Source organism: Rhinolophus hipposideros (genome assembly GCF_964194185.1).
Source record: "Rhinolophus hipposideros genome assembly, chromosome: X".
Taxonomy (NCBI): Eukaryota; Metazoa; Chordata; class Mammalia; order Chiroptera; family Rhinolophidae; genus Rhinolophus; species Rhinolophus hipposideros.
This window is the reverse complement of record NC_138046.1, coordinates 74,991,474-75,063,562: the sequence shown is the minus strand read 5'-3', so window position 1 is coordinate 75,063,562 and position 72,089 is coordinate 74,991,474. Positions and strand designations below refer to the sequence as shown.

Here is a 72,089-nt window from a genome sequence, read left to right as displayed (position 1 = left end):
CTTTCACGAGTCACTTAGCTGTTCTGCGTGATGAGCAGAGTCCTTTGATGGGTTACAAGTCCCGTTTGTGATAACATCCGGAGGAAAACTCAAAAAGTGGGCCCCGCTGCCTCCATTCCTATTGAGTCACTCAGCCCTATATTCTTTTAATGTTCACTGATGATTTCTAGTATGAGAAAACTTGATTCCCAAGAACTATAACTCTTAGCAGATGTTTTCATTCTAACATCAAGCAACGTGAAAACGGGTGAGGCATACAATTTTCCCATAAACACATAGCACCTAAAGAACTCAAATGTACTTGGGGGTTGGACTTGTCTTTCCTTTGGAAGAAAACTAATTTTCTTCAAAATACAAATTAAGAATGATACATTAATTTGATTTCATATGAGATCTTAATTCATTATTTCTCTTGGTTTACTGGTAAAAGACAGAAAATTCTGGCATGTAATTGAAGTATTATAAAAAATATTACCTTTTTGTCTCACAAGTATTACCTATTAAACTATATAAATAAAAGGTTTATAGTGCCAATATTATGTGGGCGGGTGTATTTCTTTAAAACTGCATTCCCTTCATTAAAAATAACTATTAGAGTCACCAATTTGCAGACTGACTTCCCTAAAAGAAAACATCTAAAACAAATGGTAATTAGATCACAATCGGGAATATGATGACCACCTTACCATTTTCGCTATAGCAGTAAAATTGTCCACAATGCTGGCCTATTTAATGATAAAACAATTATTATTAGCAGACTACTATCTGTGTGAAGGATATGCTATTAAATGTTTATAATTGTTTTTTATTAAATGTATTGGAGTTAATAAAATTACACAGCTGTCACGTGTACAATTCTTTAATACATTATCTGTATATTACATTGTGTGTTCACCATCAAAGTCAAATCTCCTTCCATCACCATATGCAGAGTGTACCAAAAAAATGTATACACATTTTAAGAAAGGCAAACTGTATTAAAATTGTAATACTCCATATATACCTATAACAAAAGATGGATACAAGTCACGTTTGACTGCTGCAATTACAAGAGGTGCTCAAAGTGGTTACCATCAGCGTCCGGATACTTCTGACTATGGTGAACTACTACTTGAGAAACATTGACCAAAGTGTCCACTTGTATACATTTTTTTTGGCACCCCCGGTATTTGACCCCCTTTACCCTTTTCTATTTTCCCCCACTTCCTTTTTCCTCTGGTAATCACCATACAGTTTTCTGTGTCTATGAGTATTTGTTTGTCCCATTTGTTCATTTGTTGCTTTCAGTTTTATATTCCATACATGAATGAAATCATATGATTCTCCACTTTTCAGTCTGACTTATTTCACTTGACCTTCTCATGATTCATCCACGTTATTGCAAATGGCAGCATTTCATCTTTCCTTATGGCTGAGTAGTAATATTGCATTGTATATATGTACCACATTTTCTTTATCTAATCATCTATCGAAGGACACTTTGATTGTTAAAAAATAGAACAGATATATGCCTTATTTTAGTGCATGTAGGTAAGTGGCATACATATTGCTATTCACCTCAATTTGTTATTCTTTATTTCTTGATTTCAAGTATGCACTTGAGTGAATGTGCATGCACACACACACACACACACACACACAAACACATGCTCATGCTGTACTAAGATATATCCATTAACGAACCAGTAAATCTATACACCTAGAATGCAGGACAAAGAATGATAGTACTTGGAACTCAGTAGTTTATGGCTTTTGAAAACTTGAATCTGAAAAAAAGTAGATCAGCAAAATATCCTGTTAGAAATCACAAATGAATAGACATTTTACGGTGAATAGGATGTTTTGTTCAATTCCTGTTAATGTTGAAAAAGGATTCACTAGAACAATAAAAGATTTTATCATAAATATAATGTAGATTTGTGTTTCTTGACAGAAACCTGGTGAAATATTTCAACATGTTCTTAGAAAACAACTTTAGAAATATAAATGATTATTATATTTTTTCTCAAAGTGACCAAATATGTATGTGTTTTAGAAGAGATAGAGCTGAATGCATAATCTATTTTTCTTATATAGTGAAACTAGAGATCTTTTGTGGAGGTAATGATGTTATACTTTTTGTTTTGTTTTGTTTTGTTTTGCCTTGAGCCTGAACTTCAGTCTAGGTAGTATTCTTTCTGTATAGTCTAAGAGCCAGAGTAAAGCAGCAATGATGAAGAAGAAGAAATTGGATTAGGAGGCAGTTGTGAGATTTACATAATAAGCAATCTTGGCAAGTCTCTTTCATTCTGAGTTTCCTCTCATTTATACATTGATAATAATATCTGTCCTGCAGGGCTATTGTAAGGATGTGAAATAAAGATGCAAAGACAAGTTTATACACATGAAAGACCTCAATTTTTCTGACAATCTATCTAGTTAAAATAAAGCAAGTGTAAATTAAGTAAAACAATTATTTTGGTTATTCTGGCTAAATAATAAAGTTAGTATTCATATAACAAGATTTCTGAACCTCCTGTGCAATTACTTCTCAATTAAGTAAGAATTTTACCAGAGCAATTTATTTTGGACTTGAAAGTCTATCTTGTCCACAATATTGACTTGTGGATCCCAATATAATCACATCTCCTCTTAGCTATTGCTACCTTCTTCCTCTTTTACCAAGCTTTGAGAATATAAATATTTATCTACAGCATGCAGTCACTTGCAAGTTCCTAGAGAAAAACATACATCAGTGGAAAACAAATTTGAAAATGAAAGACAAAATGCATGAAATTTCTCCTTTCTGTCACCTTCTTAATTTATCTTGCCCTTGATATAAAATAAATAGGAACTGAATATGAAGTCCAGATCTCATTAAACCTGCTACCTAAGGTCCTGGCCAATCCATGTGAGAAGTACTTTTCTTCATCCCTACAAGTTTATAGTCCTACAAGTTATTTTAATTGTGTGTGCGTGTGTGTGTGTGTGTGTGTGTGTGTGTGCTGACACACATTTCTCTTCTCTCTCTCTCGTTATATCAAGTTCTGAAAGCAGCTTAAAAGACTTAGATTAAGTTCCGACATCATAAGGAATATTTAAGTCAGCCGAAAGGAAAAGTTGTAATTGGGCACCACTCATTATCTTAAAAATAAGCACATGTCACTGCCTTTCAGCCATGGGAAAGCTCACATCAGATGGAAGGGGAGATGGAACTTTAAATTTTAGAATGAGAGAAGTCATGTTTTTTTTAGTAATTACTGAAAACTCTCCTAAAGTCCAGAGATCAAATCTTACATTGTCCTATCATTGGAGGCAACTTGCAGTGTTTGACTTTTTTGCTTCAATAATAACTAGCCTCATTTCCTGTTAAAGATTCTGTAGAACATACTGTGAAAGATCCTGTGAAAGAGTCTGTAGAAAATAGAAAATTTTAATAACTGTTCCATTAAATCGAAGAGCCGTAAGCAAACTGAACCAAATAACAAGTCAGAGCCATGAAATGTGTCTTATCTTTCACACTTTTCTCCTGTGATCCTGTTTCACTAGTACAGTACTTAGGTATAAACCAATTGATGATCAGGGAACTGTTACCTTAATTATGAAATAAAACAACCTTGCTAATGTAGTCTGAAAATCTTGGTAGTTCCCACTCCAGGCGTGTAGTTCTGAATGGGCTCCAAATTCAAATACATAGGCTGTTGTTGCCTGTGATGTGAAGGTTTGAAATAGTCCTACTGATTTGAGTCACCCTGGTTTTATTTCTGTGTTTTATTTATTTATTTGGAACCTCATCCTTTGTCCTTGGGGTAGAGATAAAATGCTAACACTCTTTGGGTCCCAAGCAGCATGCACTTTTGAATAGTCCATTCACTGGGAACCATTTGTTTGAGGAGGCTTTTTGTCTGATTATTGGCCCTGGCCATTAGGGTTCTGGCAAAGATGTGATGAGCCTTGCAGGAAAAATTAAAGAAGATGTAAACAGTAAATGCAGACATTCTGCAACATAGCTAAAAATAAATTGCACTACAGGCAATTATGCAAGTTTTACTGGATACATTAAAAAGACATTAAATGCACAGCTGTTTTAAGTGTCTTTTAAGCTGATAAATTAACTGTCTAATAAATTGTAAGATTTGTCAGCTAATAATGCTATTTTATCTGCTTTAACATATGCCTTCCTAGTTCATGAAGCATTATTGTAAGTGCCAAAAGGAGATAATGTGCATTTTACAGTGTTATGTCTTAAGTGGAATGGATCATTGGCCATGAAGAAGTGTGTTAATAAATCTCCTAGGCTTTGTTAATTGCACTCAATGAAGTGTCACTGTTAAAACACAAAAGCTGTGATAGAGAAAGCTGAACATAATGTCTTTCAGTTTTACAATTAACAGTTCACTAGGCAAATCAACCAAAAAGACCATAATTTGTTGAAGCCTTATTAGCTTACATTTTCCTAGTCAAGGTCATAATTGTGGATGGCTTTAAAGCAATCTTTTAATTCTCATCGAAAAGAGTAACCTTGCTGGAGAGAAGGAACATTTTTCCTTCGAGTGGTATGATATGCCTACCAGGTTGACGAGAAATAAAGTAACACTGAATCAAACAATAGTCTTTTAGAATCATTCACCGTCAAGCCTGAGGGTTTGTCCTTGACTTAAGAAAAATGCTACTTTGTATAGTTTGTCTTAAAATGGTAAATAGGGTAGCCACATTATGAAATTAAGGGACACTACTTCAGAGGCCATTAAGTATAAGCCCTAGCCTTAAAAACTAATAACAATAAAATTAAAAAGTTTGGTTGATGTGAAATTAATGTATTTTTTTCCTTTTAAATTCAGACAAGAGATACTAGTATACTCAATTTGAAAACTCAATATAAAAATCTCTTTCCTGTCAGTTTTGAGAAACTGACAATGAGAGTCATGTTTACAAGTTAGAGCAAAAACTGTTTTCTTTTCCCTTTGCTTTTAAGAATTCACCCTTTATCAGTTTTGATCATCTTGTCAGTTTTCAATTCTGGCCCTGAAAAAGCAGGAATTGCATCTTTAGTAATGCTATGGCTTTAACAATGATTTTCACAAATCATGTGTGGGTAAGGCAAAGGGGAAACAATGAAACTACATACTACTTTTAAAACTAGATGGAATTTTATCTTTCAGGTCAAGAATTACGTATTTCCTGTGTTTGAGCATAAGACTAACCAAAATTGCAGAAATCCTGCATTATCTTCTCTGTTCAATTTCTGACTAGTTAAGTGATACACTGAGTCCTGATGTATTTATCTATAAACTAAGAACATCCATTTTATTGGATCATTGTCAGATCAACAAATTAATATTAGTTATTCTTAATTGTGTGTTAAAATGTCAATTATATAATTCTTACTATTGAAAGCACTTTTATATCTAGTATCTCAATTTATCTTTACGACAATCTTTTGAGGAAGGCAGGACAAGAATTTCTAAATACAAATATTTTCTTTTGGCCTGCTGAGTATAAGGTGTTATGCTAAAGGTTATAATGCTATAACCAAGTATCATGCAGAGTTATCCTAAAAGTTACCTCTTAAAGGTTATCATCTAGTTGTGTAATTGTGCTGGTATTCCGGTAGAAGCAACTGAAGCTCAGGGAAGTGAAGTTATCTTCCTAAACCTACATAGGGAAAAAGAAAACAAACAACAAAAAACTAAGCCTTCAAATATATTTCAGATCTAAAAACCCTTTGAGGTGGTGAAACAAATCCCTTAATTGTCAGTCTAATGCTCTTTCACTTGCTCACAGTGCTTTACTTAGACCACACAGAAAATGAAAATGAAATAGGTCAAATGTTAGCAACCATTGTGGGGGTTCTAAAATCCATGTTGATATTTGGACTAGGTGGGGTGGAGGGAGTAGGTGAAAAGAACTTCAACTCTTTTGTGATACATTCAGTAAACTATTGGAGTAGAACTGCCTCAGATAGCTTCATTTCTGGCCAGACCACCCCAAAGGAGCAGGGAGTCCTAATTATCCTAACCACCAATCCCTTTTTGATTGAGCATGAATGGGATGATTTGATCTTAAGTGGAGATTATACACTGTGCTATGCCGACCAGTCTTCAAATGAACTTAAAAGAAGCTTTTAAAGAATATAGATTATAATTAGTGGGGACTAAATTGTTTGGGAGTATTTTCCTTAACTGCAAAACATTTTTATCACTTTTCTCTTTGAACTGCTGCTTCTACTTGAAGTTAGAAACTGCAAGGAAAGAAATACCATCAGCTCTTTCATTGATGTCTTGATATGCATGTGTAGAAAAAAAATCAAAAGTTATCCAATTTGCATGAGATTTCTAAGTTCATGACTGGTGCACACACAGTTGAGAAAGTTAGAAGTATCTAATCTTCTGAATAGAATCACATCAAAACATGTGCCCATATTGATCTTATGGTTAGAATTATCTATTCTAAACAAAATGAATTAGAAAAAAAATCAAGAAACTGGGAAAGATAGAGAAGGATAGAGAGGAAGGAGGAGAGGGATGAAGGAAGGAAGGAAGGAAAAGAAGGAAGAGAAAAATATAGCATCTTATATTAAGAAATGAGAAGTGCACGTATTTGGAGTTCTTATCTATGGCCAGGATGCATATTAAAATAAAACATGTAAAATAAGTTAGATTCTAGCAAATTGAAATGTTTGATCTTCCATTATACACCAGTTCAGGTTCCCGTGGAATAATAATAATAATAATAATAATAATAATAATAATAAACAATTTGTTGAGGGCTTACTATATTATAGGCACTAGTCTAAGAACTTCACTTATATTAGCTCATTTAATCTTGACAGTAATCTTATGAGGCAGGTTATGTAAATATCTTCCATTTAAAAAATGAAAACTGCAGGCACAGAGAGATGTTAGATAACTTAATCAGGATCGCTGGCTCAGTTCCTTGTTACAAGAAAAGGTGAACTAAGGTCTGGAGAGCTATCAGGGCTACATTAGAATGTAGTTCAAATACTCTTGCCTCCCCAAAAAAGATAATATATCTGTTTGGTTATAATAATTTTTTTCATTATTTTTTATTATTGCAAGCAAGATATATATATATATATATATATATATATATATATATTTATATATACGCATCTTATAATTCTTTTCATAATTTTATCTATTTTTCAAATTGTTTACATATATATTTATAAACAATTTAAAAAATAGATAAAATTATGAAAAGAATTATAAGATGCATAATCCACATCTAGCCAAAAATAACACATACACACCCACCCCACATAAAAATTCACCTGAATAAAAGACATGAAGCATAGCTTAGCCATAATAGATGAAAGCCAAGGGTGTTCTTCAACAGTAAGTACAATGTGAGAAATCATAAGAGAATAGCTAGGCTTCTAAGATGCTAAAGCAATCTTTAATAAAAGGTTCTAGAAGAAAGAAGCTGATGTTACTCCACCTACACCTGGAAAACTATATTTCGTTATGGATACCACACAGGACATTGAGAAATGAGAGTACATCCATAAGAAAATGTCTGGAATAGTGTAAGGATGTGAAAGCATGTCAGAGTAGGAAAAATTGATGGAACTAAGAACAGTGAGAAATCCAAGTTCCTTTAATTTCTGTATGTAGATAGCTGAAGAACTCTTATATGAAATAGTAACAAAACCTATATTACTACGAATAAGAAAAAAATATCCAATTTCATGAGGAGAAAAAAAGTAGAATTTAATGCCTAGGAAATTAATGAGTTCTCTGTCAATGAAGGTGACCAAGCAAAGGTACTGTACTTCATATGTTTAAAATGTTATAGAAGGGATATAAACTTTGGAGGAAGGCAATGAAGGGTCTTGTCTTAGTCCAGTTTGGGCTGCTATAACAAACATGCCATAGACCATATGGTTTAAACAATAGAAATTTATTTCTCACTGTTCTGGAGGCTATAAGTCTAATATTAAGGCTCCAGCATATTCACGGTCTAGTAAAGGTCCACATTTTTGTTCGTAGATAGTACATTCCCACTGTGCCCTCAAATGACAGAAGGGGTAATGGAGCTCTCTGGGTCTTTTTATAAGGACACTAATCCCATTCATGAGGGCTCTGCCCTCATAACCTAAACACCTCCCAAAGGCCCCACCTCCAAACGCCATCATATCAGGGATTAAATTTCAACATATGAATTTAGGGAGGAAACAAACATCCAGTTCTCAAATGTTCCTATTCTGAATCTATACAGAAATTCCTTGGCCTCAGGCATTGAAAAACCTGAAACTTTGGGTGTGTCCCTGGGCAAAATTGTAAAAGTAATCCACCTTATTTTCCAATACTCCTTTCCTTTGCTGGGATCTTTCACAGCTACCTTTTGCTGCCCAATAAACCCCACCCTCACCTCATCCTCTACTAGGCGCTCAGGTCTCTCCTGGTAGGCCTCCTGCTCTGTTCCATTCCTAGACTTCTTTTCTATTCCTTTAGGTGCTAGCAATTCAGACAGTAATCCAAGCAAAGAGGGTTATAATGGGTTAATGGTTTTATACAAACAGATAAAACATGTGCTTTCTGTCAGTGACTTCCCCCATACATTCAAATCATCAAGGGATACGATGCAGTTCAGAATGGAGTCAAACACCTCTGTTGATATCTGGTCAGAGGGGTGAGGAATGACAGGAAGTACACTACAGGATGAGGATTGTGAAGGGGGCTATTTCTATATATTTCCTCTAACATATTCCATCTTCCAGTGAACCATAACCAGAACGGAAGTCCAGAGACAGCCTCAGGATATCTAGGGGAAGTTTGTGGAATCCTCTTCTTCAACAGATCTATAAAAATAACATAAATTAACCTTTTTGGGATGGTAATAATGCCCTGGGGTATGATAACACTCAAAGACCTTCTAAACATATAATCTCATACCAGTCTTTCAAAACTCTTTGAGGTAGGTGAGGTGGGAATAATTATTCTAATTTTACAAGTGAGGAACTTGAGTGGGCTACATTATCTATCTCTAATTAGGGAAATAACTAAGAAAAAAATAAATTTACATATCCTAAAGTCGTTGTTTAGTGCTATTTTCGATGATAATTTTTTAAATGACAATTGAACGTTATTGACTGCTTACTATACAACTAGCCCTACATAAGGCAATTTATACATATTGTCTCATTAAATCCTTTGGAAAATACTATGACATAGGTATTAACATGCTAGTGCTACATATGTGAAAACTGAGGCTTGTAGAGATTATTGAGACTACATATTTAGTAAATGGGAGAGCTAGGATTTTAGGCCACCATACGTACATTGCACTGGTCCTAGAATAAGAGTTGTTTACTTTTAAGCTCTGCCTTTCCCATTTGACCTGCTCTTTTCACTAATTTGTTAAATTTGCGTACAGCATTAATTTTAGTTTAGAAGTTCACATATCTAAGCACCAAAATAGACCCCTTTAGTTTTTAAAATATTTAAGACAGATAGTACATATCTAAATGTATAATTATACATATATATGTATATATATATATCACTTAATCTATAATGCATATGATACAAATCAAAGAATGCAAAAAGGAATAGCGTGAAAAGCAAATTTCACTTGCATCAATGAACCCCCATCCCTTAGTTCCACAGACACCACTCCCCTCATGCTTACTGTCCTCCTTGAAAAACCAATCACCCTTACCAGCTTCTGGTTTAGCTATCCAAGGATATCCTATTATTTTGTTTACATAATTGTATGTATATGTGTTTATATCTACATAGTATAAGACTATACATTTAAATACAAATATGCAACTGTATATGATGTATATGAATACATGCATATATCTATGGAAAAAGGTAAAATTCATAGAAATGGAATTGCTGGGGTTCACAGTATGTGAATTTCATTACCTTGATATTGCCAAGTTGTCCTCCAAAGAAGGTATATTAATTTACATCTTACTAACAATTTGTCTGAGTGTCTGTTTCCCCACAGCCTTTACAACATAGCATATGATCAAACATTTTAAATAATGTTAAAATTATAGGAAAAATAACATCTTATAGTTTTAATTTGTATACATTTTTTATTATTTATATTGTGTTTCATTTCATATAATTAAAACCCATTCCCATTTTTTTCTACAAACTATCTATATATGTACTCTGCTTATTTTTCTGTAGAGTTTTTGGCTTTTTCTTATTGATTTTTAGAATTTTTTGTGTAATAAAGAAATAGTACCTTGTCAGAGGTATATTTTACATTCTATTTTAACCATTAATATATATATTTTTTATTTTATTTTATTTTATTTATTTATTTATTTATTTATTTATTTATTTATTTATTTTTCATGGTCGTAAATTTTTTTTTATTAGTTTCAGGTGCACAAAGCAAGGCAATACTTAGACGTTCATCATTTATATTCCTCACACTGTGGACCCCCTTCTCCCCATCCCCCCATCCACTATCCCTCCGACATCGCACCAAGCGATCACATTATATATATAAGATTATAGTTGGCATTCATTATTGTTCAGCTTCAGGTGTACAGTACATTGATCAAGCATCTACATCTTCCCTGAGGTGGTCTCCCAAATGGGACCTGTGTCCATCAGATACCCTACAAAATCTTTACAACATTATTGATTACGTTCCCCAAATTATTTTTCAAAAACCCTGAGATATTTTTATGGTACATTTTTCAATGCATATAATTTAAAATGTTATAAAGTAACATTTATCTAATTTTTAAATTGTTTTTAGGTTCTGTGTATTGCTTTACAAGGCCTTAACCAGTCCAGGATTATTTAAAATACATTCCCTATGTTTTCTTCTAGATATTTTATAATAACAACCTTAAAAAAACAGATTTATGAATGAACTATGACCAAATCACACTCTTGTCTCAAAGACACATTTTCGTAACTGTTTCAAAATTTTAGCAAAGGATTTAAAAAGCAGTTGTATAAACATATGCATGATGGGTCAATCTTAATTCAGTTACTTATTAGGATAGACTTAGCCAAAATTTGTGAAACATGGAATGACATGACAAAGCAAACCAGACAAAGTAAACTTTGGTTAGAATCATGAATGTGGAAAAAATGGAGATGAAGAAAAGACTCCTTACACTGGATAATTACAAAAAAAAAAATCTTGTGTACATTTAATTTTAAATGAATGGTTAGAAGTATTGCTGAAAGATGCTAAAGGTGGCATTAACTCAGTATTTCTCTTTTATGGTGTGGTATATTGCATCAGGATTGTGAGAGACAGTAAAGCGTTGGATAGTGGAATTTCTGCCATACTCAAACTGATTTACTTCCTCACAGAGAATTTCATTCTGCTGACAGAACTGTTTTCCAGAGATAAAAGATGGAGGCTCTCACACTAAATTAAGGATACATGAAGCATGCATGTATTTCCCCCTGCTAAACTCTGAAGGGCTTGATGTTGGGCGAAATGACCCATTATGACTTAAACAGATATCCATCTGTAATGTATTAAATAAATGAGAGACTGAAATTACTTAACCAGTGCTCAATATATTTGCTGAAACAATAAGCTTTGGGAAAAGTGGATGCAGCTTTATTTCCCAAGGAATTTCAATAATTCATTCATTAGATGAATGCAAACCAATTTGAATGCAACTTACCTAGTAGACAAGAGACTCAATTTCAGGAATGTGAAGAATGTTGCCTTATTCTGGCACACTCAGTGGTCTAGCTAAAAATCTTTTTTACTGAAGGTTGTTAAATTATACGTTTCTTTCTTTACTCTTCACAACCATTTTAGGATTAAGATAAAAAGCTGCAATTTACCTGTATAATTTTGCCTTATCATTCACATTGAAGGTGAAGGCCAGCAAATGGGAAGAATGTACAAAGTAGCTCCATGAATGGCTAAAGTGTGCTAACACTGAAAGTAAAGGTGTTTACGAATTTTCAACCCCTTCTCTTCATTATTAACAGCCTGATTCCAAACAAGACGTTAAAAAAAGTGGTTAGATCATGTATGAACAGCAAAGAATAGAAACACCAGTGGAGAAAGTATACCACAAAGAGACTCATTTTATTAAGGGCTGAGCCAGGCAACGTTGTCAAATAGGTAAGGTCTTAAGGTCTATCTTTGCTGCCTGCCCCAGCCTCCTTTATACTGTCGCTTGGCCCCTCCTATAGCACCATGCCACACATTTGTTTCACTGCTACTTTAGTATATTAGTAGCAGTGAAGCCAACTTCTGTTAGGAAAAAAACTGCTGAATTAACACCACCTTTAATTACTGCATTGTCTACATATAGAAACTTAGCACAAAAATAGCAGTACTGATCCATACCCTAGTTTAGGGCATAAGGCCATGAGCTTTAGCATAAAATGTAGTCCCCACAATATCTTACCTTTGTGACCTCAGAGAAATAGCTAAATCTTTCTGATGTTCAATATTCTCATTTGTTGATCAGGGGTACTTAATTCTCAGGGATGTTCAGATAATTAAATTAGAAAATATATAAGAATTAGCTAAACTGCTTAGCATATAATATGAACTCAATAAATGCTAACTATTGTTATTTTAGTATTTCTCCCTCAATGCTGTGATGTGTACATATCTAACCCAATGTCTACCACACAGCAGGTACCCAAATAAATGCTAGTTAAATCTGAAAGGCATGTGATTATCTGTTTCACATTAAAATGATAATGACATAGCAATTTAGTTTATTTGTTTAAGATGAAACAAATTATTTTGTATATTCCATTGAAGGAAACATTCCTTTAGATGGTAATACTTTAACTCAAACTCATGAGTCATTAATAGTACATATTCTAGAAACATAGCTGGACAAATTGTTTAAGATTGGGAGAATTTTCTTTCATCCATCAAGTCCCAACAGGAGCTTATGATCAGAAAGTAGAATAACTGTGGTTAGGAACATGGGTTTTGGATTCAGAATGATTTGGATTCAAGTCTGGTTCTATCACCTTCTAGCTACTATTTGACCTTTGGTAAGTCATTTAACACTTCTGAGCCTCAGGTTGTTACTGAAGGTTGTTAAATTGATCAATACATGCTATTTTTATTGTTGTTATTAGTTGAAACACAATATTGTCTTTAACATCAGCTTTAATACAGGGTACAAAAATTCTGTAGTATAAGCAACCCCCCTAAAATGGATCCAAATGGAAAAAATGACTATCCACAGTCTCAATAAGTAAAATAGAGTACATCTCAATTAAATCACAGATATCAGAGTTTATATGTGTGCAACTCTGTGTACATGTAAAGCTACTTCACAAGTAGTTTTATAATATTGCACTTTCAGATTACAGTAAATGCATTTACCGATAATCACCATACAGTAGAATCTGATCTAAAAATGTGAGGGCATCATTGAAAGTAAGTAAGACTCCTTCCAGATACTCCTAGTAACGTGAGATTCTTGTATAAATGTCCTAGGACATAATATCCAACAAAACCATGTACCAAAAAAACTCCACTTTTCTGGTCTTGCTGCCTTGGCATGGGTCAAAAGCTAATCATATTTTAAAACACATCCATTTCTAATTAAGAGGTTCGAAAGCCAGAGGCCTTTCTGAAAGCCAGTAACATTACACAATAAGTCTTAATGCTAGAGAATCTAGTACCTGTGCTTTACAACACTTATTGAATTTTCTTCTCACTAACCTCTGTGTTTTACCTACTTTTGTGTGAATGTTTTGCTTCTCAAAGATATAAAATTCAAAATGTTTTTGAATTTTAGTTACAAGATCGTTAGTGTTGATAGTCACAAGATGTGTCAAAACTGGGAACTATCCTCTCTTCCCTTAGCAAATATCACATGATTAAATAGTGAGCATATGGAGTAAAATGATAAACACCTACTTTCAAACATAGTCACCCTGTCAATTTAACCAAAATTCAGGACATCAACCATTATTTTCCCCATTGTTCCAATAATATATTTTGTATTTTATTTCTTATTTTGTCTACAAATGTCACTGAAAGGAGTCTGATATATGCAGATGAGCAAAGCATAGCAATTTAGTGCACAGCTTGTTCATGATATGTTGGTACCAGCATTGAAACAACTCTGTGACTTAATCAGTTCTTTAATTTCTACAAGTTAAGTAGGAAGCATAAGTTACCTCCATTTCACATACTGGAAAAACAAAACCACATAAAAATTGTCTTCTACCTTGCAGAGCACCTCTTTTGTAGTAGATCCTGAGGCTGAAGACTCAGAGGTGAATCAAGATATGATCCCTGTCCTAGAGATTTTCGGAGACTGGTGAAGGAAACAGATTTGTAAACATATGTAACCATAGTTATTATGTGGAAAGTGTTATGATGGGGTTATGTCTCAAGTGTTATGGAACCCCAGAGGAGAAAATGTTTTTTCTGACTTGGATGAAAATTCTTAAAAGAAATGGAGAAAGGTGCATTATAGCAAAAGGGACAGGATATGGAAAGGTAGATAAGTAAGAAGTGAATGGAATGTTCTGGGAACTGTAAACCATCGGGGGGAGTGAAGTCAAGGCTGGTTTCATGAACATGTGACCTATGTAGTTACACACAGCCCCCCACTTAGAAGGACTCCATACTTGATTTAATAATCTGTCATCACCATGCTGAAATTGTTAATAATTTTTGAAAACATGTTTTGCACTGTCCCCACAAATTACATAGCTAGACCTGGTTGCACTGAAATGTAACTATGAAGAGGGTGTTGGAAAAAAGAGGCTGCAAATATGATAGGCAAGGGCCCATTCATGAAGGCTACTGTATGCTCTGCCAAACAGTTTGGACTTTATCTTACACATGATAGAAAAACCCACTAAAGAATCTTAAGTAAGGGTGTAGCAAAAGGTTTTAACACTTTCCTAAGAATTTTCTGAGGATGGCATATAGAGAGAGAAAAAGAGAAAGAGGTGAGTGTGAAGGCTATTAGAAGAATATTAAAATATTGAAGTTGAGAGATAATTATATGTTTGAAATAAGGCAATGGCAGTAGAGATGGACAAAAGGCTGTCCCCTATAACTCCCAAGAGGTTGGGACCTAATACCAAAAATGACTGAATTTAATTATCATTGTGCAGGTGCGGGTATTCTCTTGATGAGGTAGCAATATTTTGATGAGCAATAAAACAAATAATTAATAAATGACTATATATTTGTATCTGTATCTATATCTAGATTTGCCTTAATTTCACAAAAATCACTAATTAGGGTTTTATAATAATAATCTTCATATTATTTGCGTTCCATTGACAGCAATGTTAAATATGACCAGGAGTCCCAAGTCATTGCAATTTTTAATTAGTTTTTCATTAATTTCAATTTGAGAAAATTGTCTCAGCTGAAATAGTAGAAAGTGATAATTGTCAATAAAATTCTTAATTTTTAAGTAATACTTAGATTAAAAAAATGAAGCATTATATCAGTTAGCCTTTCTTGTATAATGAACACTTCGTGATTTAAAACAGCTGTAATTTATTATCTCAGGATTCTGCAGTCCAGCAGTTCAGGCTAGACTCAGTTTATTATAAAAAGGAAATAAAAATATGTAGTCATTTTTTTGAATCAACCACAATCATGTATCTCACATATCATGCACACTTTCATGGTGCCACATATGATAAAGCATTGTTATCATATAATATATTACAAGGTATTTTTTTTTAGTTTTATTTTATTTTATTTTATTTTAACATCCCTAACACCGTGAACCCCCCTCCCCCCATCCACCACCACCCCGACCTCACACCGAGCCATCACATTATACACATAAATTTATAGTTGGCATTCATTAATGTCCAGCCTCTGGTGTACAATGCCATGACCAGGCATCCACAGCATCCCTGAGATGGTCTCCCAAACAGGACACATGTCCATCGGACACCCAACAAAATCCCCAAACACTATTGAATAAGTCCCCCAAAGTAATTCTCAAAAAACCCTGAGGCCATCCTGTGGTCACCAGCCGCCCCCCAATCCCTTCACCCTTCCCCCCATCCCCAACCCCCTCCCCCCGCCCATCTAACAACTCTCGGATTTTTGTGTCCCCAAAACTGTTTCTGATTAGTTCATACACATATTCTTTTCTTTAGATTCTGCATATAAGTGAGATCATATGGTACTTGTCTTTCTCTTTCTGACTTATTTCACTTAACATAATGTTCTCTAGATCCATCCATGTTGTTGCAAATGATAAGATTTTTTTTTTCTTTATGGCTGCGTAATACTCCATTGTATAAATGTACCACAGCTTCTTAATCCAGTCATCGACCGATGGGCATTTCGGTTGTTTCCATATCTTGGCTATTGTGTAAAGTGCTGCAATAAACATAGGAGTGCATACAGATTTTTGAATTGGAGTTTTGGATTTCTCCGGGTAGATGCCTAGGAGTGGAATTACTGGATCATAGGGTAGTTCTATCTTCAGATTCCTGAGATACCTCCATACTGTTTTCCATAGTGGCTGCACTAATCTGCAATCCCACCAACAGTGCACTAGCGTTCCCTTTTCTCCACATCCCCGCCAGCATTTGTTGTTTGTTGATTTATTGATGATAGCCATTTTGACTGGGGTGAGGTGGTATCTCATTGTGGTTTTTATTTGCATTTCTCTGATGGTTAGTGAGGTTGAGCATTTCTTCATATGTCTTCTTGCCTTCTGTATGTCCTTTTTAGAAAAATGTCTCCTCAAGTCCTCTGCCCATTTTTTAATTGGGTTGTTTGTTTTTTTTGGAGTTGAGTTGAGTACGTTTTTTATAGATTTGTGATATTAATCCCTTATCAGATATATCATTGGCAAATATCTTTTCCCATTCAGTAGGATCCCTTTTTGTTTTATTGATGGTTTCCTTTGCTGTGAAAAAGCTTTTTAGTTTGATGTAATCCCACATGTTTATTTTTTCTCTTACTTCCCTCGCGCGAGGGGATATATCAGTGAAAATCTTACTCTGGGTAATGTCCATGCTGGCATAAAAATAGACACATAGATCAATGGAACAGAATAGAGAGTCCAGAAGTAAATCCATGCCTATATGCCCATCTAATCTACGACAATGGAAGCAAGAATGTACGATGGGGTAAAGACAGTCTGTTCAATAAGTGCTGTTGGGAAACCTGGAGAGACACATGCAAGAAAATGAAGCTGGACCACCTCCTCACACCATATACAAAAATAAATTCAAAATGGCTTAAAGATTTAAATGTAAGATCTGAAACCATAAAATATCTTGAAGAAAATATAGGAAGAAACTTCATGGACATTACAAGGTATTTTAATTTCATCATATAAACCTCCATGTCTCATACTGTGATTTTCACTATTTTCAATGCAATATTTAAAACCATAGAATATTTCATAATTTCTTCTTTCAACATTTTCAATACTGGTATCTTATAATACAATGGATTATAGCACTATGTTGTCCAACTTGTTCAAATTTCTTTCAATCAAGACTATACCTTGACCTTGAATGAACTATACATAAGCCTTTTTTAAAATAGTTTCTACAGAAATTAGCTTGGGCAATATTTTTATCCGAATCTTTTTCCATATGGCTGTGAAAACTTTTTTTTTTATTATTTTTGCAATGTCATGTTTATTGCATATTTCCATGCAGTTCCTTTCAATAAAGAGGAACCATTTTCTCTATTTTAAAATATTCAAGCATTTTAAATATGAAATAGTCAAACTTAGATCTGTTTTCTTTATGCTCTCATTAATATTATTGATAAAAAAGCAATAGTTTCCTACTAAATAACAGTGGATAAGAGTAAATTCAAAATTAGTTTTGTTTTCCACTAGAGACCATGAGTTGATCTTTATTTAAGAATCTTGTTTTTTTCTCTTAATTTTGTAGTGGATTTTTATTTTGTCTAAACAAATGTAATTATTTTAACAGCATTTAGTCGACATCCTATCATATGTATAAGGATATTTATAAGGTAAAAGTTAATATACATAAATAAAGATGTTCTCTCTTTGGGAAGACCCAGAAATTATCATATATAATCTCAGCTTTTAAAGGGAAATGTCATTAATATCAGCACAGTTGAGGCCATGCCTCCCAGTATCAAATTCAATATATTCAATATATGCTATGCACATAGCACAAAAAAATGCTACTCTATTTTCAGCCACAATTTTGTCTTAGCACCATTTTTTAAAAATCAAACTTGTTAGTATCATTAGCATAGGCTTACCCTCAACAATTTTTTAAATCCATGCCTAAAATTGAAAATGGTTTATTTTTCAGTGTCTTACAAAATCAAAACTTGTACTTTATATTAAATGTCATTTATTCAACATGATTTCCCCTACTTTAATCTTGTACCAAATAAAATTTATTTTTAAAATTGCATATATGGTGTTCATCACCCTGAGTCAGTTCTCCTTCCATCACCATATATTTAACCCTCTTTTCACTCTTCTACCACCCTTCAGCCCCCCTTACCAATGCAATATATGGACGACGTTTTTAGAAATGTACACCTGAAACCTATATACTTTTGCTAAGCAATGTCACCCCAATCAATTTGATAAATAAAAACCCTAAAAAATAAAATAAATTGCATATATGATTTTTTCTCTTACTTCTTAATTTATTATATTAAAATCTCATTTTCAATTTCCCATCCTAGATAGTGATTATTTATTTATTTTTATCCATTTTACAGGTTAAGCCAAGAGATTTCAAAATAATATCTAATAAAACTATTTTTTTTTATTTTTCTAGAAATTGTGTGCACTATTATGCTTGCTAAATGTTGGACACATATTATTTTAAGAAAATCATGACAATGCTCTGTATTTGCTTCCACTCGTGTTTGTTGAACACTAATTAATACTGTTTTCTCAAACTTTTTTCCCTCAGTTCCAGTAATTGCAGTTATGCAAGTGAAATTTTAAATGCGAATTTATTGCAGTGAGTGAAAATATGCATACATTGATTTTGAATGTACAATACAAAATTCATTTTTCCACAGTTTATCCATTTAAAAGAATTTTGTTGTAAAATGAAATATTAAATGTTTTTCTATGTTCGTCCAATTGGGGAAAAATACAGCATTAATTAAAATTGGATTATGCATTGTTAGAGACATTTTCACACTGTCATAAGGTCATGACAGCCATTTTCCATGGTCATAATCCAATAAACATAGTAAAGATACACAGGTTTCATCTTTCAATTTTCTGGATTTCATGAAAGCCATTTTCTTCATCATCTGATGGTCTGGACAGAGTTCCATTTGTTTCTTCTGAGTTGTGAATTTGATAGGAATACTTTTCTCTTTTTATTGTTTTGATCAGGAATTAAATTTGCATTAAATAAAGAATGTATAATGTCCTGTCTTAATGAATCTTGTGATTGTGATGCTTAATATAAATCTGCTCACTTTCATTGTTTCTACTGTTTAAAAAAATATACACACAAAATCTGTCCACTTTTTATCTTACTTCTTTTCTATGTTCCACTTTTACATTATCTGTTTTTATTATCTGAATGTTTCCTTATGTTAATAATCGAAAATGTTAAAAAAAAACATGTGTACTCAAAGGAAATAAAATTAAATATATTTTCAGCAAAAATGTGAATTTTAATAAATATAAAATACAAAATTTAAATATTTTATACTTTCATTTGCTTATAAGATATTCAAAATAATTTATTGAATTTAAAAGACAAAATGTAAATTATATTAATGACTATGAACATTATGAGTTCAAAGTTATTCAAATAAGTTTGAAATAATCTTATTTAATTTTCAGGAACTAAATCTTTTTTTTAATTAAATTTATTGGGGTGACAATTGTTAGTAAATTTACATAGATTTCAGGTGTACAATTCTGTATTACATCATCTATAAATCCCATTGTGTGTTCACCACCCAGAGTCAGTTCTCCTTCCATCACCATATATTTGATCCCCCTTACCCTCATCACCCACTTCTCACCCCCTTATCTTATTAAAAGATTTTATAAAGTAAGGCTATTTGTATTTCTCATATTCTAATATTTATCTAGTTGTTAAAAATATCAGTATCATGCTTGATCCATATGAAGTCTAGACCTACATATATAAATACATGAGTAATATGAATCATTCAACAATTTGCACTGAATTGTTTATTGCAAAATGTTCCTCCGCTGATATACGTACATACCATGGGAATTCATGAGTATGTCTAGAACCACAGATTAGAACATGAAAAATGCATGTTCAGCACCACTAAGATATGATACTTTGTTATGCAACTATCTCTGACATTTATAACATCTGAGAGACTATATGTGCAATATGTGACAAGTTGCCTTTTCATTTATATAAGTACCTCTGCTGTCTAAATCTTCCTCACAGTCCAAAGCAGTGCTCATTTGCAACATTGGTACAATCCAGAAACCTTCATAGCATTTGCCAGTAGTCATTGTTTGGCTCAAGGATATAGGGTAAGGGATATGGAGGGCCTGAGTCATTCCAGCTGTAAGAGTGGATGTTTGGAGTTACCAGTCATGCTCTGCTAGGTCTGAGCATGGAATCTTGAATGATAGAAAGGTCATGTATTCTTTTGTAAATTTCATTTTATGTTTTGGATATGCAGTATGATCCAAAGCACAGATCCCAATGTCTAAGAATAATACAAATGAGAAAGGTGGAAAAAGTTATTTATAGTACAAAAATGACAAAATCTCATTATGAATCAGACATGAAGAGTGAGAAACATGTTAGGAATAATTTCCATATACCTGGCTTAGGCCCATGGACAAATCATGGTATCATTAATAAAGATGTTAATATAGAATGTGTAACAGGTTTTAGATAAAAATGGTGATTTCAGTATTGGACCTGTTGAAGAAGCGATGACTCTGTGATATCAAGGTGGAAATAGCCAATATGCTTTCGGAAGTACAGTTTGATGTTCATAAGATCTACAAAGTGACAAAAGAAGTATCTTAGCTAATCAGGGTCCGAAATCACCATAGATACCATATTAGCTGAAATATTGGGGTAGAATTTCCCCCAGACTTTTTTACTTAAATATTAAATTAGAGGAATAAAAGGAACAATACATTTAATAATATAGGAATGTTGCAATATACCACAGGAATCTGTGTGTCTCAGTGAAAATAACAGAAAACATATTCCTCCAAAACTATGCCCTCACAATTTTTTTTATTAGCAACAGATTTATTTCTAAATAAAAAATAGGATGGAAGTTGGACTCATAGTGCTATACATAGATTCTATAAATCCACAAATAGTGTTTTTTTAATTTATTGGGGTGACAATTCTTAATGACATTACATAATTTCAGGTGTACAATTCTGTATTACATCATCTATAAATCCCATTGTATGTTCACCACTCAGAGTCAGTTCTCCTTCTATCACCATAAATTTGATCCCCTTAAAAATCATCTCCCTCCCCCCATCCCCTAACCCTCTGGTAACCATTAAACTATTGTCTATGTCTATGAGTTTTTGTTTCTCATTTGTTTCTCTTGTTCTTTTGTTGTTTTTGGTTTATATACCACATATCAGTGAAATCATAGGGTTCTCTGCTTTTGCTCTCTGACTTATTTCACTTAGCATTATACTCTCAAGATCCATCCATGTTGGCACAAATGTTCCTATATCATCTTTCCTTAATGCCAAATAGTATTCCATTGTGTATATATACCACATATATATATTTATCCATTTATCTATCGAAGGACATTTTGGTTGTTTCCATGTCTTGGCCACCGTAAACAAAGCTGCAATGAACATTGGAGCACACGTGTCTTTATGTATAAATGATTTCAAATTTTTTGGGTAGATACCCAAGAGAGGGATTGCTGGGTCGTATGGGAATTCTATTTGTAATTTTTTGAGGAACATCCACACTACCTTCCATAGCAGCTGCACCAGTCTGCATTCCCACAAACAGTGTATGAGGGTTCCTGTTTCTCCATAGCCTCTCCAACACTTGTTACTATTTGTCTTGTTGATGATAGCCATTATGGCTGGGGTGAGGTGATATCTCATTGAGGTTTTCATTTGCATTTCTCTGATGATTAGTGATGTTGAGCATTTTTTCATATGTCTATTTGCCATTTGTAAGTCCTCTTTGGAGAAATGTCTCTTCAGGTCATCTGCCCATTTTTCAGTTGGGTTGTTTGTTTTTTTGTTGTTGAGTTTCATGAGTTCATTGTATATTTTGGATATTAGACCCTTGTTGGAGGAACTGTTTGCAAAAGTCTTCTCCCATTTAGTCGGTTGCCTCTTTATTTTGTCGATGGTTTCTTTTGCTGTGCAGACTTTTAAGTTTCATATAGTCCCATTTGTTTATTTTAGCTTTTACTTCCATTGCCTTTGGAGTCAAACTCATAAAATGCTCTTTGAACCCAAGGTCCATAAGTTTAGTACCTATGTTTTCTTCTATGCAGTTTATTATGTCAGGTCTTATGCTTAAGTCTTTGATCCATTTTGAATTAATTTTGGTGCATGGTGACAGATAACAGTCCAGTTTCATTCTTTTGCATGTGGCTATCCAATTCTCCCAGCACTATTTATTGAAGAGGCTGTCTTTCCTCCATTGAATGTTTTTAGCTTCTTTGTCAAAAATTGTCTGTCCATATTTATGTGGTTTTATTTCCGGGTTCTCAATTCTATTCCACTGGTCTATGTGTCTGTTTTTCTGCCAATACCATGCTGTTTTGATTATTGTAGCCCTGTAGTACAAGCTAAAGTCAGGCAGTGTGATACCTCAAGCATTGTTCTTTTTTTCTTAAGATTACTTTGGCTATTTGGGGTCTTTTGTGGTTCCTAACAAATCTGATGATTTTTTGTTCTATTTCTTTAAAAAATGCCATTGGCATTTTGCTGGTGATGCAATAAATCTGTATATTGCTTTGGGTAATATGGCCATTTTAACTATGTTGATTCTTCCAATCCATGAGCATGGAATGTGTTTCCATTTCTTTGCGTCTTCTTCAATTTCTTTCAAAAATATCTTATAGTTTTCAGCATATAAATCCTTCACATCCTTGGTTAAGTTTATTCCTAGGTGTTTGTAATATTTTTGCTGCAATTGCAAAGGGAATTGTTTTTCTTTATTTCTTTTTCTGAGATTTTATTGTTAGCTTATAGGAATGCAATGGACTTTTCTATGTTGATTTTGTAGCCAGTAACATTACTGTATTCGTTGATTGTTTCTAACAGCTTTTTGGTGGAGTCTTTAGGGTTTTCTATATATAGCATCATGTCATCTGCAAAGAGTGATATTTTAACTTCTTCATTTCCAATTTGGATGCCTTTTATTTCTTTCTCTTGCCTGATTGCTTGGCTAGGTCTTCCAATACTCTGTTAAAAAGCAGAGGTGATAGGGGACAGCCCTGTTGTGTTCCTGAACTGAGAGCAAAGGGCTGCAGTTTATCACCATTAATTATGATATTAGCTGATTGTTTGACATATATGGCTTTTATCATGTTAAGATATTTTCCTTTTTAACCCATTTTGGTAAGTGTTTTAACGAGAAATGGATTTTGCATCTTGTCAAACGCTTTTTCTGCATCTACTGATATAATCATATAATTTTCGTCTTTTATGTAATGTAGTGAATCATTTTGATCGATTTGCATATGTTAAGTCATACTTGTGCCCCTGGGATAATACCCACTTGGTCGTGATGTATAATCTTTTTAAGCATTGTTGCGTGCGATTTCTTTTTTAGGATTTTTCTGTCTGTATTCATTAGAGATATTGGTCTCTAATTTTCTTTTTTTGTGTGTGTTATCCTTACCAGGTTTGGGTATCAGGGTAATGTTGGCCTCATAAAATGTGTTAGGGAGTATTGTCTCCTCGTCTAATTTTGGAAGAGTTTGAGAAGGAAAGGTATTATATCCTCTTTGAATGTTTGGTAGAATTCACTATTGAAGCCATCTGGTCCCAGACTTTTGCTCTTGGGAAGGTTTCAGATGACTGATTCAATTTCCTTACTGGTGATCTGTCTATTTAGATTTTCCAATTCTTCGTGATTCAGCCCAGGAAGGCTGTATGTTTCTAAGAACATGTCCTTTTTTTGTAGGTTATTGAATTTGGTAGCGGATAATCTTTCATAGTATTCTTGGATGATACTTTGTATTTCTGTGGTATCCGTGGTAACTTCCCCTTTCATTTCTTTTCTTTCTTTCTTATTTTTTTTAATCGGGGAAGGGAAACAGAACTTTATTGGTAAACAGTGTGTACTTCCAGAATTTTTTCCAAGTCATTGTCCTTTCAATTATAGTTGTGGAGAGTGCAGTTCAGCTCCAGGTTCAGTTGCCGTTGTTAGTTGTAGGGGGCACAGACCACCATCCCTTGCAGGAGTCAAACCGTCACCTTGTGGTTGAGAGGATGTGCTACAACCAACTGAGCCATCTGGGAGCTCAACGGGATCTCAACTCAAGATGCCATGTTCAAACTTAGTTGCCGGGAGCGGAGTCCATCATCCCTTGCGGGAGTCAAGAAGTCAAACTAACAACCTTGTGGTTGAGAGCCCACTGGCCCATGTGGAAATCGAACCGGCAGCCTTCTGCATTAGGAGCACAGAGCTTCAACCGCCTAAGCCTTAACCCATTTTGTTAAACTAAAACTAAAACTACTGAGTCCAGTTCATTTACATTTAGGGTGATTATTGATATATGAGAATTTCCTATTATTCCATATCTGGTTTTCTGGTAGGATGGTGTCTCCATCATTTCTCTGCCTTTTTGTTGCTGTCTATTATTTCACTGTGTTGGTAGTCTATGATTTTTCCCTGTATTTCTTTTTTTTATGTTACATATTTCAGTTCAGGATTTTTTTTGTATGTGTGGTTACCATTAAATTTATATGCAAGAAAGTCTGTTATTTAGAGTATTCCATTTTTTTTCCCAGCGGGCTTTCTTTCTCCATTCCATTGTGCCAGTTCAGACATTTACTCTCTCCCCTTTTATGTTTTTGTTGTTACAAATTATCCGTAATTATGCTGTGAGTCGATTTCTGTACTGAAGTAGCAAGTTGTCTTTTTCTTCCTTTTTTACATGTTTTCCCCTTCTTTACGCTGTATGTTATGCTTATGTGTATAGTGTCTTATTTGGTATAGGGATTGCCATTTCCTGCTTCTGTCTTTTCATAATACCAATCATGGTTTTATATTCCTTTGCTTTTTGTTTCAGGTCGAATAGCCTCCTTCAGTATTTCTTGTACTGCAGGTCATGTGTTAGAAAATTCCCTCAGCTTCTGTATGTCTGGAATCGTTTTTATTCCTCATTCATATTTAAAGGATATCTTTCCTGGATATATTATTCTTGGTTCATAATTTCTCTCTTTCAACAGTTTGAATATTTCAGTCCACTCCCTTCTGGCTTGTAGAGTTTCTGCTGAGAAATCTGATGATAATCGAATGGGCTTTCCTTTGTATGTTACCATCTGATTTTCCCTGGTTGTCTTGAGGATTCTTTCTTTGTCATTAATTTTGACAGCTTCAATGCAATGTGCTTTGGAGAAGACCTGTTGGGATTGAGGTCATTAGGTGTTCTATTTGCTTCTTGGATTTGAGGATCCAGTTTTTTCCACAAGTTTGGGAAGTTATTGTCAAGTATTTGTTTGAATAGTCTCTCCATTCCCTTCTCCCTTTCTTCTCCTGGTATGTCCCTTATTCTTATATTTCTCTTTCCAATGGAGTCAGAAAGTTCCTGTAGAGTTGTTTCATTTGTTTTAATTCTCAGGTCTCTCTCTTCTTCCATCTGTGTCATTTCCAGATTTCTACCTTCTACGTCACTGACTCTTTCCTCCATCTGGTCAGCTCTATTACCTAAGCTGGATATCTCGTTCTTTTCTTCTTTTATTGAGTTCTTAATCTATAGAAATTCTATTTGGTTCTTTTTAAAATTTCAATATCTTTGGTAAAATGTTCATTTTGTTCTTTGATTGTGTTTCTGAGTTCATTAAACTGCCTGTCTGTGTTTTCTTTCATCTCGTTGAGTTTTTTCAGAAATGTAATCTTGAATTCTCTGTCGTTTAAGTCACATATTTCCATGTCTTTAAATTCATTTTCTGGATACTTTTCACTTTCTTTCTAAGCTGCCTTGTTAACTTGGTTATTCATGGCAACTAATGAATTATTATTTCACTTCCTAGGCATCTACAGGAGTAGGTTCTGCAACAGATTGATAGGAAGAGGTCTTTCTTTTGTTTTCCAGTAGGTTTTGGTAGAATGTTTTATTTTCTCTCCGAGTGCAGCCTTTTATTCTCTCTCATGCTGTAGTGTTATATTTTCTCTGCACTGTCTGGCTTCTTACACAATGGGGGGATTCCCTGGAAGGTGGACTTCTCCTCTGTGAACTGGTTGCTTGGGTCACAGGACTCAGCCTCTGTGAGCAGATGTGGAGAGCTTTTGAAATTCCAAAGCTCTTCCTGCACCAGATTCAGAGCCTGTGTGTTTCAGCAGTTCTGTTTACTCCTGCAGGGATCTGCCTAGATAGGTGGGGACAGGGGCTGTGTGGGTTGTGAGAGGGGGCCCAGAGCTATGGCGGCAACCACCAGCACATCCAGTCCTGCACCGAAGGCTCCTTCCCCTTTGCCAGAACTAGTTGGGCTGGGAGTCCATGGCTGAGGGCTGCAGTTCCCAGAACTGCAAATATTCTGTTTTCATCTGATACTGCTACAGTTCCACATCTAGCACTGGGAGGGTGGGGCGAGCTCTGGGAGGGTAGGGAGTGGTCAGGTAGGCTCTGCACCTATGTCTTCTGTCCTCTCCTTGCCAGTGGTGGCTTCAACCACCATTTTTACCCTTCTTCCCTCAGTCTTTGCTCCGAGGTCTCTGCCATGAGTGTTCAGTTCAGTCATTTATATGATGATCTCTTAGGCACGATTGTGGGCCATAATTAGAGCACTAGCAGTCCTAATTCTTCCCTCTCCTGCAAGTGCAATACCTTCGTAATGCAGGGACCTCAGAGCTCCGAGCTCTGTTGCATTCTGAGTCCTGCACATCTGCCTCCCCTTTTTCCCTGCTTGCCCAATTTGCCCACTTTAAATGATTTCAATTGTGTGTTTCTTGGACTTGCCTGTTTGCTGTGCAGACAGTCTTTTGTGGAATATAGCTGTTCAATTTGTTGTAAATTCCAGGAGAGATTTCAAGAGGCTCACCTTACCCTGCCATTTTTATGATTCAACCCTATGCACATATTAAAAAAGAAAAAAGCTGTATTAAAATTGTCATACTCGATATATACCAACAAAAGTTGAATACAAGTGTCATTTGACTTCTATAGTTAAAAGAGGTGCTCAAAATGGTTACCACCAGCATAATTTTAATACAGTTTTTTTCCTTTCTTAAATTGTATATAGATTTTTTGGCACCCTGGGTGTGTGTGTGTGTGTGTGTGTGTGTGTGTGTGTGTGTGTGTGAGTGTAATATATATTATACACTATGGCTAACTTCTCCACTCAGTGGATACATTCTCTTATATGGCAGCCAAAACATTCTCATCTGACTCCAGAAATAAAAGATGCCAAAACATCTGCTCAGCAGGAAGTTGCAAATAGTAGAACCCAATGTTCTTTATTCTTGTGAGATGTTTATAACAACAAACAGCTTTACCATCACTGTTGGTAAGTAAAATAAATAAATAGGTAAGTAAATAAATAAGTGTTTTTTTTTTAAATATTAACCACGCAGCTACATTGAAAAAAAAGTCATCTCTAAGTCAGAAGGCTGAGTGGGAAGACATCTACAAAGTATCTGGGGAAAATTACAATATAGTTTAGTTTTCTGGAGGGCAGCTCACTTTTGTGTTTTCCGCTTTCTGAAAAAGTGATAAATGTATAGTGCTTCTGGGTGAATCCATCCTGTTAACTTCTTTACACTGTGCTTGTGGAATTAATTTTAAGTGTGGTATGATTGAAAGTTAATAAGTATCAGGTATGAGTCCCATGAATATCTTAAGGATTCAATGAGATAATATAAGTTATAGTATCTAGAATAAAACTACTATAAAGCAAATGGTCAATACATTTTCTTTTTTCCCCTTTCTAAGGTGATTTAAATTGGGAAAGGTTTATTTTACTCTATTATTAATAGTGATTTAACCACTGTGAGTGAACAAAAATTTGGAGGCTTATAATCTAAGATTGAAGAGGGGGTTAGAAAACCAAAACTAACACAATTTTTTTTATTAAAGTTTATTGGGGTTATAGTGGTAATTTTTTGAAGATCAAAATGTATATGTTTCTTTACATGTTTCCCCCTCCTCTTTCCAGCAACAGTAATGACATTTTTAGTAAATGACCCTTTTGTAGTGCTGACTCAGCCTTAGTTCTCCTCAAAAAGTAAATTCCTTCCTTTTTGCTAGCCTGGGATATATCAGTGGCCTCCCAAACCAGACAGGATTAAAACTAGATCCACCTAAGAAAATTCTGAAATCCTAGGTTCCTCTGCTAGAGGAAAAGCTAAGCATTGGGCACAGAAGAAGATCTAATCAATCGTTTTTTTCAATCTGGGGGAATTATAAATTGAAACATTTTTTTCTTTACTCAATTTAATGTTTCATTAAAAACTCAGGGAGACAAAAAGCTACCCTCAGATCAATGATTTGAGCTTGGAGAACTTTGGGGGATATGTACCCCTCTATTGCATAGTATAAGAGGAGAAAGTTCACCTCTGACCTTGAAGGCAGAACAAAATTGACCTCACCAACCACCCATAACCCATGGAAGCACACCTTGAAACCACTGAGATTACAAATAACTTCCAATATTTCTGTTTAACTCATTGGCCTGCCTGTACTTTTCTTTTTATAGACTTGCACAGATTATGCCACATTTAAAATTAATATTTTTGCACAGCTTGCATCATTCACACAGATACCCTGGTAAGAATAATTAAATATATTCTCAGTGGGTAGAATTCTTTCTTTCTCTTTCCCTTCTCCTTCTGTGAAACATCTGTGGGTGATCCTTCTAAATATGACTAGCTAGTTCGCAAATATAAGATGAAACAACTCTGTGCCATATTATATATGCTTAGCTGTAATGCTTTTGTTAATTTGTAAAACATGCCACATGGTAATTGATTGACATGATGATTTGAGAGTAGGAAACATTAAAATTAGCCCAGCAAAGTAACTTGGGTACACAAGAATTATGACAATAGGACCAATGCCTGCTGAAGCCAGGGTAGCATCAAACTTAAACCAGGGATCAATGGATGTTAGTCTATTGCTGTTCTTAGATAATGCTTCTTTCCAAAAGTGATCCATTCTGCAAACATTAATTACAGCTTCTAAAACGTTAGTATTTATTTTTCTTCGAACGTGGAATATTTCTCACTCCTTAATCTTATCTATACAATTCCTTACCATCTAGAACTACTTCATGGCCCAGTTCAAGCCCTACCTCTTGTAGGAAGTCTTCCTTGATTACTCCAGCCCATATTGGTCTCTCTCTTTTGAACACACATAACACCCACCATCTAAACCTCACATTTGATTTTTAATATACCCTCATGCCTTGTGGTATTGGCTTATACTGACTTATGAATTGTTCAATATCTATCTATGAATGCATATTTATCTTGTCTCTTTACATATAGTGGAGCACCTTAAAGACAGAGTTCATATTATATGCTTCTTTGTGTCCCACAACAGCTAGCTCAGGACTATGCCTGTGGTGATCACTTAGGAAATCTGTATTAAACGGATGTGGAACGCATCTCATCTGAAAAGATGAAAAGATTGTTTAGTTCATGAACTTTTTACAATCTAACATTTTAGCTGCTAGCAAGGGTCTTATTTTGTGATACCTTCCATTTCCTCTCAGCAATAATATGGGTACAGATCCTTTTTTTTTTTTTTTTACGATGCCTGATCTTGTTTATTTGTTACTCTTTAGAAAATCTCATTTTTGACTGGACTCAGACTTAGAGGTAGAAGCTCTCAGAGAAGACAGCCTGCGTCTCTTGGCAATCTGTTCCTGGCGTTTTTCTTTGGCCTTCTTCATTCTCTTGGCCAAAAGTTTAGCATATTCTGCAGCCTCTTCCTTATTTTTCTTAGTACGCTGTTTCTTCAGAGCAATACGCCGACGTTTGTGTTGCAGGACTCGTGGAGTAACAAGACGCTGAATCTTGGGTGCTTTGGTTCTAGGTTTTTTACCTTCTTTGTTTAGGGGCTTTCTCACAACATACTGGCAGACATCATCCTCTTTAGAGAGATTGAAAAGTTTGCGAATTCTGCTAGCTCTCTTGGGCCCCAGGCGACGAGGCACAGTAGTATCAGTGAGACCAGGAATATCTTTCTCCCCTATTTTTACAATGACAAAGTTGAGAACACTCAGATTGGCGTCCACAATGCAACCCCGAAACTACTTGCGCTTTCTTTCTCCAGTCCTCCTTGGTCTATAACAGGAATGCCCCTTACTCAGGAGCAGGCGGACACGGCCATGGGTCAAGACACCCTGCTTCATGGAGAAACCTTGTTTGTCATTCCCACCACTGATTCGAACCACATAACCCTTCCATTCTTCACCCAGAGCATCAGCAGCAACTTCTGTGGCCATACGCTTCTCATAAAACGTACGAAGTTTGCGTTCATCTTCCACTTCAATGAGTTTCTGGCAGCCAGTGGCTGGGAAAGAGATGTTCAGCTTCATCCTGAAGCAGCCGACGGCCTCCGAGGCGCCACGAAAATGAGCCAGATCCATTTTTTAATGACCAAGACTATTTATCATCTACTTATGCTTTCTGGGATGTTACCAGAAGTGTTGAAATCGTAAAGCTTGGAATATATGTTTCTGCATATAAACTCAAATTTAATCTAAGGGGCATACATGTGACATTATACCATGTGCTGGTTATGAACCAAAGAAAGTCTTTTCACAGATCTTTTATCACTTTTATTTTTTTCTTAGAAATTTATAAAAATGATATACGGATTTATATAAATTAAAGATTTGCTCATCATTGATTAATTACGTTAGTTAAAAATGAGCACAAAGAGGAAAATTGTGCTCAATTTTAACTAACATGATTAACCCCCTTTCTCCCCTACATAATATTTTTTCACCTTTTTTCTTTAATTTATTGGGGTGACAATTGTTAATGAAATTACATAATTTCAGGTGTACAATTCTGTATTACATCATCTATAAATCCCATTGTGTGTTCACCACCCAGAGTCAGTTCTCCTTCCATCACCATATATTTGATCCCCCTTACCCTCATCTCCCACCCCCCAACCACCTTACCCTCTGAAAACCATTAAACAATTGTCTGTGTCTATGAGTTTTTGTTTCTCAATTGTTTGTCTTGTTCTTTTGTTGTTTTTGGTTTATATATCACATATCAGTGAAATCATAGGGTTCTCTGCTTTTTCTGTCTGACTTATTCCGCTTAGCCCTATACTCTCAAGAGCCATCCATGTTGTCACAAATGTTCCTATATCATCTTTCCTTAATGCCAAATAGTATTCCATTGTGCATATATACCACAATTTTTTTATCCATTCATCTATCAAAGGACATTTTGGTTGTTTTCATGTCTTGGCCACCATAAACAAAGCTGCAATGAACATTGGAGCACACGTGTCTTTATGCATAAATGATTTCAAATTTTTTGAGTAGATAACCAGGAGAGGGATTCCTGGGTCATATGGTAATTCTATTTGTAATTTTTTGAGGAACCTCCACACTGCCTTCCATAGCGGCTGCACCAGTCGGCATTCCCACCAAGAGTGTATGAGGGTTCCTTTATCTCCACAGCCTCTCCAACAGTTGTTGCTATATCTCTTGTTGATGATAGCCATTCTGACTGGAATGAGGTGATATCTCATTGTGGTTTTCATTTGCATTTCTCTGATGATTAGTGATGTTGAGCGTTTTTTCATATGTCTATGTGCCATTTGTATGTCCTCTTTAGAGAAATGTCTCTTCAGGTCCTCTGTCCATTTTTCAATTGGGTTGTTTGTTTTTTTGTTGTTGAGTTTCATGAGTTCCTTGAATATTTTGGATATTAGGCCCTTATCAGAGGAACTGTTTGCAAAAATCTTCTCCCATTCAGTCTGTTGCCTCTTTATTTTGTTGATGGTTTCTTTTGCTGTGCAGAAACTTTTAAGTTTCATATAGTCCCATTCATTTATTTTAGCTTTTACTTCCATTGCTTTGGAGTCAAATTCATAAAATGCTCTTTGAACCCAAGGTCCATAAGTTTAGTACCTGTGTTTTCATCTATGCAGTTTATTGTGTCAGGTCTTTTATTTAAGTCTTTGTTCCATTTTGTATTAATTTTGGTACATGGTGACAGATAGCAGTCCAGTTTCATTCTTTTGCATGTCGCTATCCAATTCTCCCCGCACCACTTACTGAAGAGGCTGTCTTTCCTCCATTGAATGTTTTTGTCTTCTTTGTCAAAAATTGTCTGTCCATATTTATGTGGTTTTATTTCTGGGTTCTCAATTCTATTCCATTGGTCTATGTGTCTGTTTTTCTGCCAATACCATGCTGTTTTGATTATTGTAGCCCTGTAGGACAGCTAAAGTCTGGCAGTGTGATACCTCCAGCATTGTTCTTTTTTCTTAATATTGCTTTGGCTATTCAGCGTCTTTTGTGCATCCAAACAAATCTGATGATTTTTTTGTTCTACTTCTTTAAAAAATGCCATTGGGATTTTGATGGGGATTGCATTAAATCTGTATATTTCTTCGGGTAATATGGTCATTTAACTATGTTGATTCTTCCAATCCATGAGCATGGAATGTCTTTCCATTTCTTTGTGTCTTCTTCAATTTCTTTCAAAAATGTCTTATAGATTTCAACATATAAATCCTTCACATCCTTAGTTAAGTTTATTTCTAGGTATTGTAATATTTTTGCTGCAATTGCAAAGGGAATTGTTTTTTGTATTTCTTTTTCTGAGATTTCATAGTTAGTATATAGGAATGCAATGGACTTTTCTACGTTGATTTTGTAGCCAGCAACTTTACTGTATTCCTTGATTGTTTCTAACTGTTTTCTGGTGGAGTCTTTAGGGTTTTCTATATATAGCATCACGTCATCTGCAAAGAGTGATATTTTAACTTCTTCATTTCCAATTTGGATGCCTTTTATTTCTTTCTCTTGCCTGATGGCTCTGGCAAGGAATTCCAACACTATGTTGAAAAGCAGAGGTGATAGGGGACAGCCCTGTTGTGTTCCTGAACGAAGAGCAAAGGTCTTCAGTTTTCACCATTAATTATGAGACTAGCTGAGGGTTTGTCATAGAAGGCCTTTATTATGTTAAAGTATTTTCCTTCTATACCTACTTTATTAAGTGTTTTCATCATAAATGGATGTTGTATCTTGTCAAATGCTTTTTCTGCATCAATTGATATAATCATATGATTTTTGTCCTTTATTTTAGTTTTTTTTTGATGTATCACATTGATGGATTTGCGGATGTTGAACCATCCTTGTGCCCCAGGGATGGACCCCACTTGGTCATGACGAATAATCTTTTTAATAGATTTTTGTATTTGATTTGCTAAATTTTTTTTTAGGATTTTTGCATCAATATTCATCAGACATATAGGTCTGTAGTTTTCTTTTTTTGTGTTTTCCTTACCAGGTTTTGGTATCAGGGTAATGTTGGCCTCATAAAATGAGTTAGGGAGTACTGACTTTTCTTCAATTTTTTTGGAAGAGTTTTAGCAGGATTGGTATAAGATTTTGTTTAAAGTTTTGGTAGAATTCACCAGTGAAGCCATCTGGTCCAGGACTTTTGCTTTTGGGAAGGTTTTCGATGACTGATTCAATTTCTTTACTGGTGATCGGTCTGTTTAGATTTTCCAGTTCTTCATGGTTCAGACTTGGAAGGCTATATGTTTCTAAGAACATGTCCATTTCTTCTAGGTTATTGAATTTTGTGGCATATAGTCCTTCATAGTATTCTTGCATGATCCTTTGTATTTTTTTAGTGTCCGTGATAACTTCCTCTTTCTCATTTCTGATTTTGTTAATTAGTGTCTTCTCTCTTTTTATCTTAGTGAGTCTAGCCAAAGGTTTGTCGATTTTATTAATTTTTTCAAAGAACCAGCTCTTTGTTACATTAATTTTCTCTATTGTCTTTTTGTTGTCTATTTCATTAAGCTCTGCTCTGATTTTTGTTATTTCCTTTCTTCTGCTGACCTTGTGTTTCACTTGTTCTTCTTTTTCTAGTTCTTTAAGGTGTAACATTAGGGTATTTATTTGGAATTTTTCTTGTTTCTTGAGATAGGCCTGTAATCATATAAATTTCCTTCTTAAAACTTCTTTCACTGCATCCCAAAAATTTTGGTAGGATATATTTTCATTGTCATTTGTTTCTATGTATCTTTTGATCTCTCCTCTAATTTCTTCTTTGACCCAGTCGTTCTTTAAAAGTCTGTTGTTTAAGCTCCATGTATTTTTTTGTTTTTTCCTGCTTTCTTTTCACAGTTGATATCCAATTTCAAAGCCTTCTGATCAGAAAATATGCTTGATATGATTTCAATCTTCTTAAATTTGCTGAGGCTGTTTTTATCTCCCAATATATGGTCTATCCTTGAGAATGTTCCATGTACACTCGAAAAGAATGTATTGTCTGATGTTTTAGGATGAAGTGCTCTATATATATATGTCAATGATGTCCATTTCATCTAATGTGTCATTTAGGGCTGCTATTTTGTTATTTATGTTCGGTTTGGATGATCTATCCATAGCTGTCAATGATGTATTTATGTCCCCAAGTATAATTGTGTTTTGGTCAATTTCTCCCTTTAGTTCTGTTAGTAGTTGCTTGGTATATTTTCGTGCTCCTTGATTGGGGGCATAAATATTGATGACTGTTATATCTTCTTGTTGTATAGTCCCCTTTACCATTATGAAATGTCCATCTTTGTCTCTCGTTATCTTTTTCACCCTGAAGTCTGTTTCATCTGATATCATTATGGCGACACCTGATTTTCTCTGGGTACCATTTGGTTGGAGTGTCAATTTCCACCCTTTCACTTTGAATCTGTGCTTTTCCTTGTAGCTGAGATGTGTCTCCTGGAGACAGCATATGGTTGGCTTTAATTGTTTGATCCAGTCTTCTACTCTGTGCCTTTTTATTGGTGAGTTCACTCCATTTACATTTACGGAGATTATTGATATGTGAGGATTTCCTATTATTCTGTCTTTTGTTTTCTGGTAAGACTTTGACTCCATTGTTTCTTTGTTTTTTTGTTGTTGTCTGTTATTTCTGTGTGGTAGTGTTCTATGATTTTTTTCCCTCTGTTTCTTCTTTTATTCCAGTATATATTTCAGTTCTAGTTTTTTTTTTTTTTTTTTTTTTTTATGTGTTACCATTAAGATTATGTAAAAGAAAGTTTGGTATTCAGAGTATTCCATTTTCTTCATCACGCTTACATTCTCCATTCCCATATTCTGGTTCAGGCCTTTACTCTCCCCATTTTTATGTTTCGGTTGCCTCAAATTAGTCCTGTTGCTTGTGGTCGAATAGCCTCCTTTAGTATTTTTTGTAGTGCAGGTCGTGTATTAGAAAATTCCCTCAGTTTCTGTATGTCTTTATTCCTCCTTCATATCTAAAGGATATCTTTGCTGGATATATTATTCTTGGCTCATGATTTCTCCCTTTCAATAGTTTTAATATTTGGTTCCACTCCCTCCTGGCTTGTAGAGTTTCTGCTGGAAAATCTGATGATAATCTAATGGGCTTTCCTTTGTGGTTACCGTCTTTTCCTTGGTTGCCTTGAGGATTCTTTCTTTGGTGTTAATTTTAGACAGCTTCAATACAATGTGCCTTGAAGAAGGCCTGTTGAGATTGAGGTAATTAGGTGTTCTATTTGCTTCTTGGATTCGAGGATCCAGTTTTGTCCACAAATTTGGGAAGTTCTCATCAACAATTTGTTTGAATGTATTCCCTGTTTCCTTCTTTCTTTATTCTCCTTCTGGTATTCCCATTATTCTTATACTGCTCTTTCTGATACAGTCAGAATGTTCTTGTAGAGTTCTTTCATTTATTTGAAGTCTCAAATCTGTTCTTCTTCCATCCGTGTAATTTCCAGGTTTCTATCTTTGATGTCACTGATTCTTTCCCCCATCTGGTCAACTCTACTACCTAAGCTGGTTATTTCATTCCTATTTTCTTCTATTGAATTCTTAATCTCCAGAAATTGCATTTGGTTCTTTTTTAAAATTTTAATCTCTTTCGTAAAATGCTCATGTTGTTCTTTGATTGCATTTCTGAGTTCACTAAATTGCCTTTCTGTGTTTTCTTGCATCTTGTTGAATTTTTTCAGAACTGCAATCTTGAATTCTCTGTCATTTAAGTCACATATTTCCTTATCTTTAAGTTCCTTTTTTGGAGACTTTTCACTTTTTTCTGAGCTGTCTTGTTGCCTTGGTGTTCATGGCAATTATTGATTTGTTATTTCTTTTCCTAGACATCTACAGGAGTGGCTTTTGCAATAGGTTGATAGGAAGAGGTCTTTCTTTTGTTTATCAATACTTGTTGATAGAATGTTTTATTTTCTCTCCTACTGCAGCCTTTTTTATTCTCTCTCACACAGCAGTGCTATGTTTTCTCTGCACTATTCCAGCTTCCCACACAATGGGGGGATTCCCTGGGAGGTGGGCCTCTCCTCTGTTAACAGTTCACCTGGGTCATAGAGTGCCAGGTCCCTGTGTGTGTGCGGAGATCTTTTGAAGTTCCAAAGCTCTTTCTGCACCAGATCTGAGCCCGTATGTTTCAGCAGTTCTGTTTTCCCCTGCAGGGATCCAACCAGATAGGTGGGGCCAGGGGCGGGGAGAGTTTGAGCGGTGGCCCAGAGCAATGGTGGAGACCACCACCACAGCTGGTCCTTCTTCCACAGCTCCCTCCCCTTTGCCGGAATTAGTTGGGGTGCGAATCTGTGTTTGCAGTCCACAGTTCTCAGAACAGGAAATATCCTGTCCTTTTGATCTGACTTTGCTACGTTATCGCTTCTAGCACCGGGCAGGTGGGGGCGGGGCAAGCTCTGGGAGGGTAGGGAGGGGGCGCCTAGTCTCAATGCCTAAGGCTTCCGTTCTCTGCTCGACAGTGAGGGCTTAAACCACCGATTTCAGCCTTCTTCCCACATGTCTTTGCCGTGAGTGTTGTGTTCAGCCGTGTTATATGTTGCCCCCTCAGCCCTGTGGGCCATAAGCGGAGCCCTAGCAGTCCGAGTTCTTCCCTCTCCCGCAGCTGCGGTAGTTCCGGGATGCAGCGAGCTCGGAGCACTGAGCCAGGTTTGTGTCCTGCGCCCGGGAGGCTCCGTGTCCGCACTTCTCCCTTCCCTCCTCCCCGCTCCTGCGATTCGCCCACCTGGAGGTGAATTCAGTAGTGGACCTCTTCGTCTTGCCTGTCTGCTGTTCAGGGAGTCCTTTGTGGAGTTATTTTTCCCCATTAGTTGTAAATTCCAGGGGAGCTTTACAGAGGCTCACCTCATGCCACATTTTGATGATCTCTATTCATATTTTTTTTAATTAAAGTTTGATCAGGTTACAATTTTTAGTAAAATTACATAGATTTCAGGTATCCTATTCTGTATTACATCATCTATATATCACACTGTGTGTTCGCCACCCAGAGTCAGTTTTCTTTCCATCACCATATATTTGATTCCCTTTATCCTCACCTACCACCCCTCTCCCCTTTATCCTCTGTTAACCACTAAACTACTGTCTGGGTCTATGAGTTTTTGATTTTTAATTTTTTGTCTTGTTCCTTTATTGTTTTCAGTTTTATATACCACATATCAGTGAAATCATATGGTTCTCACCTTTTCCTGTCTGACTTATTTTCCTTAGCATAATAATCTCAAGATCCATCCATGTTGTTGCAAATGATACTTTTTCATCTTTTCTTATGTCAGAATAGTATTCCATTGTGTATACATACCACATCTTTATCCAATCATCTAGTGAGGGACACTTTGGTTGTTTCTATGTCTTGGAAATGAAGCTGCAATGAACATCAGAGCACACGTATCTATACGGATAAATGTTTTCAGATATTTTGGGTAGACACCCAGGGGATGGATTCTCGGTCATATGGTAATTCTATTTGTAATTTTTTTGAGGAACCTCCACACTGCCTTCCATAGCAGCTGCACCAATCTGCATTCCCACCAACAGTGCATGAGTTCCTTTTTCTCCACAGCCTCTGCAACATGTTATTATTTATGGTTATTGTTATATATGGTGATCGAAAGAGAGCTGACTGGGTGGTGAACACACAATGTGATATATAGATGATGTGTTACAGAATTGGATACTTGAAACCTATGTAACTTTACTAACAATTTTCTTTAGTAAATTAAGTAAACTTTAAAAAAATTAATTGGTGTATGTTGGTAAAGAGTGTGTTTTTCCAGGACCCATCAGCTCTAAGTAAAGTCATTGTTTTCAGTCTAGTTGTGGAGGGCGCAGTTCACTGGCCCATGTGGGAATCAAACTGGCAACCTTGGTGTCATGAGCACTGCGCTCTAACCAACTGTGCCAACTGACCGTTCTAAACTTTTTTTTAAATAATAATAAGAGAAAGAATGGAAATGATTTATCCAAACTTCCTATGGGTACATCATACAAGATTGCAAGCCATTTTCTGAAGTTTTCTTCAAAAGCGATTCACAGGCTCTATACTGAATCCTAGTAAGCTAGATTGTCACATGATGAGGTTTTTCAGATATTTTAAAATGTATGTTCCTTTAGAGCAGCTCTAATGTGGATATAACTTAGTGAACTCAGTTCTTTAGCAAATAGTGCTTGAATGAGCTGAGTTCCCGCAATATAAGAATTGGAAATTCAACATGAAGATAAAGTACAAATTTCATGACACATTTCTGTAACTGTGTTTGGAGCTAGTTAATTTAGACAAAATTGCCGGGACAATGTAAAAGGGAATGCGGGGATCACTTGTAAAATACTTGATAATTAGAGTAGTTTTTCCTTTTTTTTCTTTTGTTATGATAATTGCAAAGTGGTGACTTTCTCATTTTATTTTTGGAATCAAGATGCCTCTTACAGTGTGTACTTCCAGGCCTTTTTTTCCAAGTCAAGTTGTTGTCCTTTCAATCTTAGTTGTGAGGGTGCCGTTCAGCTTCAAGTTGTTGTCCTTTCAGTCTTAGTTGTGGAGAGTGTAGCTCAGTTCCAGGTCAAGTCCCCACTTTCTAGTTGCAGGGGGCACAGCCCACCATCCCTTGCCCTGTGGGACTCAAGGAATTGAACTGGCAACCTTGTGGTCGAGAGCCCACTGGCCCATGTGGGAATCGAACCGGCAGCCTTCGGAGTCAGGAGCATGGAGCTCCAACCGCCTGAGCCACCATGCCGGCCCCCACTTTTTTTTTTTTTTTTTGTATTCCACAAAGGGGAATACACTCCTGGCTTTTTTATGCTTTCATCTTCATTTTAAGATCTCAAGGTTTGGAAGAAGGAGCACCTTAAATGCCATGACACTTTATACTCCCAACTGTACACAGCCTATTGAAGTATTCTAAACTTTCACATTGTAGCCTATCTAGAACTTATTGCTCAAACATAGAACATGCTATTATCTAACTGAAGCTGTCCACGGGAAAAAAAATATCATTCATTTTGCCCACTTTAATTTTGTTATTAATTAGAAAAAAAGTCCTAAGTTAAACTAAGAATTGTTATGGAAATATTAAATCAGGGTAGTGTTTTGGACCAAACAAAAGTCTTCTTCACACAAATCAATAATTATATCCAATATATAAGAGGGTTTCAGAAAATAATTAACTTAATGAAAATTAATATATAGATTGGAAAGTATAGATCACTCTATTCTCACCCTGCATATAGTATGGTCATCATCTTGTTATCAGACTGGGTTAATAAAAGATATGTCTATAATTCCCTAAAATTTTAAAATCTACTGAAATACAGAGGAAAAGAGAAATGCATAGTAAAATTAACATAGTTTTTTTAAATCCCCAGATCTTTGGAGCTAACAGAACTTATGTTCTTTTTGAGGTAAATATAAAAAGCAATGAAAACAGAAGATGATCATTTCATCACTATTATTAAAGATATCACAAAGTGTAAATAAAGTAACTCAAATTATTGGAATCTAGATGCTGGGAGACTTATTATATGCTCATTAATAATGCATAAATAAATATATCAATATAAAATTTAATAATATGCAAAGACATGCTTACCTGTTAGTAACTTTCATAGAAAAGTGTCCAAAAAATAAGCACCCTTTGAAAAATGGTATTCAAAATAAGAAAAGAAAAAGGAAAAAAATTGCTGGTGCCAGAACCATATTAAAAATTTTAAAATGTCAAGGACAAATTTTATTTAATGCATGTCAGTGACCTAAAAGGAAGATTAGGTTAGTTAAATTTGACTTTACTACTGGTGTAATGTATTATAGAGTACACAAACAGACACATGAACACATGCATCTATAAAATTATACAAGTGGAAAATGAAAGTAATTAATGGTAGCCAGTTTACTAATGATTAATTAGATTGGTATTATCCACAGATGATCATGTAATTATTGCCAAATCAGAATACTAACTATAAATCAATTAAACATAACTGCAAAGAAACAGAACATGGAAACTTTCACACATATAAGGATGAAATCCAGACACAGGACATCATACTTGGAATGAAAGCAAAACTTAAATTACCTAAAACTTAGCTAACTTATGGAGCTGAAAATGTCTGTTATAAACAACAACTTGCACTTTTTTAGTTTGTCAAATTTTCAAAGGACTTTTTAAACCTTTCATATCATTTGAACCTCAAAGAACCCTGTGAGATAGGCAGTTTTGGAATCATATTTGTTGAACATAACTTACATATATAAAAAGGTGATTTTTAATTAAATTTACAATACAAGCATAATATAAATAAAAGAAAAACTTGTCAAACAGATGATCACAGGTTAAAAAAAAAACTACATGGATGGATCTTGAGAGTATAATGCTAAGTGAAATAAGTCAGACAGAAAAAGCAGAGAACTCTATGATTTCACTGATATGTGGTATATAAACCAAAAACAACAAAGGAACAAGACAAACAAATGAGAAAGAAAAACTCATAGACACAGACAATAATTTAGTGGTTACCAGAGGGTAAGGGGGTGGGGGGTGGGTGATGAGGGTAAGGGGGATCAAATATATGGTGATGGAAGGAGAATTGACTCTGGGTGATGAACACACAATGGGATTTATAGATGATGTAATACAGAATTGTACACCTGAAATCTATGTAAATTTACTAACAATTGTCACCCCCATAAATTTAATAAAAAAAAAATTAAAAAAAAAACCCTAACATTTCACAAGACCACAGTACAAGGAGCTTTATAAAATGATGGCAAACTATGGTAGCGTGATGTAGATGGAGTAAGGTAAAACTGGCTTTGGATTAGGCCTCTGCTACTTACTTGCTGTGTGACCTCTGAGAAGCTACTTAACCTTCTGAAGCTCAGCTACCTTGTTTGTGAAATTAAAATAATACTTCCTATGCCTGGCCCAGTGCCTGAGACCTAGTAGAGGCTCAATAAAATATTATTATTATTATTATTACTATTATTATTATCCACCTGAAAATGTCCTTCATCATTAAAACCCACCTCCTGTGTGAACCTTTTTCTGATTCATCTTCTCCACAAAATTGTGTGCTTCTTCCTATTTCTCCATAACACCATGTACTTTCTTCATTATCAGACTCATCATTACTTTAGATTCCTCAGTTTCCTTGTCTGTCTTCTTTGCTAAGACTGATTTCCTGAGATCAGGAATGTTTTTTTGCTTCATTTACATCTCCAGCATAAGCACAGTGCTTGGCACGTGATAGATGCTCAACAAACATTCATTAAAAGAATATATGATGAGTAGTCTCAACAACTTCAAGGACATGTTTATGTTCCTTGGGACCTTGACATTGTACTCTGGGCTGTACGGTACTAAGTCACAAAAATTTAGGAGTGTATAAACAAAAACAGAAAACATTGATACTGAATGTGTTGTCCATGTACCGAAAGTTACAGGGAATTCTAAATACCTAGCACTTGGCCCTACACATAATTTATGTTCAAGAAATATTTATGGTAGTAATAAAAAAATAAGAAACAACAAAGACTCCAAAGAGGCTCCTTATATTCTTAGCACTCTACTTCATCACTGAGGTACGATTTTGTGAATATGTAGGGAGATAATACATGAAAAATACTTTAACATAATGCCTGACACATCACCAGGACTCATTAAATGGTTGAAGGGCAGGTGGAGATGATAGATAGATATATAGATATATAGATGGATAGATAGATAGATAGATAGATAGATAGATAGATAGATAGATAGATCAATAGATAGATAGATGTAATAAATAAAAGTGTGTTTGATGCAAGGGAAAACAAGAGTTCAATCTCAATCTGGTCTGAAGTGACTATTTGTCCCTTCTCTACATTTCTCAAAGGAATTTTAAGATGAAGTAAACTCATTTTGTATATATGAGGAATCATCCTGATCACTATTATGAGTATGATTTCACTGAACAAGGGCATTTTGAATTGAAGAAGGGTAAACAAAACAAAACAAAACACCCTTATCTCTTATTAATTAAATGCAGTAAAAGAAAAACTGCAGTTTTGGAATATTTAAAAGTTGACAGATCACAGAATTCGATTGTGAAAAGAAATATTTGAACACTTGTGGAAACCTTTTAAACAAATATCTTAAAAAATCAATATCTAATGAGTGCTTTATGTACTGTTTGTTGAGAAGTATGGTTATTTAACTCATATTTTAGTCTTTATTTTTCATATCTTCATAGGAAGCATTCACTGTCATATGAGCAAGAGAGCCTTGCTGAAGACATCTAGGATAGGCTGGGTTTTGAACGCCACTCTAGCTTAGTATTTGTTTCTGTATACTATGCTGTACATTCCAGGCTGCAAAAAGAGCAGAAAGCTAAAAAATCCTATGAAATGGAAACTACATTCTAGTAAATATGCAAAAGCTGAGATGGTCATTAAAATATTTAATAGCCAATAAAAATCAAGTAATGTACCTTTTGGATATGGACAGTCATCCTTTTTCATGAAGTGCAGAACTGCAATTAGCCACTTCCATTGTGTGATTTTGTAGATGTCCAAATAGTAAAACAATTAGAATGGGCCCACATCCTTGGTCTGACTTCTCTTTTCCCTATATGGTTACTCTAATCAGTTACTTAAACTAATTAAAAAACATTTGCATAGCATCTTTAACTCTTTCTTAAGCTTATTTTATTTGCCTCTCTGCAAGATACTACAGTGAGCTAAGCATTGTGTGACAAAGAAGAAAGTTTTTGGAAGGAAAATTGTTGAGACTCCTAATTCATATAGTACTTTAACATCCCCTGAGAGGTCTAATGGGATTTGATCCTTCATTTGCTTTGATATGTAAATAGAGATATAGCTTTCTCCCAGGGGAACCTGGAGATCTGCCAAAGCACATAAGGGTAAGATATCATTCAGGATAGAAACTGAGTTGCCTAGAACAGCAGAGAAAGCCAAGTTTGTGTTTGAGCTTCACAATAAAATACCTTTGTTAATAGTTTTTTATTTTTTTGTTTTTTTTTATTATTATTTTTTTTCTTTGTTAATAGTTTTTACTTCCAATAAAAGTGTTTATATATTTATTCAGCTTTGTCATTTTAGTTAGCCAATAGTGAGAAAACGACAGTTTTGCAGTTCTTTTTTCTGAAAATGTGATACTAAACTTATAGCCTGCTTTTTTAGATGCTATTTATGCTTCCTTTGATGTGTTCCACAAAAATGACCATTCTTTAAATAATGAGTTGGGAGTTGCAACAAAGTTTCAGCTACTTATTTCAATGCAGAGAACAACTATCAGAATGGTAAAATTGCTAATCTATAGTGAGAAAAGATAATCTCTCCCCTAGATGTCATGCACATTACATTTGGAAGGAAAAGGGAGGTTGAGAAGTGGAACCTTTGTCCTTTAATCATACTTATATTTTATCTCTTGACTTCCTTGTGGTTCTTTTTGTTCCTATAATATAAAACCCATAAAGTAAGAGTAAATGCTTCTAGTGATTTTTATCACTGTCTTACATCATTGATATCTCTTCAGAATTGACAGCACTTGCTCCATTCTTGATTTTGGAGTATTTAATTAGTGATTCTTATCATATGTTGTAAACTACAGTATTAGTGATAACCTTTTATATAAAAGCTGACATATTTAAAACCCTTGCCAATTTTATAATTAAGGCATAGTCATCCATTTTAACAGTATGAAACTAGATAATTATAGATTAATTTGTAAAGAAGTTTCTTGTAAATGACACCAAATATCACACAATATTAAGATCAAGAGTCTTAAAATATCATTCATTTAGGGATGGGAGTAAATTCAATATGCTTTCCTTTAAGGAAGACTAATAATGATTTCATTTAGCAATATAATATGAGAACTAGTCTTATAGTTTGATGGAATAAAAAAATAAAGTTATCTACTAATTTCTTCTCCCCACCTTTCCTTTCTCTCTCTCTCTCTCTCTCTCTCTCTCTCTCTCTCTCTCTCTCTCTCTCTCTCTCTCTCTCTCTCTCTCTCTCTCTCTGTCTCTCCCCTCCTTCCTGTCCTTTTTTGGGATTTTTGGCTTCCTTTTTTTCCATCTACCATTCTTTCTTTATCTACATATCTACTAATTCTGTACATCTTTCTTTCCTTCTACAGTCACCATTTCTCTCTCAATTTTGTAAATTTTAATCTTTCTTCCTCTTATTTGACTTACAAAGCCCTTTTGATTTACAAAATTCCTTTACACAAATTATAACATACACACAGACTTTCCCAAACTCTAAAATTCATAAACTCATGAAACAATAAAGATAAAAATAGAAATAATGTCTGCATTCCCTATCTTAAAATGATTCTCTCTGATATATAGGGAAGTCTCCTGTATTGGGAAAAGTGCTGAATTTTTATATTTAAAAGTCTCCAATTTCCTGACAGTAGTTTGATGATTCCTGGACACAGTAAGTTTTGCTGATAACACCCTGAAGAAACAAATACCTCTTTCTGGGCAAGCACAGGGATAGTATTAAATTCAGAAACAAATGATGCAAGGATTATTTCATGGATCTTTATTTCATAAAAGAAAACTATATTTAAAAATAACTAAAAAAACTGAAGCAATTAAGAAATACAAATTGGTAGTTACAAAATAGTTATGAGAATATAAAGTAAAACAGAGAAAATGTATTCAGTAATAGTGCAATAACTATGAACAGTGTCAGATGGGTAATAGACTTATTGTGATTATCACTTTGTGAGGAATATAAATGTCTAATTACTAAGTTGTTCACCTGAAACTAATATAATATTGTATGTCAACTGTAATTGAAAAACAAAAAGTCAAAAAGTCAAAAAATAAAAAGTGTCAAATCCTCTAAAATTCCCTTCAAAATAATGTGTATATGAATACATTAGTTAATTCAATATCACAGTGTACATTCATATATAAAGTGTATTTTAATACTTTATGGGAAACTGACAATGTTATCTTACTCTTGGAAATATGCAGGGAGATGGGTCTAGCTCTGTACATTTATATAAAAAGAGAAACTAACAGAAAAATGCAGAGAATCACAGAAAGACATTGATTTGGTTGCAATTATTATGATTATTTGTACTTATTTTCTCATACTTCATTCACAAAAGTCCAGTTTCAGTTTCACCATATAATCATATTTGAACTGTGATTGGAAAGAGAGGTGCTCGTTTATTTTCTAGGATGAAAAGATGCACGGTATATAAAAGTAGAAATTATTAAAAAGAACAAATTATAAGTAGAAAACTAAGAACACACAGGCACTAGGAAATTAAAGATAGTCTCCCTGTGTGCAGTTGGCATCCAAAAACATCTGGAAATTTGGGCTTAGTGGTCCTTTTAACAAGCATACCATTATCAAAGGATTATTATTTTTCTCATTTATTATTTTTTAAAAATAAATTCACCTCCCTGGGAGTTTGTTGAATGCCACATTAATTTGGAAAATAAATCAGTATTTTAAGAGTGTCAAATGGTAATTCAATCATTTGACCTATATTAAGCTATGTTAGAGGCATCCTCACGCTGATTTTTAAAAGAATACATTCCAACAATTTTTTTTATATCATGCAAACAACTACTTATTTTAAACAACTAAGTTGCCTAATAAAAATATTTCAAACATTTTCAACGTCAACAAAATAAACTAGTGAAATACATAAAACAAAAATCCTCCTCACCCCCCGAAAAATGGTAAAAGCAAGTCCTTACCAGTCAGTCACTACTATTGTTATATTTTAAGTATCAAAAAGCTTGCAACCTGGTCCTAGTCACTGCACCCTGGGATAATTCTTTGTGATGAAGGTGCCATTAAAAAAAGGAAAGCAGTTCTGCGACAGAGTGGTTAATGCAATATTAAAAATGAAGAGTTGATAAACCTCAAAACCAAAAGCCAGTAACGTTTGTGATGCAGCCACAAAAAATGAAGGTACCTTTTAGACGTTACTCCTGGGATACCCTAAATTCCTCTAAAAATGTGTAACATTTCAATATTCCATTAACACTCTATTTGTTTCCCACCTCCCAGGATATAACAAAGCTCTTTTTGATGACGTTCAGATTTGTAAGATTTTTTTTTCCACACTGCATTCATCATGTATTGAAATTGGGTTTCACAACAATTATTTCATATCATACTTCTAATAATTGCTCCTTTCAGTAAATTTCCAAGGACTCCTTTTCCAAGTCCTCCAAGTATGTTTCACTCTGTTATTAGTAGTACTACTGCTAGTAGTAGTAGTAAGTGGTTACATAGTATTCATTGATTCAACAAACTCTTTCGTCAAACACTTATTGAGTGTCAACTATGTTAGACAGTGAAGCATAATTTAAGTATTTAATCAAAGTATTATACAAGTGTTCCGAGATCTTGGGGAGGAAATCAATTTACTATTCTAGTATTTTGAAATGATTGCACTATGAGTTGTACAATAATGAAGATGTCTCCTTGGACACAGTTTTATTACCAGTAAAAAAGGTTAAAGTGATTAAATAATAAGTGTTTTTGAAAAACGACACCTATAAAATACTGGATCATGGGGCATTGGTTTGCTCAATGGTTAGAGCAAAGTGGTTATAACACCAAGGTCGTGGGCTTAGTTCCCACATGGGCCAGTGAGCTGCATGATCCACAACTAGATTGAAAACCACCACAACAACAATTTTACATGGAGTTAATGGGTCATGGAAAAACACACTGTTCCCCAATATTCCCCAATTAAAAAACAAACACTGGAGAGACATCATCAAAATGGCGGCATGAGGTGAGCCTCTGTATAGCTCCCCTGGAATTTACAACTAATCGAACAACAATAACTCCACAAAGGACTCCCTGCACAGCAGAGAGCCAAGACGAAGCAGCACAATAATGAATTCACCTAAAGGTGGGTGAATTGCGTGAGCAAGGGAGGAGGAAAGGGAGAAGTACGGAGACGGAGCCCCACGGGTGCACCAAGCAGACCTAGCTCAGTGCTCCGAGAGGGCTGCATCCTGGAAGTATCACAGCTGCAAGAGAGGGATGAACTCGGACAGCTAGGGCTCCGCTTATGGCCCACAGGACTGAGGGGGCAGCATATAACATGGCTGAAACCAACGCTCACGGCAGAGACCTTGGAGAAAAGACTGAGAGAAGAAAGCTGAAAAGGCTGGTTTAAGCCCTCACCGCTGAGCAGAGAACGGAAGATTTAGGCATTGAGACTAGCTGCCCCCTCCCTACCCTTCCAGAGCTCACCCTGCCCCCACCTGTCCTGTGCTAGAATCGGAAGAGTAGCAGTGTCAGATCAAAAGAACAGAGTATTTGCGGTTCTGAGAACTAAGGACCGCAGACACAGATTCGCAGCACAACTAGTTCTGGCAAAGGGGAGGGAGCTGCGGAAGCAGGATGTGCTGTGGTGGTGGTCGCCGCCATTGCTCTCGGCCACCTCTCACAACTCACCATGTCCCTGGTCCCACCTATCTGGGTGGTTCCCTGCAGGAGTAAACAGAACTGCTGAAATATACAGACTCTGAATCTGATGCAGGAAGAGCTTTGGAACTCCAAAAGTTCTTCACATTCCCACAAGGACACTGCGCCCTGTGACCCAGGCGAACTATTAACAGAGGAGAAGCCCATCTCCCAGGGAATCCCCCCATTGTGTGAGAAGCTGGAATAGTGGAGAGAAACCATAGCAATACTGTGTGAGAGAGAAAGAAAACGGCTGCAGTCACAGAGAAAGCAAAACATTCTACAGACAAGTACAGAAAAAAAAAGAAAGACCTCTTCCTATCAACCTGTCGCAGAAGCCACTCCTGTAGATGTCATTGAAAAGAAATAATAAATCAGTAATTGTCATGAATAACCAAGGCAACAAGACAGCTCAGAAAGAAAGTGAAAAGTCACCAGAAAAAGAACTTAAAGATATGGAAATATGTGACTTAAATGACAGAGAATTCAAGATTGCAGTTCTGAAAAAACTCAAAGAGATGCAAGAAAACACAAAAAGGCAGTTTAATGAACTCAGAAATGCAATCAAAGAAAAATATTTCCATTTTATGAAAGAGATTGAAAATTTAAAAAAGAACCAAATAGAATTTCTGGAAACTACCAACTCAGTAGAAGAAATCAAGAATGAAATAACCAGCTTAGGTAGTAGAGTTAACCAGATGGAGGAACGAATCAGTGACATCGAAGATAGAAACATGAAAATCACACAGATGGAAGAAGATAGAGACTTAAGACTTAAAAGAAATGAAAGAACTCTACAAGAACTTTCCACTCCATCAGAAAGAACAATGTAAGAATAATGGGCATAACAGAAGGAGAAGAAAGACAGAAGGGAAAGAACATATTCAAACAAATTGTTGATGAGAACTTCCCAAACTTGTGGACAGAACTGGATCCTCGAATCCAAGAACCAAATAAAATACCTAATTACCTCAATCCCAACAGGCCTTCTCCAAGGCACATTGTATTGAAGCTGTCAAAAATTAATGACAAACAGAGAATCATCAAGACAACCAGAGAAAAGAAGATTGTAACCTACAAAGGAAGGCCCATTAGATTATCATCAGATTTGTCAGCAGAAACTCTACAAGCCAGGAGGCATTGGAACTAAATATTCAAATTATTGAAAGAGAGAAATTATGAACCCAGAATAATATATCCAGCAAAGATATCTTTTAGATATGAAGGAGGATTAAAGACATTGCCAGACATACAGAAGCTGAGGGAATTTTCTAATACAGGACCTGCACTACAAGAAATACTAAAGGAGGCTATTTGACCATCATCAACTGGGACAATTTGTGGCACCAAAACAAAAAAAGTGGGAGAGTAAAAGCCTGAACCGGAATATGGGAATGGAGAAAGTAAGCGTGCTGAAGAAAATTGAATACTCTAAATATCAAACATTCTTTTGCATAAACTTAAGAGTAACCACTCAAAAAAAATCCAGAACTGAAATATATACTGTAATAAAAGAAGAAACAGAGGGAAACATCATAGAATACCACCACACAGAAATAATAGACAACAACAAAAAGGCAAAGAAACAGTAAAGACACAGCCTTACCAGAAAACTAAAGATAGAATGACAGGAAATTTTCACCTATCAATAATCACCCTAAATGTAAATGGACTGAACTCACCAATAAAAAGGCACAGAGTAGCAGATTGGATCAAAAAACAAAACCCAACCATATGCTGTCTCCAAGAGACACATCTCAGCTACAAGTACAATCATAGACTCAAAGTGAAATGGTGGAAATTGACACTCCAAGCAAATGGTATCCAGAAAAAATCAGGTGTAACCATATTGATATCAGATGAAACAGACTTCAGTGTGAAAATGCTAACAGCAGACACTGATACACATTTCATAAAGGTAAAGGGGACTATACAAGAAGAAGACATATAAGTCATCAATATTTATGCTTCCAATCAAGGAGCACCGAAGTATACCAAGCAATTACTAACAGAACTAAAGGGAGAAATTGACCAAAACACAATTATACTCGGGTACTAAAATACGTCACTGACAGCTATGGAAAGATCATCCTAAAAGAAAGTAAATAAAGAAATAGCAGCCCTAAATGACACATTCGATGAAATGGACAAAATTGAAATATATAGAGCACTTCATCCTAAAACATCAGACTATACATTGTTTTCTAGTGTACATGGAACATTCTCAAGGATAGACCATATATTGGGACATAAAGTCAGCCTCAGCAAATTTAAGAAGATTGAAATCATACCAAGCATATTCTCTGACCACAAGGCTTTGAAATTGGATGTCAAGTGCAAAAAGAAAGAAGAAAAAAACACAAACACATGGAGAATAAACAACATACTTTTAAAGAACCACTGGGTCAAAGAACAAATTTGAGGAGAGATCGAAAGATACACAGAAACAAATGACAATGAAAATACATCCTACAAAATTATTTGGGATGCAGCGAAAGCAGTTTTAAGAGGTAAATTTATATCATTACAGACCTATCTCAAAAAACAAGAAAACGCCCAAATAAGTAACCTCATTTTACACCATAAAGCACTAGTAAAAGAAGAACGACTGAAACCCAAGGTCAGCAGAAGAAAGCAAATAACAAAATTCAGGAGAACTAAATGAAATAGAGAACAAAAAACAATATAAAAAAATTAATGTGACAAAGAGCTGATTCTTTGAAAAGATTAACAAAATTAACAAACCCTTGTCTAGATTCACTAAGATAAAAAGAGAGAAGACACTTATTTACAAAATCAGAAATGAGGAAAGGGAAGTTATCACGGACACCACAGAAATACAAAGGATCATCCAAGAATACTATGAAGGATTATATGGCACCAAACTCAATAACCTAGAAGAAACGGACAAGTTCTTAAAAACATATAGCCTTCCAACGCTGAACCATGAAGAAGTGGAAAATCTAAACAGACCGATCACCAGTAAAGAAATTGAATCAGTCATCCAAAACCTTCCCGAAAGCAAAAGTCCGGGACCAGATGGCTTCACTAGTGAATTCTACCAAACCTTCAAAGAGGATCTAATACCAATCCCCCTGAAACTCTTCCAAAAAATTGAAGAAGAGACAGTACTCCCTAACTCATTTTATGAGGTCAACATTACCTGACACCAAACGCTGGTAAACAAGACAAAAAAAGAAAACTACAGACCAATATCTCTGATAAATACAGATGCAAAAATCATAAACAAAATTCTAGCAAATTGAACACAACAAAGCATTAAAAACATTATTCATCACGACCAAGTGGGATTCGTCTCTGGGGAACAAGAATGGTTCAACATCCGCAAATCAATCAAAGTGATAAATTGCATAAACAAAATAAAAGACGTAAATCATATGACTATATCAATTGATGCAGAAAAAGCATTTAACAAGATACAACATCCATTTATGATTAAAACACTTAATAAAATAGGCACAGAAAGAAAATACCTTACATAATAAAGGCCATATATAAAAAGCCCTCAGCTAATCTCATAATTAATGGTCAAAAACAGAAGCCCTTTACTCTACGTTCAGGAACACGACAGGGCTCTCCCCTATCACCTTTGCTTTTCAACATAATGTTGGAAGTCCTTGTCCGAGCAATCAAGCAAGAGAAATAAACAACGGCATCCAAATTGGGAATGAAGAAGTTAAATAATCACTTTTTGCAGATAACATGATACTGTATCCTTAAAGGTTCCACAAAAAAGCTACTAGAAATAATCCACGAACACAGCAAAGTTGCTGGCTACAAAATCAAAGTATAAAAGTCCATTGCATTCCTATATACTAACAATGAAATCTCAGAAAAAGAAATACAAAAAACAATTCCTTTTGCAATTGCAGCAAAAAGAGTAAAATACCTAGGAATAAATTTAACGAAGGATGTGAAGAATCTATATCCTGAAAACTATAAGACACTTTTTAAAAGAAATTGAAGAAGACACAAAGAAACAGAAAGACATTCTGTGCTCATGGATTGGAAGAATCAACATAGTTAAAATGGCCATATTACCCAAAGCAATATACAGATTTAATGCAATCCCCATCAAAATCCCAATGGAATTTTTTAAAGAAATAGAACAACAACAACAAAAAAACCACATCAGATTTGTTTGGAACCACAAAAGACCCCAATAGCCAAAGCAATCTTAAAAGAAAAGAACAACACTGGAGGTATCACCCTCCCTGACTTTAGCTTGTACTACAGGGCACAATAATCATAACAGCATGGTATTTGCAGAAAAACAGACACATAGACCAATGGAATAGAATTGAGAACCCATAAACAAAACCACGTAAATATGGACAGATATTTTTTGACAAAGAAGCTAAAAACATACAATGGAGGAATGACAGTCTCTTCAAATAAATTGTGCTGGGAGAATTGGATAGCCACATGCAAAATAATTAAAGTGGACTGCTGTCTGTCACCATGTACCAGAATTAATTCAAAATGGATCAAAGACTTAAGCAGAAGACCTGACACAATAAACTGCATAGAAGAAAACATAGGTTCTAAACTTATGGACCTTGGGTTCAAAGTGCATTTTATGAATTTGACTCCAAAGACAATGGAAGTAAAAGCTAAAATAAACGAATGGGACTATATTAAACTTAAAAGCTTTTGTACTGCAAAAGCAACCATCCACAAATTAAAGAGGCAACCAACTGAGTAGAAGATTTTTGCAAACAGTGCCTCCGATAAGGGGCTAATATCCAAAATATACCAGGAACTCATGAAACTCAATAACAAAAAACCAAACAACCCAATTGAAAAATGGGCAGAGGACCTGAAGAGACATTACTCCAAAGAGGACATACTAATCCCAAATAGACATATGAAAAAATGCTCAACATCACTAATCATCAGAGAAATGCAAATAAAAACCACAATGAGATATCACCTCACCCCAGTCAGAATGGCTATCATCAACAAGACAAATAGTAACAAGTGTTGGAGAGGCTGTGGAGAAAAAGGAACCCTCATATGCTCTTGGTGGGAATGCAGACTGGTGCAGCTTCTATGGAAGGCAGTGTGGAGGTTCCTCAAAAAATTACAAATAGAATTACCATATGACCCAGCAATAACTCTCATGGGTATCTACCCAAAAAATCTCAAAACATTTATATATAAAGACACATGTGCTCCCATGTTCATTGCAGCTTTGTTTACAGTGGCCAAGACATGGTAACAACCAAAATGTCCTTCGATAGATGAATGGATAAAGAAGTTGTGGTATATATACACAATGGAATACTATTCGGCTGTAAGAAAAGATGATGTAGGAGAATTTGTGACAACATGGATGGATCATGAGAGTATAATGCTAAGCAAAATAAGTCAGACAGAAAAAGCAGAAAACCCTATGATTTCACTGATATGTGGTATTTAAACCAAAAACAACAAAAGAACAAGACAAACAAATGAGAAACAAAAATCATAGACACAGACAATAGTTTAGTGGTTACCAGAGGGTAAGGGAGTTGCGGGGTGGGAGATGAGGGTAAGGGGGATTAAATATATGGTGATGGAAGGAGAACTGACTCTGGGTGGTGAACACACAATGAAATTTATAGATGATGTAATACAGAATTGTACCCCTGAAATTATGTAATTTCATTAACAATTGTCACCCCAATAAAATAAATAAGTAAAAACACTGAATGCTGGCTGGCATGTTTAATAGTCCTATATATAAAAGTAGTGTTTTCTATATATAGCATCATATCATCTGCAAAAAATGACAATTTACCTTCTTTATTCCTTATGCAGATGACTTTTTTTTCATTCTCTTGCCTGAATTCTCTTTCTAGGACTTCCAATACTATGTTGAAAAGGACTGGTGATAGGGGACAGCACTGTCTTGTTCCTGAACATACAGCAAAGGGTGCCAGGTTTCACCGTTAATTATGAGATTAGCTGAGTTTTTGTCATATATGGCCTTTATTATGTTTAAGTATTTTTCTTCTATACCCATTTTATTAAGTGATTTAGTCATAAATCGATGTTGTATCTTGTGAAACACGTTTTCTGCATCTATTGATATAATCAGATGATTCTTGTCCTTTATTTTGTTTTTGTGGTGTTGCCATTGTTCAATTTGCATATGTTGAAGCATCTGTGTGCCCTGGGTTAAACCCCACTTGGTCGTGATGTATAATCTTTAAAGCATGTTGTACTTGATTGGCTAAAAATGTTTTAAGTGTTTCTATTTTTTTTATTTACACTGTTTGTCATGATTAAGTGTATAGTGTCTTATTTGGAGTAGGGGTTGCCATTTCCTGCTTCTTTCTGTCTGTTCATAATACCACTCGTGGTTTTGTATTCTTTTGCTGTTTTGTTTAAGGCAGGATAGTCTCCTTCAGTATTTCTTGTAGTGCAGGTTGTGTATTAGAAAATTCCCTCAGTTTGTGTATGTTTGGAAAGGTCTTTATTCCTCCTTCATATCTGAAGGATATCTTTGCTGGATATATTATTATTGGCTTATAATGTCTCTCTTTCAATAGTTTGAATATTTAATTCGACTCCCTCCTAGCTGTAGAGTTTCTGCTGAAAAATGTGATGATAATCAAATGGGCTTTCCTTTGTAGGCTACCATCTTCTTTTCCCTGGCTGCCTTGATGAATCTCTATGTGTCATTAATTTTTGTCAGGTTCAATACAATTTGTCTTGGAGAAGGCCTATTGGGGTTGAGGGAATTAAGTGTTCTATTTGCTTCTTGGATTAGAGGATCCAGTTCTTTCCATGTGTTTGGGATGTCTGATCGGCTATTTGTTTGAATGTACTCTCTGTTCCCTTCTCCCTTTCTTTTCCTTCTGATATGCCCATTATTCTTATATTGGTCTTTGTGAGGGAGTCAGAAAGTTCTTGTAGTTTTTAAATTTCTTTTATCTCTCAAGTCTCTCTCTTCTTCCATCTGTGTCATTTCTAAATTTCTATCTTCAATGCCACTGATTCTTTCCTCCACCTTGTCGGCTCTATTACCTAAGCTGGCTATTTCATTCTTCATTTTTTCTATTGAATTCTTAATCTCCAGAAACTCTATTTGATTCTTTTTTTGAAATTTCATGCTCTTTGGTAAAATGTTCATTTTGTTCTTTGATTGTGTTTCTGAGTTCACTAAACTGCCTGTCTGTGGTTTTCTGCATCTCACTGAGATTTTTCAGAACTGCAATCTTCAATTCTCTTTCATTTTAGTCACATATTTCTGTGTTTTTAAGTTCATTTTCTGGAGACTTTTCATTTTCTTTCTTAGCTGCCTTGTTACCTTGGTTATTCATGGCAATTAACGAATTATTATTTCTCTTTCTTGGCATCTACAGGCAGAATTCTGCAACAGGTTAGTAGGAAGAGGTCTTTCTTTTGCTTTCCATTAGGGGTTGGTAGAATGCTTTATTTTTCCTCCAACTGCAGTTTTTTATGCTCTTTCATGCTGTAGTGTTATATTTTCTCTACACTGTTCTGGTTTCTCACACAATTGGGGGATTCCTTGTAAGGTGAGCTTCTCCTCTGTGAAGAGGTCGCCGAGGTCTCAGGGCACCAGCTCCTTGGGGGATGTGTGCTTCTGAAGTACCAAAGTTCTTCCTGCTCCCTATTCAGGGCCTGTGTGTTTCAACAGCTCTGTTTACTTCTGCATGGAACCACCCAGATAGGTGGGAGCAGGGGCAGGGTGGGCTGTGAGAGGAGGCTCTGAGCAATGGCAGTGACCACCAGCCCAGCCAGTTCTGCACCCAAGACCCTTGTCTCTTCATCAGAACTAGTTGAGCTGTGTGACGGTGGCTGTGGGCCACAGTTCCCAGAATTGCATATACTCTGTTCTTTTGATGTGACCCTGCTACTGTTCTGATTCTAACATTGGGCAGGTGGGGGTGTTGCAAGCTACGGGAGAGTTGGGTGGGGTGGGGTATGGTCCGTGCCTAAGCCTTCCACCCTCTGCTTGGCAGTGAGGGCATAAACCACCGTTTTCACCCTTCTTCCCTCAACCTTTGCTCCGAGGTCTTTGCCATGATCGTTGGGTTCAGCCGTGTCATATGCTTACTCCTCAGCTGGGACTGTGTTCCACAAGGGGCGTGTTAGCAGTCCAAATTCTTCCCTCTCCTGTGACTGTGGTCGCTCTGGAATGCAGGGAGCTTGGAGCTCGAGTATGCATCCTGTGCTCATGGGGCCCATGTGTCTGCACTTACCCCTTCTCCTCCCCAGGTCACCTAATTTGCCAATCTTTAGATGATTTCAGTTGCTCATCTCTTAGTCATGCCTGTCTGCTGCACAGAGAGTCCTTTGTGGAATTATAGCTGTTAAATTTGTTTTCAATTCCAGGGGAGATTTCAAGAGGCTTACCTCACACCACAATTTCTATGCCCACTTCTAATAATTTTTTGGTGTAATCTTTGGGTTCTCTCCATATAGCATCACGTCAGCTGCTAATAATGACACTATAACGTCTTCCTTTCCCTTTTGGATGTCTTTTTTTTTTCTGTTTTTTTTTTTTCTTTTCTGATTGCTGTGGCTAAGACTTCCAGTACTATGTTGAATAAAAGTGGTGAAAGTGTGCATCCTTGTCTTGTTCCTTATCTTAAGGAAAATGTTTTCAGCATTTTCCCACTGAGTATGAGATTAGACTGGTGCAAAAGTAATTGTGGTTTTTGCAATTGTTTTTAACCTTGTAAACTGCAATTACTTTTGCACGAACCTCCTATTAGCTGTTGATTTACTTTTGTTATGTTGAGATGTTTTCCCTCTATTCCCACTTTGCTGAGAGTTTTCTTTCTTTCTTTTTTTTTTTCACAAACCCATGCTGAATTTGGTCAAATTCTTTTTCTGCATCTATTGATATGACAATATGATTTCTACTTTTGATTTTGTTTATGTGGTGTATCACATTAATTGATTTGCAGATATTGAACCAACCTTGCATGACAGAATGAATTCCACTTGATTGTGGTATATGATCTTTTTAATGTATTGCTGAATTTGGTTTGCTAATACTTTGTTGAGGATTTTTGCATCTAGATTTATTAGAGTTATTGGCCTGTAGTCTTCTTTTTCTGTAATGACTTCGTCTGGTTTTAGAATCAAGGTAATGCTGGCCTCATAAAATAAGTTTAGGAGGTTTCCCTCCTCTTGACATTTTTGGAATGGTTTCAGAAGCAGAGGCATTAATTCTTTTTTGAGTAGTTGGTAAAATTCACCTGTGCAGGCATCTGGTCCAGGTCTTTTGTTTGCTGGTAGCTTGTAGATTACTGAGTCAATTTTGATAGTACCATGTTTCCCCCAAAATAAGACCTAAGCAGAAAATAAGTCCTAGCATGATTTTTCAGGATGACATCCCCTGGAAATAAGCCCTAATGTGTCTTGGAGCAAAAATTAACATAAGACCTGGTCTTATTTTGGGGGAAGCACAGTAACAGTTGTGCTGTTGAGATTTTGTGTTTCATCTTGAATCATCCTTGGAAGATTGTGTCCTTCTAGGAATTTATTCATTTCTTCCAGATTGTAGAATTTGTTGGTGTATAGTTGCTCATAGTATTTTCTTAAAATTTTTGTATTTCTTTGTTGTCCATTGTCACCTCTCTTTCATGTCTGATTTTGTTTATTTTGCTCCTGTTATATTTTCTTGATGAGGCTGACTTAATGTTTGTCAATTTTGTTTGTCTTTTCAGAAAAATAGCTCTTGGTTTCATTGACCGTTTGTATTATTTTTTTAGCTTCTATTTAATTTATTTCTAATCTAATCTTTATTATTTTTTTCCTTGTACTCACTTTGGGCTTTGTTTGCCATTCTGTCTCCAGTTCCAAAGGTATATAGTTAGACAGGTTATTTGAGATTTTTCTTGTCTTTTGGGTAGACCTTCATTGCTATGAATTTCCCTCTTAGAACTACTTTTGTTGTGTCCCATAGATGTTGTGTCATTGTGTTTTCATTTTTGTTTGTCTTTTGATTTCTTCCTTTGTCACATTGTTGACCCATTCAGTATTTAGTAGCATGTTATTTTGTCTCCATGTGTTTGTGTGTTTTTCAGATTTTTTTTTCCTTGTAATTGATTTTCAGTTTCATACCACTGTGGTCAGAGAAAACACTTGATATGATTTAAATCTTCCTAAATTTGTTGAGACAAATTTGAGACTTGTTTTGTGGCCTAACATATGGTCTAACTTGGATAATGTTCCATGTGCACTTGAAAAAAAAGTATGTTCTGCTGCTTTAGGGTGAAATGCTCTAAAAATATCAATTAAATCCATCTGGGGTAGTGTGTCATTTATGGCCACTCTTTCTGTGTTGTCTGTCTGGAAGATGTGACCATTGGTGTCAGTATGCTGGGAAATCCCTCTACTATGATTGTTACTGTTGATCTCTCCCTTTGTGTCCATCAATATTTGTTTTATAATTTAGGTGTTCCTTTCTTGTGTGAATAAATGTGTACTACGGTTAAATGTTCTCCTTGGATTTATCCCCTTATATAATGTCATTCTTTGTCTGTTATTATAGTCTTCATTTGAAGTGTATTTGGTCCAATATAGGTATTGCTACCCCAGAATTTTTTCTTATTCACTTGCATGAAACATCTTTTTCCATCCACTTACTTTCAGTTTATGTGTGTCTTTCAATCTATGGTGGATCTACAGTAGACAACATATGTATGGGTCTTGTTTTCTTATGTGTTCACCTATTTTATCTCCTTTGATTGGAGTATCTAATCCGTTTATATTTGAGGTGATTATAGATAGGTACATACTTATTGCCAATTTATTACTTATATCTTTGATCTTCATTTTTTTTTTTTTGATTTATCCTTTATTCTGCTTAAAGAAGTCCTTTTCACATTTCATATAGTACCGGCTTGGTGATATTGATTCCTTTGGCTTTTTCTTTCTTTTTTTCTTTTCTTTTCTTTTCTTTTTTTTTTTTTTTTGGTCTGGGAAGCTCTTTATCTCTCCTTCAATTTTAAATGGCAACATTGCTGTGTAGAGTAGTCTTGGTTGTAGGCCTTTCTTTTTCATCATTTTCAATATTTTCTGCCACCCCCTTCTGGTATCTTAAGTTTCAGTTTAGAAATCACTGACAGTCTTATGGGAACTCCATTGTAAGTACTAAGTTGTCTTCCTTTTTTTTTCATTTTTATTTATTTATTGGGGTGACAATTGTTAATGAAATTACATAATTTCAGGTGTACAATTCTGTATTACATCATCTATAAAACCCATTGTGTGTTTACTACCAAGAGTCAGTTCTCCTTCCATCACCATATATTTGATCCCTCTTACCCTCCTCTCCCACCCCCCAAGCCACTTACCCTCTGGTAACCACGAACTATTGTCTGTGTCTATGAGATTTTGTTTCTCATTTGTTTGTCTTGTTCTTTTGTTGATTTTGTTTTCTACACCACATATCAGTGAAATCATAGGGTTCTCTGCTTTTTCTCTCTGACTTATTTCGCTTAGCATTATACTCTCAAGATACATCCATGTTGTCACAAATGTTCCTATATCATCTTTCCTTAATGCCGAATTGTATTCCATTGTGTATATATACCACAACTTCTTCATCAATTCCTCTATCAAAGGACATTTTGGTTGTATCCATGTCTTGGCCACCGTAAACAAAGCCGCATTGAACATTGGAGCACACGTGTCTTTATGTATAAATGATTTCAAATTTTTGGGGTAGATACCCAGGAGAGGGATTGCTGGGTCATATGGTAATTCTATTTGTAATGTTTTGAGGAACTTTCACACAGCATTCCATAGCGGATGCACCAGTCTGCATTCCCAAAAACAGTGTATGAAGGTTCCTTTTTCTCCACAGCCTCCCCAAACTTGTTACTATTTGTCTTGTTGATAATAGCCAATCTAACTGGGGTGAGGTGTTATCTCATTGTGGTTTTTATTTGCATTTCTCTGATGATTAGTGATGTTGAGCACTTTTTCATATGTCTATTTGCCATTTGTAAGTCCTCTTTGGAGAAATGTCTCTTCTGGTCCTTGGCCCATTTTTCAATTGGGTTGTTTGTTTTTCTGTTATTCAGTTTCAAGAGTTCCTTGTATATTTTGGATATTAGACCCTTATTAGAGGAACTGTTTGCAAAACTCTTCTCCCATTCAGTCTGTTGCCTCTTTATTTTGTTGATGGTTTCTTTTGCTGTGCAGAAACTTTTAAGTTTCACATAGTCCCAATTGTTTATTTTAGCTTTTACTTCCATTGCCTTTGGAGTCAAATTCATAAAATGCTCTTTGAACCCAAGGTCCATAAGTTTAGTACCTATGTTTTCATCTATGCAGTTTATTGTGTCAGGTCTTATACTTAAGTCTTTGATCCATCTTGAATTAATTTTGGTACATGGTGACAGATAACAGTCCAGTTTCATTCTTTTGCATGTGGCTATCCAATTCTCCCAGCACCATTTATTGAAGAGGCTGTCTTTCCTCCATTGTATGTTTTTAGCTTCTTTGTGAAAAATTATCTGTCCATATTTATGTGGTTTCATTTCTGGATTTTCAATTCTATTCCACTGGTCTATGTGTTTGTTTTTCTGCCAATACCATGCTGTTTTGATTATTGTAGCCCTGTAGTATAAGCTAAAGTTAGGCAGTGTGATACCTCCAGCATTGTTCTTTTTTCTTAAGATTGCTTTGGCTATTTGGGGTCTTTTGTGGTTCCAAACAAATCTGATGTGGTTTTTTTTTGTTGTTGTTCTATTTCTTTAAAAAATGCCATTGGGATTTTGATGGCGATTGCATTAAATCTGTATATTGCTTTGGGTAATATGGCCATTTTAACTATGTGCATTATTCCAATCCATGAGCATGGAATTTCTTTCCATTTCTTTGCATCTTCTTCAATTTCTTTCAAAAATGTCTTATAGTTTTCAGCACATAAAACCTTCATATCCTTGGTTAAGTTTATTCCTAGGTATTTTATTATTTTTGCTGCAATTGCAAAGGGAATTGTTTTTTGTATTTCTTTTTCTGAGATTTCATAGTTAGTATATAGGAATGCAATGGACTTTTCTACGTTGATTTTGTAGCCAGCAACTTTACTGTATTCCTTGATTGTTTCTAACTGTTTTCTGGTGGAGTCTTTAGGGTTTTCTATATATAGCATCATGTCATCTGCAAAGAGTGATATTTTAACTTCTTCATTCCCAATTTGGATGTCTTTTATTTCTTTCTCTTGCCTGATGGCTCTGGCAAGGATTTCCAACACTATGTTGAAAAGCAGAGGTGATACTGGACAGCCCTGTCGTGTTCCTGAACGTAGAGAAAAGGACTTCAGTTTTTCACCATTAATTATGAGATTAGCTGAGGGCTTGTCATAGATGGCCTTTATTATGTTATGGTATTTTCTTTCTATACCTATTTTATTAAGTGTTTTTATCATAAATGGATGTTGTACCTTGTCAAATGCTTTTTCTGCATCAATTGATATAATCATATGATTTTTGTCCCTTATTTTGTTTATGTGATGTATCACATTGATGGATTTGCAGATGTTGAACTATCCATGTGCTCAGGGATGAACCCCACTTGGTCATGATGAATAATCTTTTTAATGCATTGTTGTATTCGATTTGCTAAAATTTTGTTTAGGATTTTTGCATCAGTATTCATCAGAGATATTGGTCTGTAGTTTTCTTTTTTTGTGTTGTCCTTACCAGGTTTTGGTATCAGGGTAATGTAGGCCTCATAAAATGAGTTAGGGAGTACTGACTCTTCTTCAATTTTTTGGAAGAGTTTGAGCAGGATTGGTGTTAGATCGTTTTTGAAGGTTTGATAGAATTCACTAGTGAAGCCATTTGGTCCAGGACTTTTGCTTTTGGGAAGGTTTTGGATGACTGATTCAATTTCTTTACTGGTGATCGGTCTGTTTAGATTTTCCACTTCTTCATGGTTCAGCCTTGGAAGGCTATATATTTCTAAGAACTTGTCCATTTCTTCTAGGTTATTGAGCTTGGTGGCATGTAGTCCTTCATAGTATTCTTGAATGATCCTTGTATTTCTGTGGTGTCCGTGATATCTTCCCGTTTTTCATTTCTGATTTTTTTAATTAGTGTCTTCCTTCTTTTTATCTTAGTGAGTCTAGCCAAAGGTTTGTCGATTTTATTAATTTTTTCAAAGAACCACGTTCTTTGTCACATTGATTTTTTCTATTGTCTTTTTGTTGTCTATTTCATTGAGCTCTGCTCTGATTTTTGTTATTTCCTTTCTTCTGCTGACCTTGTGTTTCACTTGTTCTTATTTTTCTAGTTTAATGTGTAACATGAGGTTATTTATTTGGAATTTTTCTTGTTTCTTGAGATAGACCTGTTATGATATAAATTTCCCTCTTAAAACTGCTTTCGCTGTATCTCAAAAATTTTGGTAGCATGTATTTTCATTGTCATTTGTTTCTATGTATCTTTTGATGTCTTGTCGAATTTCGTCTTTGAACCAGTCGTTCTTTAAAATATGTTGTTTAATCTCCATGTATTTGTGTTTTTCCTGCTTTCTTTTCGCAGTTGATATCCAATTTTAAAGCCTTGTGATCAGAGAATATGCTTGGCATGATTTCAGTCTTCTTAAATTTGCTGAGGCTGATTTGACGTCCCAATATATGGTCTATCCTTGAGAATGTTCCATGTACACTCAAAAAGAATGTATAGTCTGATGTTTTAGGATGAAGTACTCTATATATGTCAATTATGTCCAATTCATCTAATGTGTCATTTAGTGCTGCTATTTCGTTATTTATTTTCTGTTTGGGTGATCTATCCATAGCTGTCAAAGATGTATTTAAGTCCCCTAGTGTAATTGTGTTTTGATCAATTTCTCCCTTTTGTTCTGTTAGTAGTTGCTTGGTATATTTTGGTGCTCCCTGATTGGGGGCATAAATATTGATGACTGTTATGTCTTCTGGTTGTATAGTCCCCTTTACCTTTATGAAATGCCCATCTTTGTCTCTTGTTATCTTTTTCACCCTGAAGTCTGTTTTATCTGATATCATTATGGCTACACCTGATTTTCTCTGGGTACCATTTTCTTGGAGTGTCAATTTCCACCCTTTCACTTTGAGTCTATGCTTTTCCTTGTAGCTGAGATGTATCTCTTGGAGATGCAAATGGTGGGTTTAGTTTTTTGATCCAATCTGCTACTCTGTGCCTTTTTATTGGTGAGTTCACTCCATTTCCATTTAGGGTGATTATTGATATGTGAGGATTTCCTGTCATTCTATCTTTAGTTTTCTGGTAAAGCTGTGTCTCCATTGTTTCTTTGCCTTTTTGTTGTTGTCTATTATTTCTGTGTGGTGGTATCCTATGATGTTTCCCTCTGTTTCTTCTTTTATTACAGTATATATGTCAGTTTTGGATTGTTTTTGAGTGGTTACCCTTAAGTTTATGTGAAAGAAAGTTTGCTATTTGGAGTATTCCATTTTGTTCAGCACACTTACTTTCTCCATTCTCATATTCCGGTTCAGGCCTTTACTCCCCCCCTTTTTAAGTTTTGTTTGCCACAAATTGTCCCTGTTGATGGTGTTCGAATACCCTCCTTTAGTACTTGTTGTAGGTCAGGTCATGTATTAGAAAATTACCTCAGCTTCTGTATGTCTGGAGAGGTCTTTATTCCTCCTTCACATCTAAAGGATATCTTTGCTGAATATATTATTCTTGGCTCATGATTTCCCTCTTTCAATAGTTCGAATATTTGTTTCCACTCCCTCCTGGCTTGTAGAGTTTCTGCTGACAAATATGATGATAATCTAACTGTCTTTTCTTTGTTGGTTGCCATCTTCTTTTTTTTGGCTGCCTTGAGGATTCTTTCTTTGGTGTTAATTTATACAGCTTCAATACAATGTGCCTTGGAGAAGGCCTGTTGGGATTGAGGTATGTTATGTGGGGTGTCACATGGGGTCTTCAGTACCGCTCCCGACATATGAACACAGTATATGGTGAGCCTCCACGGAGCCATAGATAAGGGAGTCATACCATCATACTCTCGCTAACGACTAGGTTGGACACACAGGTAGCTGGAGCCACACTGTCTGCAACCTGCTGTCCACTTCTCTGCTATCTGCAACCCACACTCCTCCTTGCTAACTGCAGTCCGCGCTTGCCAACCATTGTCTTCTTGCTAGCCCCCATTTTTTTGCTATCCCCAATGTTCTGCTAGTGTAGCCACAGCAGTTATATTAGTGGCCAATGGCTCACAGGTTACAGCTGATGGTCAATTAGCCACAGCTGATGGCCATCCAATTACAGTTGGCCATTTACTACCTCAACCGGGACCTTTCTATATGAGGTCGAGAGCTTGGAAACTGCTTTCCGGGGCTCTGTCCCCACCAGGTGTTTTATTTGTTTCTTGGATTCGAGGATCCAGTTCCGTACACAAGTTTGGGAAATTCTCATCAACAATTTGTTTGAATATATTCTCTGTTCACTTCTCTGTTTATTTTCTTGCTGGTATGCCCATTATTCTTATATTACTCTTTCTGATGGAGTCAGAAAGTTCTTGTAGAGTTCTTTCATTTCTTTTAATCTCAATTCTCTTTCTTTTTCCATCTGTGTCATTTCCAGATTTCTATCTTCTATGTCACTGATTCTTTCCTCCATCTGGTCAACTCTACTACCTAAACTGGCTAGTGCATTCTTATTTTTTTTTTTCTATTGCGTTCTTAATCTCCAGATATTCTGTTTGGTTCTTTTTTTGTTATTTCAATCTCTTTCATAAAATGTTCATGTTGTTCTTTGATTGTGTTCTGCATTCATTAAACTGCCTTTCTGTGTTTTCTTGCATCTTGTTGAGTTTTTTCAGAACTGCAATCTTGAATTCACTGTCATTTAAGTCACATATTTCCATATCTTTAAGTTCCTTTTCTGGAGACTTTTCACTTTCTTTCTGATCTGTCGTGGTGCCTTGGTTATTCATGGCAGTTACTGATTTACTATTTCTTTTCCTAGACCTCTATAGTAGTGGCTTCTGCAACAGGTTGATTGGAAGAGGTCTTTCTTTTGTTTTCCAGTACTTGTTATTAGAATGTTTTATTTTATCTCCGACTGTAGGCTTTTTTGTCTCTCACACGGTAGTGCTATGTTTTCTCTGCACTATTCCAGCTTCTCACCCAATGGGAGGATTCCTTTCAGACATGGGCTTCTCCTCTGTTAGTAGTTCGCTGGGTCACAGGGCGCAGTGCCCGTGTGGGTATGCAGAGAGCTTTTGAATTTCCAAAGCTCTCCTGCACCAGATTCTGTGCCCACATGTTTCAGCAGTTCTGTTTTCTCCTGCAGGGATATGCCCAGATAGGTGGGGCCAGGGGCGGGATGAGTTGTGAGAGGTGGTGCAGAGCAATGGCGGCGACCACCACCACAGCCGGTCCTGCTTCCACAGATCCCTCCCCTTTGCCAGAACTGATTGGGCTGCGAATCTGTGTCTGCGTTCCATGGTTCTCAGAATAGCAAATATTCTGTTCTTTTGATCTGACACTGCTACTGTTCCGCTTCTAGCACCGGGATGGTAGGGCTGAGCTAGCTCTGTGATGGTAGGGAGGGGGCGGCTAGTCTCAGTGCCTAAGGCTTTTGTTCTCTGCTCCGCACTGGCGGCTTACACCACCATTTTCAGCCTTCTTCCCTCAGTCTTTTCTCTGAGGTCTCTGCAGTGGGTGTTGTTTTCACCCATGTTATATGCTTCTCCCTCAGCTCTGGGCCATAAGTGGAGCCCTAGCAGTCCGAGTTCTTCCCTCTCCCGCAGCTGTGGTAATTCTGGGATGGAGCAAGCTCGGAGCACTTAGCTAGTTCTGCGTCCTGCGCCCATTCGGCTCTGTCTCCACACTTCTCCCTTCTTTCCTCCCCGGCCTGTGCGATTTGCCTACGTTTAGGTGAATTCAGTAGTGGGCCTCTTCATCTTGCCTGTCTGCTCTGCAGGGAGTCCTTTGTGGAGTTATTGTTGTTCGATTAGTTGTAAATTCTAGGGGAGCTTTACAGAGGTTCACCTCACGCCTCCATTTTGATGACGTCCCCCAATCTTTTCGATTTTTTTTTAATTGGGGGTAATGCTCAGATTTTCTATTTCTTGTTGAATCAGTTTTGTTAATTGTGTTTTAATTTGTCCATTTTTGCTAAGTTATCTAATTTGTTCATGTAATGCAATATGTAGTATATTCTTGTAATCCTTTTCATTTCCTTAAGGTTAGTAGTATTGTCCCCACTATAATTTCTGATTTTTAGTTGTTTGTGACTTCTCACCACCTTTTCCCATTGGTTTACCTAAAAGTTTGCCATTTTTTTAATGATGTTTTTAAAGAACCAAGTTTTGATTGGATCGGTTCTTTCCATTATTTTTATTTTCTCTAGTTCATTTATTTCAGCTTTAATGTTTGTTATTTTCTTCCTTCTGTTAACTTTGTGTTTAATTTGCTCCTCTTTTTCTAGTTACTTAAGCTATATAGTTAGGTTATTGATCTGAGATCTTTATTCTTGTTTAAAGTAGGTGTTTACTGTTATAAATTCCCTCCAATACTGCCTTCAACTGTATCTCATAAGCTTTGGTAAGTTGTTTTTTAGTTTTTATATATCTCTAAGTGTTTTTTTCTAATTTCACTTATCATTACTTCTTTGATCCATTGGTTGTTCAAGAGTGTGTAGTTTAGTTTCCATATACTTGTGAATTTTCCATTTTTCATTGTGTAATTGATTTCTATCTTCATTCCACTTTGGTCAAAGAAGATACTTTGCATTATATTTCCCTTTCAAAGTCTAGTGAGATTTGTTTTTTGGCCCAGCATATGGTTTATCGTAGAGAATGTCCCATGTGTATGTGAGAAGATTGTGTATCCTCTATTGTTCGATGGTTGATATATGTCTTTTAGATCTGATTAGTTTATAGTGTTGTTCAAATATTCTATTTCCTCTTTGATCTTCCATATGAATGTCTTTCCATTATGAAAAGTGGGACATTGAAATCTCCAACTATTATTGCAGAGCTGTCTATTTTCCCCTTCCGTTTTGTCGATCTTTTTATATATATTTTGAGGCTCTGATGTTTGGTACATATATGTTTATAACTGCTATGTCTTCTTAGTGTATTGACCTTTTATAATATATAATGTCTTTCTTTGCTCTTGCAACAGTTTTTGGCTCAAAGACTCTTATCTGATTTTAAAGTATTCCAGTTATCTGTTGGTGGCTATTTGCATGGACCATGTTTTGCATTGTTTCACTTTTAACCTATTGTACCTAGTATCTAAAATGTATAAGTTGTAGACAGCATACTATTGGACCATGTTTTTTTGTTTGTTTGTAATTCAATATGCTAAGTTATGCCTTTTGATTGGAGAGTTTAATATATTTTATTCAAATAAATAAATAATTAAGAAAGTGGACTTACTTTTGTCCGTTTGCTTTTTATTTTCTCTATGTGATGCACCTTGATTGTTTCTCATTCCTTCCATTACTGCTTTCTTTTTTATTTAGTTGCCTTTTTGCAGTGTATTATTTTTAGTCTTTCAATTTCCTTTTGGGTATATATTTTTACATATTTTCTTAATGGTTACCATGAAGATTACAATTAACATCCTAAATTTATAACTCTATTAAATTGATACCAACATAGTTTCAATAGTATACAAACAGTTTTGTCCTAATCGTCTCTAACCTTCCCACTCCATTATATTCTTCTTGTTTTCAAATTGTGTCTTTATACATTGTGTGCCCAATACATAGATTTATAACTATTTTTGTTTGAATTTTATATTATGTGTAAGACACAAAAAATGGAGTTATGAACTAAAAAAAATACAGGAATAGTGGCTATTGCATTACCTATGTAGTTACCTTTAGGGGACATTTTTATTTCTTTCTTCAGTTTCAAGTTACAGTCTAGTGTCCTTTTATTTCAACTTGAAGCATTTTTTTTGGGGGGGATGGTCTATTGCTAACAAACTCCCTCAAATTTTGTTTATCTGAGAATGTCTTAAGTTCTCCATCAGTTTTAATTATGGTAAAATACACATACAATTTAGCATATTATTATTTTAAGTACACAGTGTGGTGCATTAAGTACATTTATATTGCTCTGCAACCATTACCACCATCCATTGAAAACTCTTTTCATCTTACAATACTGAAACTCCATAGCAATTAAACAGTAACTCCCAATTACCAAGGTGGGAAAAAGGACTGAAGCCAAACCAAGATAAACAAGAAATATAGCAAGTTATTCAGACTTGATTGTTTCAATAATACCAGGTAGAACTATGCATACAACACTGTATTGGCCCCCAAAAGAAAAGTTTTTTAAGTAGTCAGCAAATATATATGAAAATGTCCACTCTTCTTTACCCTGAGTTAAGATCAGTCTCAGAGATTAGAATGGAGTTGGTTCTGCTGGTGATATCAATATACATGTGGAGAGTTGGAAGCATAGTTGAGAAAGGGAAGGAAGAATTAATTTATCTTCATCTAGGAACTTTGAAGGACATTGGTAAAGGAAAGAAATTTGGCAGCTTATTACAAATTCCTACCTGTGACAAAAAACAGCTTTACCCATATATGTAGCCTCTTTAAATATACTTTTAAAAATGTTAGTATTTGCTGAAGACTACATTTATCAGCTGAAGGTTACATTCCTAAGCCTCACTTGCAGCAGTGTGACCATGTGTCTACGTACAGGTTAATGGAGAAAAGGATGTGTGAAATACCTTGATTTTTTACCTTAGGTATAAAAGCATTCCCAGTCTCCTTTCACCTTTACTCTTTGCTAGATGAAATGTGAACATGATAGTGGGAGCTTAAGCAGCCATTTTAGATCAGAAGATGGAAGCTACATTTTGAGGATGGTAATGCAACAGTGTAGAAGGACCCTGGTTCTACGCATGAGATTATCCCAAATTTCAATTTCTATTAATAAACTATTATTTTGATTTTTATTTTGGTTATAGCAGGTGAGCCAGTATTGTCATTAGTACACATCTCATGGCTACCTATAAGCTGCATTCCACAGTTCTCTCTCCTGAGGCTCATGGGTTAAATTGCTCTAGCTGCAGAGCTATGCTCATGGCAAAGGTTCCTCTGAGGACTCTCTGTTGATACAGCACAAATAGATAACAAAACAAAAAACACAAGAGTACAATGTTGCAAAGGTCTGGTGTTCTCTGCCAGGAATGGGATTTGTGCTTATTCAGGAATCCTATTTATTTTCACCTTCCTAAATCAGAATTAATTGTTCAGTGCATAAGTAATTCCCTTAACTGAAGCAGATTATGTATAATTTAAGAAACAGCTACTCCAATCCAAGTCAATGATACATAGGCATAAGGTTTAATTTCCTTCTTTCTAAATTATCATAGATTAGATTTTCATGAAATCGTAAAATAATTCTTAAAAATGTTTTGTTCTACATGTAAATGTTTTTTCCTTCCTGAAACTAACTTTTAAGAATTTGCTAAAGTATTCCTCAATAACTTTAATGCTTTTTAAGCTACAAAGTCATGGAAAGCATTTTTAAGCAACAAAGTTCAGCTGTTCTCAACTCTGGCTGTGCCTTAAATTTACTGGACTAGCCTTTTAGAAGATAATAACATCCAATACCCAATATATATATCCCTGGAAGTTGACTAAATTTATTTCTAGGAGGAAGTTGATTCAACAGTAGTTTTTAAACTTCACATAGAACTCTAATGTGCAACCACATTTGGGACCACTGATCTATCCAACACTTACTTGTATATTTTAATAAAATTGTCACTCACATGATGCTGAAATCCACCTACTTATCTGTATTATTAATGTGTTAAACATCTTAATTTCATAGATAGGGAAACTAAGATGTAGATAAATTAATGGATAAAAACAAGTTCGGTGGGAGGCCCAACTGTAAAAGTCAATATAGGAACAGATTTCCCAGTACATTACTTACCTCATTCTAGCATGCTATAGAAAAGTCAGTAAAAATGTTAATGGAAAAGGAAATGATATGGGAGAAAAGAAAGTAAGTGAAGTTGAAGTAATTACAAGGAAGCTCTAAATGGCAATGACATGTAAGTTCAATAAGATTTATAAGAAAGGAAAAGTAATAGAGAAAGTTAATCCATTATTTTTTCTAGATAATCTATTATGTGCTCATTAATGAGGGGTACTAAAGGAATATAACATAGGGTTTCTACTTTCAAACCTGTATAATATAGGTACATGACAAAACCACACCTATGAAGCTTTAAGGGGGAACCATGCCAGAGACATCTTTGTCTTTTTGTTGCCAAATGGTGGGGATGACATTTAATTGGTATTCACTGTTTGTAGAGGAAATTAATATATTTCATATAAATACGAGGTTGGAAAATTAAGTTCACAAAATTGTGACAGCAATATGGCTAACTCTTTTTGATATCAGAGGGATTATTCATTATGAATTTGTACCAACTTGACAGCTAACCAAGTTTACTATTTGGAAGTGCTGAAAAGGCTGTGTGAAAAAGTTAGATGAAAAAGTTGGCAAACTTTTTGCCAACAATTCATGGCTCTTGGATCACGACAATGCACCAGCTCACACAGCACTATCTGTGAGCGAGTTTTTAGCTAGTAAACAAATAGCTGTATTGGAACACCTTCCCTACTCACGTGATCTAGCCCTCAATGGCTTCTTTCTTTACCTGAAGATAAAGGGAACATTGGAAGGACATTTTAATGACATTCAGGACACTAAGGTTAATATGACAACAGCTCTGATGGCCATTCCAGAAAAAGAGTTCTGAAATTGCTTTGAAGGTGGACTAGGTACTGGCATCGATGCATAGCTTCCCAAGAGGAGTACTTTGAAGGTGACTAGTGATATTCAGCAATGAGATATGTAGCACTTTTTCTAGGATGAGTTCACAAACTTCATTGTTAGACTTCATAGTAAACATAATAGAAGTTTAGCAAAAGGAGAACTAACTTTGGGTTGCAATAGTCAGAAAAACCTTCAGGGAGGAGGGATTTGAGTTAACCTTTGAGGAAAATTGTAAGTATAAAAGACATATGAAAGAAGGGGATAAGTATAAAAGAAGAGGCAGATAGTCTAGGAGGAGAAAACATGCAAAAAGTATGCATAAGATAATTATGAATATCATGGATGTTTGGTATGCAGGAGGTTGACTGGCTGGAACAGAAGTTATTTTGGGGAACAGTCAAAAAGACATTAATGAATGCCAACTATAATTTTATGTGTATAATGTGATGGCTCGGTGTGAGGTCGGGGTGGTGGTGGATGGGGGGAGGGGAGTTCACGGTGTGAGGGATGTAAAAATAAAATAAAATAAAATAAAACTATAAAAAAAAAGACCTCCTGAAGTCAGATTGTAGAAAACCTATAATAGTGCTCAATTGAGTTGTATCTTGAGAGCCGCTGGCGGCCATTTGTGACTTTTGAATAAGCAGATGATCTAATAAAACCGGTATCACAGGACATCAGAAAAAGGGAATCTCCTATACATTGAGACTTTATAATGATTTTCTTCTACTAAGAAAGAATTTTAGTCTAGACCAGTTCTACTTACCTGCAGGAAAAAATACTGCTGTCATGGAACACTTATCTTTCATAACTGCCAGTACATTTAAAAAATTACATTGTTAAGTAGGGGATTACTGCAAGGTATCATATTTGTACTCTTACAAAGTAGACCATCTCCAGTGTATAAATGTGGCCAAGTGTCTTTTGGGTTCAGCAGAATACATGTGCATATTTATAAATAAGACAATATACAGCAACAAGTTACTAAATTGGTAGCTTTTTTGTTTGGTTATCATTCATGCTGACGGCCAAGAAACTTCTCTTTAAATACTTAGGTCGGTTGTTAAAAAGATTAGTGTTCTCATCATGTTTTTTTTTTTTTTTAAACCTGATCTAGGTGCACACAATTGAAGATGAGAACATGGAAAATTACTAAATTATCTGACACTGGAGAGATATTACAAGGAAATTCTGATTTTTCACTGCAAAATATTGCCAATTATAGAAGCTGTCAATTTAACAATAGGCTTATTCACTATGGTGTTTGATTAATGT

General features: G+C 35.3%; 1 pseudogene across 1 annotated transcript; it reads right to left on the bottom strand.

Moving 5' to 3' along the window:
- Window positions 1-29,866: 29,866 nt before the first annotated feature.
- LOC308495293 (small ribosomal subunit protein eS6-like) lies at window positions 29,867-30,655 on the bottom strand (annotated as a pseudogene). Its single transcript has one exon. The product of its transcript is annotated as a small ribosomal subunit protein eS6-like (transcript).
- Between the last annotated feature and the right edge of the window lie 41,434 nt (window positions 30,656-72,089).